The 70,884-nt window shown below is 41.6% G+C and overlaps 4 protein-coding genes and 1 non-coding gene across 9 annotated transcripts; 2 read left to right on the top strand and 3 right to left on the bottom strand.

Moving 5' to 3' along the window:
- Positions 1–30,674: 30,674 nt before the first annotated feature.
- Positions 30,675–46,975, bottom strand: brd1a (bromodomain containing 1a). Of its 3 annotated transcripts, none has more exons than XM_085375349.1 (13): positions 46,512–46,975; positions 44,246–45,647; positions 44,000–44,168; positions 43,542–43,673; positions 43,293–43,421; positions 41,610–41,922; positions 41,184–41,504; positions 35,964–36,545; positions 35,429–35,570; positions 35,102–35,235; positions 33,032–33,141; positions 32,467–32,621; positions 30,675–31,764 (listed from the first exon to the last, which is right to left on the bottom strand). In XM_085375349.1, exons 2-13 carry the CDS (start codon positions 45,628–45,630, stop codon positions 31,581–31,583), a joined length of 3,756 nt encoding a protein of 1,251 aa, XP_085231475.1. In that variant the 5' UTR covers positions 45,631–45,647; positions 46,512–46,975; the 3' UTR covers positions 30,675–31,580. The 3 variants fall into 3 exon arrangements, with proteins under 3 accessions (XP_085231475.1, XP_085231476.1, XP_085231479.1); XM_085375350.1 differs by having other exon boundaries at positions 44,012–44,168; XM_085375353.1 differs by lacking the exon at positions 33,032–33,141 and having other exon boundaries at positions 31,682–31,764; positions 44,012–44,168.
- trnak-cuu (transfer RNA lysine (anticodon CUU)) lies at positions 42,127–42,199 on the bottom strand. Its single transcript has one exon. It is a non-coding gene; the product is annotated as a tRNA-Lys (tRNA).
- On the top strand, positions 46,862–54,836 carry zbed4 (zinc finger, BED-type containing 4). 3 transcript variants are annotated; one of them, XM_085375348.1, is made up of 3 exons: positions 47,732–47,841; positions 50,412–50,646; positions 50,845–54,836. In XM_085375348.1, the coding sequence occupies exons 2-3, from the start codon at positions 50,605–50,607 to the stop codon at positions 54,385–54,387; spliced, it is 3,585 nt and encodes a 1,194-aa protein (XP_085231474.1). In that variant the 5' UTR covers positions 47,732–47,841; positions 50,412–50,604; the 3' UTR covers positions 54,388–54,836. The 3 variants fall into 3 exon arrangements, with proteins under 3 accessions (XP_085231473.1, XP_085231474.1, XP_085231472.1); XM_085375347.1 differs by lacking the exon at positions 47,732–47,841 and adding an exon at positions 46,862–46,890 and having other exon boundaries at positions 50,412–54,836; XM_085375346.1 differs by having other exon boundaries at positions 50,412–54,836.
- Positions 54,837–55,328: 492 nt separating this feature from the next.
- On the bottom strand, positions 55,329–60,795 carry alg12 (ALG12 alpha-1,6-mannosyltransferase). The gene is made up of 9 exons (XM_085376185.1): positions 60,637–60,795; positions 58,283–58,415; positions 58,004–58,177; positions 57,709–57,903; positions 57,508–57,613; positions 56,818–57,039; positions 56,486–56,655; positions 56,271–56,346; positions 55,329–55,838 (listed from the first exon to the last, which is right to left on the bottom strand). The coding sequence occupies exons 1-9, from the start codon at positions 60,793–60,795 to the stop codon at positions 55,601–55,603; spliced, it is 1,473 nt and encodes a 490-aa protein (XP_085232311.1). The 3' UTR covers positions 55,329–55,600.
- Positions 60,796–61,167: 372 nt separating this feature from the next.
- creld2 (CRELD disulfide isomerase 2) lies at positions 61,168–69,159 on the top strand. The gene is made up of 10 exons (XM_085376050.1): positions 61,168–61,488; positions 61,649–61,731; positions 61,954–62,064; positions 62,224–62,315; positions 63,208–63,384; positions 64,137–64,235; positions 67,715–67,798; positions 67,965–68,060; positions 68,563–68,703; positions 68,858–69,159. The coding sequence occupies exons 1-10, from the start codon at positions 61,345–61,347 to the stop codon at positions 68,914–68,916; spliced, it is 1,086 nt and encodes a 361-aa protein (XP_085232176.1). The 5' UTR covers positions 61,168–61,344; the 3' UTR covers positions 68,917–69,159.
- Positions 69,160–70,884: the final 1,725 nt, after the last annotated feature.

The raw sequence follows: 70,884 nt of genomic DNA, 5'->3' as shown, positions 1-70,884 counted from the left end.
CCTAATTCCTGTCATGCTAATTGGAGCTGACAGACACAGCTAATTATGCGCAGATAATCTGCTGCATCTGACTAATTATAATTCCCATTAGCTGCCGATAATGCTCATTAGATTAACTTTCTCCAGGAGAAATTGGAAATAATAGGCCTGGCTCTACGCTGCATCTTTCTGGTAATCAAGAGTAGGGGTGCATGTGGCAGGGAGGACCAGTGTTTGTCAAGGAGAAGAGCTGTTTGTTCTCAATGGCCATGGTAGAAATGGATGCACCGTCTGATCCAAATGATATCTGATACATCTTGACTGCTGCTGCTGAAGCTGAGAGTGTTACAGAATAACAACATGTGTGCCTGTGTAAGGTCAGAGAAGAACAAGTGCACAAGAACATATATTTCTTTTCAGATATATAATCTTTAAGACACTGAAAATGTTTATAGAACACATCTGCCTTACTTGCTAAAGCTTCTTACTGATGAATCAAGTGATGCAGAGTAAGAAGTCTGTGTAGCACTGCTGGTAATGTCACTGCCACTGGTAATCATAACATAGTTGTACACATCTGTGATGATCCGTGAAAGTTCAAGACGGAAACTAGCTGGCTGCAGTCCATTAGCCCCTCTGCATCATGACTACTATAAACCACCAATCACACGCACTTCCCCATGAACAGGGAAAACTGTTTATTTCTTGCCCACTCAGTTTACCGCTGGGTGAGCCACCCTCACATTTGCTGCATGATATGGCAATTATTCTTCTTTGGTTCACTCAACACCAGTTATCATCTGCTTACATGTGCTTTTATGTACTTCGAAGAGGGATATTATTTACCCCTTGGAAAGTCATGCACCAGCATCAGCATGCAAACTGTAAAAGCAGGTCTATTCACTGCTGCAGCTTTAGTGGTGCCATCAGTTACACACAACACGTTCTCACTCCCAAAGCGTAACATTTTACGCTAGGTGACAAATTGTCAACATATTACGTTTTCGGCTACCCACCACGTTCCTAAATGACGACCTCGGGAAAATGACGACATATGAGAACCGCCTGGACTCAATCTACACATGTTCGCTCTTTTTCTTCAAATCGTGGGCTGCATTGACCTGACGTGTAGTTACATTTCTCGTGAGATGCACGTCAGGTTACGTGAAAGGTTACGCGTAGTGTTAAAAGGAGTTAATTCTTACGTCGTAAGTTATGATGTCGGTTTACCACTGAAGCATAATTCAGGTATCACTGTATCACTCCCTGCATTTATGTAGTGAAAAGAAGACCTATACAGTTTTTTTAACCAGTTGCCCATAAAATCTAAAGTGTTAAAAATATAAGAATTTTTTTAAACTAATTTTATCTGCTTTTGGTTCATTTCAGTTCAATTTGAAAGTTTTTGCCTATTTGCCTCTGCTCCCTATTGCACCACACCTCTCTACTGCTCTGCAATGAATGTATCATGGAGATAAAAGATGCACACAGATGAAGTGGACAAAAGGTGAAAGCAACCCAGTAAGAGCACTAAAAGACCTGGTGCCAGGAGAATAACCTCCTCCTAAACATCAGCAAGACTGAGGAGCTAATCGTGGACTTCACTACAAAGCAGGCGAGGAATTACAAACCCCTCATCATCAGTGGCCCGCCAGTGGAGAGAGTGGACAGTTTCCGATACCTGGGTGTCCACATCACTCAGGACCTGTCATGGTCCTGCCACATCAACACCCTGGTTAAGAAAGCCCGTCAGCGTCTCTTCTTCCTCAGAAGACTTAGAGACTTCCATCTGCCACTGAAGGTGCTCAAGAACTTCTGCTCCTGCACCATCGAGAGCGTCCTGACGGCAAACATCTGCACCTGGTTTGGGAACAGCACCAAGCAGGACAGACGAGATTAGCAAAGAGTGGTGCGCTCAGCCGAACGCATCATTCAATCAGAGCTCCCTGACCTGCTGTCCATCTACACCAAGCGGTGCAAGTCCAAAGCTAGGAAGATTATGATGGACCTCTCCCATCCCAACAATGGACTCTTCTCACTGTTGAGGTCTGGGAAGCACTTCCGCTCCCTTAAGGCCAAAACAGAGAGAATGAGGAGGAGCTTCTTCCCCCAGGCTATTCGGGCCCTGAACCAGGTGTAGGACTGGACTCTCCCAAACACGTCACTATAAGACTGGACTCTCACACACGTCACCACACGCACCACCACACATTTCCTATAATCCTATAATTCCTATAATTTATAATCTTTATAATCTCTTCTGCTATTTGCACATTCTTTACTGTAAATTCCTAAGTTAATTTGTAAATTCTGTAGTAAACTGTAAATTGTAAATATTGTAAAACTTGTAAAGCTTTTTCTTCTGTCATTTAATGGTCGGGCATTGTACAGCTACAAGCATTTCACCCCCATGTCATACTGTGTATGGTTGTGTGTGTGTGACAAATAAAATTTGAATTTGAATTTGATTTGAAGGTTCCCAAGAACTGTTATACTGTGTATGTGGGGACACATACATGGTGTATCTGAAAATCACGCCAAAAGATCTGAATATGAGTTGGTTTGACTGGTATGCTAGCTTGTTTCTGGTCTGAAATGCTTCAGTTTTAGTAAAACATCCAGCTGCCCTGTCTGATAGCAAAGTGTACTAACAATGTTAAATTTTTTGTTGAATTATCAATCTGTCATAATTCTGGATTCATACATTGGTTTCTTTTGCCTTACAGTGGTTTCTGGTATACTGATGCATCACTATACATGGAGATATTTTCTTTACTTTTACAGCTGATGAAATAACGCGTTGTTTGAATTAAATCTCAACAAGAGGATGCTATTGAGTTGGCATCAATGCCTTTGGAGTACAAGAAATAGAGAAATCCTCTGTTATGGTTGCTAAAGCTATGAGAGCAATTGGACACAGAAACCAAATGTAATTTATTGATGCAGTGTGGGGCCGAGGAGCCCAAAGCCTGGGGAACACACAGGCCCTAAAACCCACAAATGGGATATTGATCGCTTTGAAAGGCGAGAAGAAAAAAAAAGTTGTATTTAACCATGAAGGGCTCACTTACTCTATCGAGTGGTTAACATTCTCTCTTTCTGCCTCTCTTTTTCTCCCATAGCAATTTACACACACATACATTCAACAGAGTATGTTCCTATGACAACCCATCAATCTGCCCATCGGGAGCTGACAGCACCTCGGGGTGTATAAGATTCTATAGTGAACCTTTGTCTACTGTACTCTTCACTGGTATGGGACAAAGGAAGAGCTCAGTATCCTTTGCTCCAGTTGTGTGTATTCATCTCCTTACTCAGCCCCTGGGGACAGCTATAATCCACTATGTGTGTCTGCTGCCCACATGCCCGCTCGCCTCTGGATGTGCACTCACATTTGCAGTGTCCTGATTTTGATTATTTTCCCCAAAACAAGTACACATAATAAGAAAATAAGCATCAAACAATGAGGAAAAAGAACATCCACTTTGTGCGAACTACTGCCAGCTACAAGCAAGATCTGTTGGCTAATCGCAAGCTTTGCTGCATTGCTCGCTGCCATATATTTTAAAACACAAGTCAGGGCTGAAACCATAGCAACAATGCTTAAGCAACAAGGGAAACAAAACCACACTTATTATCTGCATGAAAATGTTCAAACCTACCGAAACTCTGCTGTCTCCCTGTACATGTGCAGAGAAATGCCTCTAAGTGGTGTTTTCCGGAGGGGGGGGGTAAAAAACAAAACAAAAGAAACAGGGTAAACAATAAAAGTGTGATTACAGGACTGCTAAGTCAGAGCTTAAAAAAGGAAAGAAAGAAACAGCACACAAAAGGAGTTCAATTTCATTTTGTATTTCATGTTTGGGTAGCTTCAGGCTGTCCAGGTTTCTGTGGTGCAAAACAAAAACAGATCTTGAAAGCCATCCGGCACATAACTTCTACTTTGAAGTGAAGATAAAAAACAAACTACACTTATTCACCTTAACATGTCATGTGGTCACAAAAGTCATGTTTTTCTTACCTAAAACAGATGAAGCCATGCCATACGTGAAAAAGAAAGTTTCTACAGGAAGTTCACCCTTACTGTTGCCATAGGAATTAAGAGGTAGCAGAAATATATTGCTAATCAAATGCACTTGATTAACTGATCAACAGGAAGTGTGAGCACCTCTATAAAAGGAGAGGTATCTGCAGTTTGTAGGTCTTGCAGAAACCCTAGCATGTCCATTATTACAGCCAAGAAGTTCCTTGGAGCCGCAGCCCTAATCTACCACAGTACACACGGCTACACGTCCCTACAACCTGGTCTTGAATGCAGTAGCTAACGTCATCTGCACAGGGATCCAACAGGCCAAGCACCAGATGAGATCACAGCTGGGTGATGCCTTTATCGAGGCAGGGTCCAAACCTCCATATCAGCTCAAGTGCTGAACAGGCTTACTAGCCTTGGCTGGTGATTGGAAGCTACAAGTGGACCTGGGGAACCAACAAAAGTTTTTGGAGTATATCACCACAGCAACACTTAGATCAGTCTTGTTTTTATCATCTGTCTCTCCCAAGCAAGTGTTGCTCTTGGGACTCACAATGCTCTTGGAAGACTGGTTTCAGGAAGCCCATGAATGAGAAAGAAGGCAAAATACCAGGAGCTTGTTGAGATCTGCAGGGGGAATGAGTGGACGGCCCACTGTGAACCCACTGAGTTAGGCTGCAGGGTGTTCCCGGGCAGTTTCTACGCTGCACACTTGGTACCAGAGGGTTGCATGAAAGCCAAAAACATCAAAGCTGCAGAGAGAGCTTCCAGGTAGCTGTGGATCAAAAGAGAGGGGAACCATGGTGTAGAACGCTACTTGGACTCAAGCCGGGACCTGATCGACTCTGGTTGGGTCACCCAGGTGAGGGTGTCTGAAGATCAAAGACCTAAAACACCTGATAACCCTGGGATCTTCACTGATGATGTGTCCAAGCTGCCCATCTGCGCAGATGGTGTTTTTTTTAAACTTCTTTAAACTAGGAGTGTGTTAACACAATGCCAAACTCTCCCAGGAGTTGAAATCCCAGAAAATCCACTATACAGGGAGTGCAGAATTATTAGGCAAATGAGTATTTTGTCCACATCATCCTCTTCATGCATGTTGTCTTACTCCAAGCTGTATAGGCTCGAAAGCCTACTACCAATTAAGCATATTAGGTGATGTGAATCTCTGTAATGAGAAGGGGTGTGGTCTAATGACATCAACACCCTATATCAGGTGTGCATAATTATTAGGCAACTTCCTTTCCTTTGGCAAAATGGGTCAAAAGAAGGACTTGACGGGCTCAGAAAAGTCAAAAATAGTGAGATATCTTGCAGAGGGATGCAGCAGTCTCAAAATTGCAAAGCTTCTGAAGCGTGATCATCGAACAATCAAGCGTTTCATTCAAAATAGTCAACAGGGTCGCAAGAAGCGTGTGGAAAAACCAATGTGCAAAATAACTGCCCATGAACTGAGAAAAGTCAAGCATGCAGCTGCCAAGATGCCACTTGCCACCAGTTTGGCCATATTTCAGAGCTGCAACATCACTGGAGTGCCCAAAAGCACAAGGTGTGCAATACTCAGAGACATGGCCAAGGTAAGAAAGGCTGAAAGACGACCACCACTGAACAAGACACACAAGCTGAAACGTCAAGACTGGGCCAAGAAATATCTCAAGACTGATTTTTCTAAGGTTTTATGGACTGATGAAATGAGAGTGAGTCTTGATGGGCCAGATGGATGGGCCCGTGGCTGGATTGGTAAAGGGCAGAGAGCTCCAGTCCGACTCAGACGCCAGCAAGGTGGAGGTGGAGTACTGGTTTGGGCTGGTATCATCAAAGATGAGCTTGTGGGGCCTTTTCGGGTTGAGGATGGAGTCAAGCTCAACTCCCAGTCCTACTGCCAGTTTCTGGAAGACACCTTCTTCAAGCAGTGGTACAGGAAGAAGTCTGCATCCTTCAAGAAAAACATGATTTTCATGCAGGACAATGCTCCATCACACGCGTCCAAGTACTCCACAGCGTGGCTGGCAAGAAAGGGTATAAACGAAGAAAAACTAATGACATGGCCACCTTGTTCACCTGATCTTGAACCCCATTGAGAACCTGTGGTCCATCATCAAATGTGAGATTTACAAGGAGGGAAAACAGTACACCTCTCTGAACAGTGTCTGGGAGGCTGTGGTTGCTGCTGCACGCAATGTTGATGGTGAACAGATCAAAACACTGACAGAATCCATGGATGGCAGGCTTTTGAGTGTCCTTGCAAAGAAAGGTGGCTATATTGGTCGCTGATTTGTTTTTGTTTTGTTTTTGAATGTCAGAAATGTATATTTGTGAATGTGGAGATGTTATATTGGTTTCACTGGTAAAAATAAATAATTGAAATGGGTATATATTTGTTTTTTGTTAAGTTGCCTAATAATTATGCACAGTAATAGTCACCTGCACACACAGATATCCCCCTAAAATAGCTAAAACTAAAAACAAACTGAAAACTACTTCCAAGAACATTCAGCTTTGATATTAATGAGTTTTTTGGGTTCATTGAGAACATGGTTGTTGTTCAATAATAAAATTATTCCTCAAAAATACAACTTGCCTAATAATTCTGCACTCCCTGTAAGATAAATTTTCTGGGATGTCCAGAGAAACTGCAATGGATACTTTAATCCTTCTGTTGGGAAACTGTATTATTTCTCAGTTTCAGAATTTGAGGTTCTCTTTTTGTATCGTTTTCAAGTAGGTACACAGTTGAAATTTTTGTTGAACTCTTTTGAACTGGGTTATGAGACAAATATCTCCCGAGTCCTCACGACTAGACCTTTCCGTTCCACCTTTTTTGACTGACCGCCTTTGTGTCCAAGATGGGTTTTTTTAATCAGCAGTTTGAGGGCAAGCAGCTCATTCTCCAATATCATCCCAAAATTCAACGCACAATTACCAATGTTCAAATCTTCTATATTTTTCACCACAGAATTATGAAAAAAAAGCACATCAAGTTTGACACAGAAAATTTCTAATTTTCACAAATATGAAACACTAATTTAAGTCTTTTAGGTCTGACATAAGTATCTGGGCTTAATCAGCTCACTGAAAAAGGCAAGACTGTAAATTAACAGGGCAGATTTCCCTAATGGAGTACCGGATCACAACAGCTATTTCAGCATTGCTTAGTACAGAAACAGATGTGTCAACTTGCATTTGAAAGGCTATGATACTGTAGCACTCTCTAAAAATCAACTCTTTAGCATCTTGTTTTTCACCAACATTCCCATCCAGACTGATAAGAGTGCAGGAGGAAGTGAGATGTAAGCGTCTTAGTCAAGGGCAATTTCATGGAACATGTGATGGATTCTGTTGTTTCCTGTAAAAATGGCTAAACTCACGGTGTGTGTGTGTGTGTGTGTGTGTGTGTGTGTGTGTGTGTGTGTGTGTGTGTGTGTGTGTGTGTGTGAGTGAGAGAGAGAGAGAGAGAGAGAGAGAGAGAGAGAGAGAGAGAGAGAGAGATTTGGAGAAGGAGTGTGTATGAAAGGAAGAAAGGATTTTGCTTTGTTGATCATACAAAAACACTAATAAAGCAACTCGTTTTCAAATGAGTGGAGGTCTGGTGAGAAAGATAACCGCTGCACTGAATGTGTTTTGTTTACATCTTCATCAAACCAGCCAAAAGTGTCCTGTGGATGAGGAAGTCACATCCCCACAGACATGCAATATGTGCATGTGGATCATTTTTTAATGTTTGAACTGAGAAATTCCTTTTTTCTTTTAACAGATCGCTGTCATTTAGAAGCATCAAAGACTAAAGCGATGTCTTGAAATTTCTCAACTTAAAATAGTCCAAACCAAGAGGTAATCGGTTTAAGGCTTCTAATACACTTTTAACAATGTTGCAATGTTCCCTGGGAGCCCAGGATCGCATGAAATCATTGTCATGTCCCCAAAACAAGCAATTAACATATCGATGAGGTGAACAGAGAGAGAGAGCAGTTTTGAATCGACGCAACAATGGCGGAAAGTTTTGAAGAAAACATCTTATTACAGCTGTGTCATGTTGCCACTTTCATTTTCTTTGCTGCGTTCTCACAATGCACAATGTTCTAACTACACAAGTACAACCGTGACTTCCATTTACCTCGCGCTAAGCCAAACACGCATAAACAAAGTACTCTGTTTTCAGCAGGAATGATTGGGTCGGCTTCAGACCCCAAGTGGGAACAGAATGTGAAGCTTTGTAATAAGGTGTTAATACCCATCAATTCGTATTTATGAATAATAATAAATATTATTATTATCATATTTATTAATTTTGCCCATTCCAGCAAGAGAAGCAGGAGCCTATCACAGCTGTCATGAAGTGGGAGCTACGGCACACATAGAGACAAAGAACTTCCAATCAATTTATAATATAACATATACAGATGAAAGTAAAATTATTAGCCCCCCATGAACATTTCATTTAAGCATTTATTAAATCGCTGTTAAACAGAATGAGGAATTTGAAAAAAAAAAAAAAAAAAAAGGTTTTCTAAACATCCTAATTTTATTTTGGATGTTTGCGTTATTTACTTTGCACACGGAGACAAAATGACCACACAAAACTAGTATTTAGAAAAATTTTCTAAAGAAAGCTGCCATGTTTAGTGCTAATAATTTTATCATCTGTATGCAGCAAGCCAGAGTACCTGGAGAGAGCCCGCTCAGATAAGCCCCATCTTGGATTCAAACCCAGGTCTTTCTTGTTTTGAGGTGCTAACCACCGTATCACTCTGTGGGTTAATGTGGAAACAGAAAAATACTGGAACCACATGGAGCACAAAGCCCAGTCCTCAGCATGAAAATCACAGAACCAACAGCAGAACAAACGTATTCACATTTAATACTGCGACTGTAAAGAAAACACTGTTTACTGCATGTTTCAAATCTGGATAAAACATGCAAATGCACCAGTGTGGTCATTTAAGTTTAGAAGTATTCCAAAGATTACAAGCAGAAGGCCAATACAGTGACCAACAGAGAGGCCGCACTGCTAACAGACTGAAATACCAAACTATTGACAGGAAATGCAGAGAAGGTTTGCAGACAGAAAAATTGACATTTGGTCAGAGAATCAGCAGACACATTCACAATCCACTTATGTGGCATTCCTATTCTCATAACTGCCAGATTAGAAGTATTTAACTACTGTGTATCTCGTTGTGGCTGCAATTAAAAGCTACACAGCAACACTTTAAAACGCAGCAATCATTTTCACATCCCCTTAAAGAATAGAGCATGAATTCAGCTTTTATATGTGCTACACCATGAGTTCCAGTTGCTGGTCATCACAGGGGTGGTATCTGAGCCTGTCGTATAGGGGAAACTGTCAGTTTATCAGCAGGGAGGGTCCTCTGTGTTCACGCATGATTCACATCTAATGAGTATTCCCGTCTCTGCCTGGCTCTCGTCCACAGTCGCTGCGTAGTCGGCACACTGCGCTAATGAGAGGTACAATAACCACCTTGAGAGGTGCTTAGCGGCTCTAACGACGAGGCTGACAGAGTGCCGCAATAAGAGGACAGAGAGCAGGCCGTGGGAGTGAAGGACTCTAGCCATCAAATCTAAGTAGACCCCCAGCCCCTTGGTGTTGTGCAGCACGCTTTCAGTCAAACGTGCATACATGCATGGACGTGCAAGCACTCAATGTCAAACTTGCTCTTCATCAAGAAGGCCATTTAATTTTTCCTCAATCTGTCCTCTCAACACTCCATCTTCCTCTTCTCTTCATATTTCTTCTTTACTATCAACTTGAATGTAACAAGAACCGTTTCACACTGTCCAGTCAATCTGTCTCTTTTGATGTGTTCCTCTTCCATTTGCCTCATCTCCTGATCTGGATCCTGGCAGGGAATGCTGCAGGAGAGACATGGAAATTTTCAAAAGGAAGCTCAACTGTCTAAAATTAACTTCCAGCAAGAGAGAAAGGACCATAGCGTCCTATGTGCTTGAGCAGACAGAAGGTTAATAACACGAGCCCTGCTGTGGCAAAGGAGAAAAAGAACATAGAGCAGGTAGGAGGGATGGAAAGTGCTGATCCTCCACTTCCTCCATCTAAGACACAGGGGGAGGGGCATGGACGTAATTAGAGCCCTGGATATATGATGGGTTCTATGTACATCATCACCTCCCTTTTTTCTCTGTGGCACCTCATATCCCAGAATACACGCTGAGATGGGGCGGCAAATCACAAATTTGCAAATGCGTGCGATTTCAAACCAAAGCTACAATCGCAAACTGATGAATTTGTTTTACTTCATGTTTTTTTCAGTGCACTCTCTGATTAGGACATCAAATACTGGCATGTTGACAGAAGCTGCAGGCATCACACAAAAGGTGTTCTTTGGCATCAGTGTGATGACGCGCTCGCTGCGATGATCTGTTTTGAAGAAGCCTCATTAGGAAGCACAGGCGCAACAACTCTGTGATAGGCTCCGGGGCAGACAACTCTTTGGGCCGTTATTGCCACGGTGTACCAGCAGCATCTCTCTCTCTCACACACACACACACACACACACACACACACACACACACACACACACACACACTGTAAATGCAAAAATAGCACACAGCAGAAATCAGTAATATCAAAAGTATCCAGCTTTTGATCAGCACCATGGACAGCAACTGCAGTCTGAGACTGGGAGCATGGACACATTTGAATAAGCCTATGCTACAAATTCATGTTATCTTCTTAGTTAAGCTAGGCCCCACAAGCCCAGAACAGATTGAACCTTGCAAGAAAGAAGGAGCCAGGTCAGAAAGTATAAGTAATATATTTCCCAGCATGCCCCTACATCATCAAAACTTTTCAGAAAAGGTGCCTATTTTAATCAATGGAGTTGAAAATGACCAAGTAAAATATATATATACTGCATAAAAAACTAGGTTTTGGTTCAGAAAATAGAACCAAGACTTAAACATATAAATCAATTCAATTTTTCACAACAGCAGTCACCTGAAGGCACTTTACATTGGAAGCTAAAGACTCCACAGTAACACAGAGAACAAACTCACTTTTAACAGGAAGAAACCTCTGACAGAAGCAGGTATAGGGAGGGGCAGTCATCTGCTGATATAGTGGAGAAGTCCCTGTCAAAGTCATGTTGACTGATCCCCTCCTGGCTTCTGTGCCTTGATGTGCTGTCCTGGCTGCATGCTTTAAGTTTCATAAAGTTTCCATGCATTGCTTGCAACACCTGCGGTAGTTTAAGAAAATGTAAGTATCGGTTCTGGTGACATGCCTAATATGGAGTGTGTTCTAAAAGTTCTTGATAAAAGATTACAATTGTTTTAACATTTTTGAAAATTTATTTTTAACATACTTGAAGTGTGGTAGGTGATGGATGTGTGGGCACCCAAGTGCATCTGATACCGCTATAGGGATATGTTAAATACAAAAAATAGGAACCACTGTTTTACATGATACAGGGGAAACTGATGAAAGTTGTTCTTGGTGGCAGGGAAAAAAGCGAGTGTGACAGGGATGCGGTAATGTGGGAAGTGGTATCAAATCAAATGTCTTTTTTGGCTGTTTGTTTTAGGGTGGATACGGAATTACTCCTCGACAAGAAAAGGCTCTTCTAGTCGAGGCCGTCAAGTACAGTTAAAGGAGAAGAAGGGAGGCAACGAAAAACAACCAAACTAAAAATCTGACATCTGTTTATGCAAAGCGAGCTGTGACTGCAGCTCACTCCGGAAAGTTGGAGGATGTTCTTTTATCCTCTGTTTTCCTGCATCGTGGCTTTAGACTGCAGTTCAGAAGTCACCAGAGGGAATTGATTATCAACAGGCAGGGGCTGGATCTTTCTCTGCTCCGGCATAATGAAGCGCTCTATTTCAGGAATATCAGGTGTTTTTCTTTTTTTTTCTTTTTTAGGCTTCTTGTCGCTACATCTAGGCTCACTTTCCTCTTCTCTGTATCCTCAGATAACACCAGCCCAGATATGACTGCACTGGGAATACAGCATGAATACTCTTTTTTTTTTTAAACTCTAATTCAAAGTTAGAGAGATTTTTTTTTCCTGTCTGGCGACAATGCATTGTGACTGAATCCGCACTGCAATAGTTTGGCTTTGACAGTATTTCGACTGCGCGACGGAAACAAACAAGAGAGGGGGGAACAAAAAAAAGGCGTGTATGCAAACACGTACACAACTTCCAACAATTAAACACACGCACACACGCTTACAAGAAACAAACCCACACAAAGACACGCAAACAACCTATAAATAGCAGAGATCCATGGCAACCTGAGATTTGTTGTTTGCCGTCACATGCTGCTGAGAGCGAGAGAAGAGCTGGGACTTAAATAACACTGGGAGATTGGTTTGTGTGAGAGGCAAAGTCAAAACAAATTACGCCTTTTCTATCACCGCAGGCCCGCCGGTAAAGCATCTGAAATAGCTTTGTGCCTGGGGACGTTTTACCACTGAAAGAATATGGCGGCAATATCCTCTGAGGACCTTTAAAAAAAAACAGAAAAAACAAAGGGATGAGGCGAAGGAGGAGAGGATGGGGAATGAGAGGGTTTAGTTTTACTGCGGATCACAGGTGGCGACTTGACCACCTAACTCTTTTCGCTTTATTCTTGGCCGTCCCTCCTCCGCTCGCCTGTCCCTTCCCATCTCAACACATACGCACTGCTGTCACACTGAAGGTGTCCTCTGCTGAAAAATGAGAAACAGCACCACTCTAACTTCTCTCCTTTTTTTTCTGTTTTTAAAGGTGGTAAGGGCTTGAAATTACAACATTCAAGCATAATGAATATGGAATTCATACTCTTGAGGGGCAGCCCTGAAGGTTTTATCCAATTTCTATCCACTCCAGCTTGTTGATTTAAGTTGTTTTCTAGGCAAACACAAAGTTTTTTCCCCCCATCCTTTTCTCCATTTACGCTGACCTTCAGCAGACCCTCCCCTTCTTCTAATGCAAATAAACAAAAAATACATGCTTTGCTCAGTTCTCCTTAGCAACACGAGCACTGTAGCAGCATGAGGTGTATATCGGTGCTTTAATTGATTTTTTTCATTTTCCTTGGTTGGAGGTGGGGGTTATTCCATAGATAAAGCAATCTGGTGCGACTGTTTCGTTTTGGCGGTGTATTTGCACTCGCTCTCATATGCTGTTCATTAATTTGCAGCTAGTGGGTGATTTATCAACCCATTACACTTGGGCCTGCGCCCTCGCCACACACAGACATGCAACGGCATCTCGACAAGGCATATATGCGGCATCGTGTTGGTGGTTGGTGCTAAAAGGGTTGGGAGTGAGCCAGTGCGTGACAAATAGCAGCTGGATGGATTCACCAGCTGCACCTGCACACACACAGGGTTCCTGCCCTGGTCTAGACTGGACTGGCCTATTTGGGAGCAGCAGCGAGGCTAAGTGGGGCAAACAGGCCCATGAGTAAAGTGAGATGCTAATATCATAAGATTAAAATCACTCCAAGGGAAAAATGTGCCCCTCTGCTGTGGTGGGGAATACTTAGTGCCCTATATCAATTAATAAGCCATGAATAGGTGTTAATGAATTGAAAAAGAAGTAATTTCAGGCTGCAATCTTGAGATGCTCATGAGCATTCATATTGTTGCTTTCATGATTGCAAAACAATAATCAATGTGGAAAAAAGAGAGTAGAAACTGTTGGAGCCTCCTGGTGTTTCCACTAAATACACACACTAACATGAAGTATGAAGCAGGAGGGAGAAGGAACAAAGGTTTCAGGCTCCGAGACAACCGAGACATAATTTGTCGAAATTGGGTGACGCGGCTCAATAACAGGACTGTGGTCTTAATATCACACGGCTCTAATTATATTTCCAAATATATTTCATCACCGGTGACGTGTATGGCATTATGTAGTGCTAACCACTGTGCTAAATCCCATGCTGTTGTTTGTGAGAAGCGCTGATAAGGGAAGGAAAACAATTCTGTAATTGTGATTGCTTTGGAGAGCCCGCTAAATGAATTGTTGGTGTTTTTCCTCATTTTTTTTGTAAGTGGCATTTATAGAATTGCACACTGAACAATAAAACTGTCCCTGGCTGTGATGAGTTTCATGGGTTTGCAGAGTTTCAAAACATGGCGAGCGGTGGCTTTTCAAAAGTGTGTGTGACACGGCAGACGTGTTTGTTGGACTGGATATCAAAGCCGACTGCCAACAGTTTGCAACAGGTTTTGAATCTTGAAACTAAAAAAAACAAGCATCATATGATGGAAGTAAAAGTTTAATTGTGTTATTTTACTGTAAAGGCCTCAATCTTACCTTTTGAGCCGGATGATGTTTCCATATCTGCTCTGCTCCTGAACTCCTGAACTCTGTCTTGAGCCACTTTCTGTTAATTTCACTGCAAAGACAAGGTTTAATGGAAATATACTGTAGGCAGGTGTAGGTTTGTCAGGTTTATTTACATATTTCTTCATCGCATTGTCATAGTGGTATTTCCAACTGAATCATCCAAATTAATAAAGCAGGAAAATGTATCCATACATGGACTTGGATATCACATCGACTTCGGGATTAACCAAAGCTAAAACAAACAAACAAAAACAAAAAAAAACTGCTGAAAAACAGTTCTAAATCCATGCATTTTTATTAGGGATGTGTGCGACTAGCCCACTAGCCAACAATTCGTCGCTGTTGTCACTGTTAAAATTTTAAATTAAGCCCAATGTTAGCAAATTATTGTGTCCTACATGTTATGCCACCAGGTGGTGGGTGGTGCATCATTGTTGAGAAACGCCTTTAATGTAGGCCCCATCTTTTTGTTAACATTATTAGATGAGATCACAGACACTGCAGGCTCAAATGAACTTTCTCCAAAAAGCGGATGGGTTCTCTCTTAGCGACAGGGTGAGGAGTTCAGTCCTTCGGGAGGGGCTCAGACTAGAGCCGCCACTCCTCCGAAAGGAGATGGTTCAGGCTTTCATCTCCTGGGCAAGGTTTTCCGGCCATGTATGTCTTATCGGGAGCAGGCCCCGGTGTAGACTGGGACAGATTACATCTGTCGGGTGGACAGGAAAAGGCTCGATGATTCCCCAGATAAGCTGAAGCTGTGACGAGCGGCAGGTCTAGGTTTCCCTGCTGCTGCTGCCCAACTTCAGTTAAGCGGAAGAAAATGGATGGATAATTTATTGTTTTGTTATTTTAGGTTTTAACTTCTACTGAAGTGGTTGTTGTGAAATTGCGAACAGCACCACACTTTTCAGTCGCAAGTTTTTCTGATGGTAATTTGTGAAGTAATACCTGAACATCTTTGTAGTAGCGGGTTTTCCTATCATACGTAACATCATATATTTTTTGAAGTGTTTTTCGTCTTTGTCTGTCTAGAGCATAACGAGGAATTTTAATACACAAGATGTGAGGTGCCACAGAGTGAAGTGCCACGGTTTACTATGATTTACTGAAGAATGTGATAAATGGTTTAAAAAGCCTTTGTTATTAGTTTTTGACATTTTCCACTAAACGGTTCTCAAATGTAACTTAATATCTGAGTCTTTCTTACTTTTAGACTAGCCAGGAACAGAAACATCGCTACTTTTTATAGTATATATTTTGCCTGTTTCCTCTTTTTATGGCTTTAAACCAATTTTCAATAATTTACGACAAATTTATTTGTTTGACAAATTCTTCATTAAGCAGTTCGTTGTCCTTTATAGTGGATGTCTGTATAATGGGAGGAGAAAAAAATAAATTGTATACTCTTCTTGTTTAGGTGCCTAACTTACTTAGGGTTACCACTAGACACTCCCTAGTAGGCCTTGTATCAGATGACGACATGCCCAGCCAATCCATGCTGGTGTTACACTGGTCCATTGGTAAATTTACTGGATGTAGACAACTGTGGAATTAGACTGGGTGCTAATGCATTATATAGAGTAGGATTAAGCCTCCACCACAGATGTATAGACACAGCGGCCCAGTATGCAGATGGAATCATAACTGACATTAATATGTAAACACAACAAAGTAAATAAACTCCATTAAAAACCTGGCATGTTTCATTTAACCCAGCCCCCCCGCATCATCTGTTTGGCTTGTGGAGAGAGGGCTGGTGAAAGGATGTGAGTAAAGAGTGAGGACAAAGCACTGCAGGTAATTATACTCTGCACACTTGTAATGTGGGGGTCAGCCCAAGTCCCTCCCCTTTGTTCTACAATCAATAGCCACGAAGGAGGGTGGCAAGCAAGGAACGTGGACAGGGAGGAAGAGGTGGGGAACGTGTTGAGTGAGAAAGTTGGTAGGTCCTTATATTAAGTATTAATCATTTAACAGTATGAGTGTGGGCTGCTGGGAGTGTTAAAACACAGTAGTACACAAACACTTAGGGAGTCAGGTGCAACGGGGAAATATCTAGTGGCGTTAACAGGTCCCTACAGGAAAAACAGGTAGTACACTCTGCAAAAGGATTGGCTGGAGGAGGGGTACAATAAAAGAGCTGAAGAGGGCTACAAAAAGAGAATGAATCACTTTGACTTAATCCAGCAATCTGTGGGAAAAGAAACCGCAGTGGCTTTATTGTTACCATCTAGCAAGATAACTTAGTGCGCTTATTTGACAGGAGAACGGTGCCAGATCCAGTGATAAAAAAACAACAAGCAGAGCATGAAAGAAAGCACATCGCTGGTCCTTCTCTAACGTGTCCGACAGACCATCCTTTATTTTTTAACAATCTCTGACCTGAGCACTGCATTCCCCTGAAGCGGCACCCTGAGGATTGAAAACCAGTGGACATTCAACTTATAGCCTATCCAAAGTATAAAACCTCACAGCGTAGCCCTCTCTAAATGCCTTCCATGTAGAATGCAGAGTTGTTTTCTGATTTTCATGGCCCAAGTCCTGCAGTAGCTTTTATTAAAAAAGAAAACCAATTTTTTTTTGTCTACTGTTAGATTGTCTCAATAATACTTTTGGGTCAAAGTTCTTAGTAGCCATTAACTAGGCCCGTTGCATTACAAATCATAATACGAAAAGTGATAATATTGTTCAAAAATTTTATATCATTGCGTTTCCTCAATTGTACAAACAAGTCTCTGATGATGATTCAGTAAAAAGTGCAAAAAAACTGTTCCAGCTAAAGGAAGAAACACAACTTACTATTAGCATGTTCCAACAGGTGTATTTGCATCACACAAACCTAGAGAACACTCAGCAACCGCTAACAACCGTTGGTTTCTAGGGAAAGGTTTGTATTCTCAAACTAGTTGGTAAGTGGTTGCTGGAGGTTGTTTGGTGAAATCAGTCACAAGGGGGATGCTGCACCAAGAACCTCCTTTTGATTGCTTTGGTTGTTAGCAAATTGCTGTTTGCATGTAGCAAATGCCAGTAAGACTCACCAATCAGACATTTTTTCTCTCACAGCTAGTTGCTAGATAGTTGTTGACCAGGCTCTAGGCCTGCGTGGCTGTGGTCTAAGTCAACCTTGGTCCTTAGACCACACTGTGTAGTGTTATGAACAATCCAATTATTTTCTTAGTTAAATAATTCAAAATAATAATATCTTAAAAGCTAATATACACAGTAGCAGCAGATTTAATGTAATAACATAGAAAAAAGAAAACAAGATCTTGGTGAGTAATAAAAAACAAAGTCCAACCAAATTCTTCAAAGAATGCCAGGTTCAGTTTTAATATGAGCTTTAGGCTTCTTCTTCATCCTGCCGTTGTTCTCGCTGATACAGGGTCCGCTCTTCCGCAAAGGTTTCTCCATTTGGTTCTGTCCAAGGCGTCCTCAGGTGATGCGTTGACAGTCTTAATGTCTTCCTTAATTTTGTCCATCCACCGTTTCTGTGGTCTGCCTCGAGGCTGGCATCCTTCTGGGTCGATCACCATAGCCGTTTTTGCTACAGAGTTCTCATAGCTTCGAATTACGTGTCCATACCACCTCAGACGGGACTCGAGTATATTTTCCTTAATTGGAGCTACACCTAGTCGCTTCTGTATGTCTTTGATTGTAACACGGTCCCGTCTTGTAATTCCCAGGCTCCATCTGAGCATGTGCATCTCCATGGTGTTTAGGGCCTGTTCATGTGTGGTCAATGCGGGAAAACATGCGGAGCCATATAGGGCTACTGGGTAGACCACCGTTTTGTAGATTTTCAATAATCAATCTGTGTGAACCGTCCTCCACTGGCGTAAGTTATCAGGTGAGATAGCCGCTTTTTGAAGTAGGTGTTCGCTACGATGAGGTTGTGGGCTTTGGCAAAATCCAGGATTCTGCAGCCTTCTTCGTTTCGCATACCGTGTCCTTGTCCACCATGGTGTTGTTCATAACCATCTCTTCTGGTCCCACATGACCATTCAGGTCACCGCCTATGACCAAGCATTCTTCTGGCCGGACTGAGCAAAGATGATCTTTAAGTTGTACCCAAAATTCATCTTTGGACTCATCTGAGCACCGCACTTGTGGGGCGCAGCAGCAGACCACTCGCAGAGTTGTCTTTCCAGAGTCTATTTCAATGAGACATGAGACGATCACACAATCGGTTGACGGTCACGACGCTGCCTTTGAGTTTTGCAGCAATCGCGATACCCACACCATTTTGGATTTTTGTTTCTCCATTGTAATAAAGCTTGTACCCTTCACCAGTTTCCTTGGCTTTTGCTCTGCTCCATTTTGTCTCTTGGACACAGGCAATGTCGATGCAGCGGGTCTTCAGGGCAGCAGTCAATTCACGACTTCTTCCAGTCATGGTTCCGATATTGATTGTTCCAAAACGAAGATGGACTCGTCTCTTTAGCCCACTCCGTCAATGAGTGGGTAGCCCTCGCTGATTTCCCATGTCGTTTGGGCGACGCCTGTGGGGGACGCCCTAGCATTTCCCGAATTTTGACATTCCATTGCCATTTGATGCGACAATTTGAAGCTTTGATCAACTTGTCACACCGCCTGACATCGAAGACCATCACCATTGGTTGGTTATCCAGGAGGCACCGCGAGGAGGTGGTGATTGGATTTTGCCTCCCTTAATATGAGCTTTAGGCTAATGCAGAGAAATGTGGGGCTATACCTAGTTTGACCTTTTTTTGTGCCAAATTGCAGGTATTTAAAAAACATCCAGGCTCCTAGAACTTTCTAGTTACATTGTTTACATGGAAATTCCAAAAGACCAATCAATGTATGTATGTATGTATGTATGTGTGTGTGTTTGCTATGCTAGGACGCAAACACAGATTAAAAACAGCTCATCACACTGTGCCTTCATACATGAGAATGGATAAAAGATGGCGCTTCAGCAGTGCCTACACATGAAACCATTGTTTCTTTTCTTTTTTTCCCCCAGATGAAATAGTAGTCTGTCTTGTTCTGCATTTTCTTCCTCAGCCTCAGAAACAGATAAGAAGGGACACTATTGCAGTAATGTCAGTCTTCAGCCAAATGGATAAACCTGGATGGCAGGCTTTTTGCTGCAGATAAGGATGTTACCACCACAGATCTGCGGGAGACAAGAGTCAGCTATCTAAAAGCCGGGGAGAATGGGGCCCCGCTGGTTTGCTCACAGCTTCACAACATGGAGACTCATGAACTGATGCTACTATTGTGTATCTAAGCGGTATCACAGTGACAACAAGCCCGAGGTATCTTTATTCTCGCCGTCTTCTGGATTAATGATAGCTTGGTATAAAATGTAGATTATTTACACATATGCTGACAGCTAATGTGAATGTGGAGACAGTTCAGATGCCTCAGACTCAAGCATGGCTTTATTTCACATACGTGCTGCCTTTTATGGATATGATTAGGCCTTTAGGTATAAAGAGTAGGGAAAAGTTTTTGGCTGGTTATGCAACCAGTTGCCATGCCAACTCACCCTAGACAGAGTGGGAAGGTGTGGCGTTTCCGACAATCACGCCCCAAATCGACGCTTTTTTCCATTTCATCGGTGCTTTGAAGCACGATGCGCCAGCAGGGAAAGCACGATTATTCGGCTAAATTCTGCGAGGGAAATTACAGCTTTGTGGCAGCAGGTGCATCTACGATTCCCCCCACTCTTGTCCCCAAGTGTAAACAGGCATGCAAACGAGTACAGGGAGGCACATATTCTACAACACACACCTGTACATAAAATATATACGCAGGCGTCAAAACAAGCTCACAGAGTCACACCTGCTCTTTGTTTTCTTGCTTGCCTGTTTCCACACACAAATCCTCCCCTTCTCCTCCATTGTTGGGAAAAACATACAAAGCACTCGGCGACACAGATCCGTACATGATCTTGTCACAATGCAGCAATCGAACAGGCGGGAGCTCCAGAAGAGGCAATTCTGCTTCTGTTTGTTTGACACGGAAAAAGAGAGGGGGGAGATAGAAGTGTGTTGGGGGTGAGAGTGGGGAGTAAATCTAACATAGGGGGGCCTCGTGGCAGAGTCCCCAGGATCAAATCCAATTCTGGCAAGATACACATTAAGCCCTGTCTATCACAACAGTGTCCTTGGAATGTGGCAGGATGGTGATCCCAGCAGTGGGGGGCTCTGTTTTCCATAAGAGCCAGGATGAACCTGCTTAAATGTGTGCAGGCACATCCAAGATCCTGCATCACCTTGTAAGGGTTCTTGTTTCTAAAGGGTTTGTAACACTCTGTGAAACAAAGTTTGTGACCTTAACATTTCTTCTGATGGATAAAGAAAACCAAATGCTCTATTTAGACTCTTAATACAGTGGCGACAATAGTCAACTGGCTCCTTTAAAAGCATCAATAGAGCTGAGTAGGTAGCAGCCTAATTTTAGCAGAAAGTAATGTTTTGACAGCAGGAAAGTATAACAGGCTTTACCTCATCCACAGCACGAGCAGTGACACTAACACTGTAATCCTGCCTGCTGGTAATTTACAAATGGCTACAGCACGTAGCTCGTCCAGCAGCGGGCTTCGACTCTGAATTTTACAATACCTTCAGCACGTACTGCTTCATATGCAGCAGGCACAAAATCGCAGCCGAGAAGGTCGTGTGAATATTGGCCCATAAATCAATACCGCTTTTGTTTTACTCCCTAAAAATGGATGAAAATTTCACAGACAAAAACTCAGCGTTGCTGTCCATACTTTGCATAGGATGGAAAGCTAAGGAACAACACCCAAAAAGAGCAGAGCCTGTGATGCAGCTCGTGTATTGATACCAGTGAGATTATCGAGTCGACTTAAAGGTCAGATTCATAGTCGATTCCTTTGTTGATTCCCAATCAATTTTTCTGTTTGGGAGCAGAGGAGAAAAAAAGGCAACTTTTTTTTTAATCATCTCAAAGTTCGCACACAGGGTAGGAATACGGTTGAAAAAACATATGCACATAAATCCTGGGTGCAAAGGCTCCACTGATAGATTAGGGAAAAGCTGCTTTGCGATGAGCAAGTGTCATAAAGGAGTAACAGCATTGATAAAGTAGCTCAGGAGCCTGGAGGGCATAGAATTTCAATGGATTGGATGATCTGAAAACTGTTCTCGATCCTAATCCTGACATGGCGTCTTCTTTTTTTGTTGTTTATCCCTCAAATGTTAAAACACGGATAATGCATGACCCACCCTGCAACCCTATTCCCCATATAACCATCAGATGTGCCAATAATGGCCAACAATCAATTTGTTGAATTTACAGATTCTGCCCCAGCTGAGGTGACTCTAAATAACATCACCTTCTACAACTTTTATGCAGTTTCAAAGCACGCATCCAAAATGCAAATGCACACAATACACACCGCACAAAGTCCGAGTGCTCGTTCCGAATCTTATTTCACTTTCAGCTGTGAGGAAAATCACACGCTGTTTGCCTCGCAGCTTGAGTTCATTCAGGCTAGAGTGGAAGCGACAGTTAGCCTATTTACTTTTATTCTGGACTTGTGCTAATTATCTTAACTACACAAGTAATTATCTTTCACATCAAAGGGCTGTGCTCCGAGGCCTGCTGATCCCCCACCTCCCACCTTCCCTCCCCCGCAACTCACCAACCAGCCAGCCCGCCCCAGACGCGCGCCATCATCGGCACGTTTCCGGAGCCAGCTGAATCATGACATTAGCAGATAATTAGACGATCGCCTGAATGCGTTTGATGGGGGCACATGTGACGAGCAGCCGTCTGCGAGCTGAATTATTGAACGGGATTCCAGAGAGATATTATCCCCCAGATTTAACCGTAGCTATTAGATCTCAGGTGTTAAGCTGCAGCCTCAGTGAAAAGCCTGCATAGCATTTTACAGATTAGCAGTAAATAAATGACATCCCAGAGGATCGTTGATTTTTTTCTTCTTTTCTTTTTTTTTTACTCTCTTTGGTTTATTCCGTGCTGAGCATCTCTTTCATCTCATCCATTAGCACTGCTGTTTCTGATCACAGTCCACTCTGATCAATGAATAATGCAGCTGCTGGTTTGACTGCTGCCCAGAAGCCATGACTTAATGACATAACCTTATGGCTAGGAATGTACGGCGCATGTTTGTGTGTGCATGCTTTCATTAGCTTCATCTTCGCCAGTGCCTCTGGGCTCCAGCTCCAGCAAACAGACAATAATCAGGTCATCTGGCATCAGGCGCAAAATCCTTCATTAACAATATAACGATAATCTTTGCAGAAACATGTGACTGTGGGAGAAAATTTACATGAACTGCATTTAAATTCCTTTGAAGTTGTTTGTTTTGCTCACCTTGGAAATACTATTTCTACTTCTCCTCTGTGGTAAGAAGTAAACGCACCCCATAAATATTTATCTACCTAGGGTCCGTGCTATTCTGGCCCAGTGTTTTGAACATAGCCACTGGAGACTGGGCCTATCAGGGGCCTGCTGAGAGAGACCGAGAGAGAGAGAAGGAAAGAAGCAGGGAGGGAGCGGTGGAGGATAATATTTGTGTGTGTTCCAAAATGGAAAGTGGATAGTTTGCGCAATGTTTAATGCAGGAGGATCGGGGCACAGTTCATAGTGTTTCCTTTACGAGTCACCTCACACACCTCTGAACTTTCAGTCACAAACAAGATGATTCTCATCTGCATTTTTGAGGCTTTTGTGCTGGTTGGAGAAATATTTTTGCCACAAATTCACAGTAAAACCCAAGATTTTTAACCTCTCCGGCATGTCTGGCAATGTGATTCAAAAGAACTTTAAAGCGTGACTTTTGAATCGAATGTCATTTTGAGCCAACACTGAAGCATGCCCGTGCTGACATATCCATTTTGCCAGGTATTTAAGAGCAGACCAGAGCACTTATTAAACATCTTCTGTTTAAAGAACAATCACAAAGCGCCGTTTAAGAAAAGGAATATTATCAAAGATTCCTTTAAAGGGTAAATACGCATGGAATGAAGATTTGGAAACTAAAATCCCAGCAGAGGATTGGAAATCAGCTTGTGATGGGAGCACTATGTTGGGCAGTGCATAAACGCTATAACATTTTAGGAAGCGGTCAGAGTGACATGAAAACATCTCAAAAGAAAGTCACTCCTGCTTAGTTTCTGTCACGGTCTGCAGAGACAGGCCGTGCGGTGGTGTGTGTGATGGACCCAGGTGCATACACAAGTGAGTAGACGGGAGTGGACTTAACAGAAAGCGAGCCTTTATTATGGCTGAAGACAAAGTGCACAAACAAAGCAGGGATGGCGTGACTAGACTATAACTAAACTGGGAAAACTAATACTGCGACAAACTAAGAAAACTCAGACTATGATGATCACTGCAAGGACTGACCGTGAAAACATGGAGGTGAGAACACAGACGACGCGACACAGACTGTACGAAACACAGAGACTAAATACACATGAGGGATGATCAGGGGAAGTGGATGCACACGGGGAACACAGGTGACACTGATAATCATAACAAGACACGGCAGGAGTGAACGTAACACTGATGGGAGATGGGCCAAGTAAAGCAGGAAGTACACAGAGGTTCAAACAGGAGGAGAGAGAGCACGGGGAGAACGCAGACATAACGGGCTGGGGAAAACATAGAATAAAGCACAAAGAGAGACGAGGGCTCATAAATACACAGAGGGGCACACAGGGGGTAAGAGTCACGAAGGGGAAACACATAAGGAACAACGTAACAGATCAACCCAGGAAGCATGGCCTAAATAAAGAACAAAATACAAAAATACACGAAAACTAAGAATACTGGGCCCACATGGCCCAGGACCATGACAGTTTCACAGCTACACAAATGTGATGAAAATGAACAAAAGCTATTAAACTCGAAATTAAAATTTCATGCAAAAATACAATTATTACTACTTTTGCTGAAAATTAATCAGCTACTCTTCAAAAACTGCACTCAAAGAACTGTGTGACATGTGGCATGCTGGCTGGAACCTAACCAATTTCTTGGCAGACTGATGGTATTGCCTGATATTAGCCATTTTTATCAGCATTCATAACTGCTGTTAAATGAAAACCTGAAAAGCAAATAAGAAATGGGCAAAACACCCTACACAATGTTAAGAGTGTTGACATTGCACTTTATTCACTAGGGGGAACATCTGCGACTGCAACACGTTTGAAACGTCCCAAACAACAACCAGCTGACTGTACATACACATAACAAATGTTAGCTACACATAACAAATATTAGAGGTTTTTTGTTTCATTTGTATGAAAGGAAAAAGGATTTTTAAGTCACCAAATATCAATTTCAAAAAAGCTTAACTAGTAGAATTTACACTGGACTTCATCTTTGCTTAGTTTTTAGAGGAGTCACAGTAGTCATGGCTGTGCTTCTCCTTTTACTAAGTAGCATCTAACCTCATCACACATGCTTTAACACGCCACATCTGGTAGTTAGCAGTGAGTAATGCAGCACTGTCCCCGTGGTTCAAATTCCCCACAGAGCTCATGATAATGCAGGATTGTTTTTGTTTTCATTATAGTGAACTTTCTTTGGAGAAGAATTAATGATAAAGTACAGACTCAATCTCCATAGACTCCCATGTTATGTACCCCCATGTCTTGAATTCACAGAACTGAAAAGTATGTTTGCATCCTGGGGCAAAAACAGTATGGGCATCTATAGATAGTTTACGTTTTCATAACAACTCTGAGTAAGTTGAATTCTTTTTTAATACCTCAACACCTGGATTCTGGCATGGAAGGCATGGCTGCACTGATTGACCGGTGTCCTAACATTAGCAGCTGTAGCTTCTATGTGTCTGCCGTGCCTCACCTTTGCTAAACTAGATCATTCCATTGTGCTTGTGCCAGTGGTGCCAAATGAACTATGTTGGTTTCAGCAGCTTTTACTTTATAGGCAAACATTCACCATTTCTCCCATCGTTTAGAATATAAAATATAAACAACAAACAAACAACAACTCCTCACAGATCAAGTTGATCAGGGGCCTCTGTGTTATGTTCTTTACTGTTATAAAAATACTCATGGCTGCCAGTGATACCCCTCAGCATTCTAGCAGATGCAGCTAATTTGTAAGTCCTCGTTGACTTCCTTCTTGAGGTCACAATCAAGGTCACAGGTCAAGTTTTCTGAAAATCACCTAGGACTTTGAGGTCAAGGTCACTGAGGTTTGAACTTGTCAGAGGTTTTTAGTAGAGGTGGGAATCACCATACATCCCACGATACGATATTATTGCAATACTTAACGCACGATACGATATTATTGCAATTTTTTAAAATATTTTGCAATATTCAGATTCTGTACATAAAGGTAAACTTTATCAGTATTCATTTTATCTAATATCAAAGTCTCACACTCAGTCTTTCTCTCATTTCAGTCAGTTTTATTGTTGACAAACTGAACGGTTTGTATTACAGTCTAGTCCAACTTAACTGAATGCAACCATCTGGTACAATTATAGCTATTCTGAACTATGAAATTTATGAAAACTATGTAGCCCATTCAGCAACTGAAGAATTTGAAAGTAAATTAAAACAAAATATAATTTTACATTAAATAAAAAAGTTTTAAAGTTAATTAAAATAAAACATGTCTTAAATTAAAATAAGTAAACTGTCATGTTTATTGCTGCCAAAAAAAAGTTAAACACATTTGGACAGTGAAGGAATGTCAGGATTCTTGCTCAGAAAAAGGATCAACATCCTCTGAAGTCAGAGCATGTTCCAGTCCACAAAAACTTTTTTTGTAACAAAATATCAATTTCTGCTGTCCCTGTATCGATACATTATTAGCAAAGAAAATATCACGATACTACGCAGTATCGATTTTTTCCCCCACCCCTAGTTTTTAGTAGATGCCAATCTGAAAATCCCAGGTAACATCTTTCCCAAGTTATCATGTTCACAAGATTTTCAGAAAGCTTGACCTTTGACCTTAACCTTGAGATCATGGTCACCGGGATTTTAAGTCATCCAAAAATTTTTGCAGATGGGCCTACGGTATGAATTTGAAAATCCTACGTTGCCTCTTTCTCCAGTTACCGTGTTCACTGCTCTTTGTATCCGCGCCGCACACCTGGGTGATCACAATGCCTCATCGGCTTTTTTTAAAACAATTAAAGTGTGAGTGAAGTGCAGACTTAAAGCTTTACAGCCAAGGGGTAAAATCTGATATGATTAGCCAATTATCAATTAGCCGTTGTTTTTTTCTTTTTCCTCTGCTTGCTTCATGAACAAAAAACAATAAAAATATCTTCAAAGCCATAAAAAGGCAAATGCCAAATAACAACATCTCTGCTGTGGGTTTGCTGACAGAGAACGTGCGACACCAGCTCAGATACAAGATGCATCTGCTTGACATTCTTCCTTCTTGATCTGGTGAAAGAAGTCAAAAATGCCAGGCGCCATATTCTACCCCCCCTCCCCAAGAAAATCTTGGCGGCAGGGTGGGAAAAGTTAGTTGCCAGGTCTGACACCTGTGTGCAACGCAGGCAATTCTTGCTGTCACTTGCTGACATGGAGCCAGGAAAAAAGGGCAAAAGAAAAAAATAAATAAAGCTGGTGGCACAAGCTCATAACAATCGGCTGCATGACTACGGGATGCACATTTACACCTACGAACTTGTGCTGTTCCTCACGCCTTCATGCAGAGGAGCACGCCTATGTGGGGAATGTGACATTTCCTCCCTGAACCCTGTTGACACTTCTGTGAGGGCTGGGTTTGGGGAGTGGAGCTTGGATTATACATCCGCAGGCCTGTTACCTGGTGAGCTCTGCAGACTTCCAGAACATCAGAGCCCTACGCCTGGATGTTATTGCCACCCGCAGCACCCCTGCCTGAACCACATCTCTAATGAGGCCTGCCTTCAACTCAGTCAAAGTCATCTGATGACACTGATGTGGGGAGATTGATATTCACGCTTGACTCGCCGTCCTCTCCACTTGACTGCCGTGTTTACCTCCCCGCGCAATTAGTATCTGGTGAAGACAGACAGACAAAAGAGAGGAGCGAGGGATGGAGTCAGACTCTGCTGTGCGACTGCATTAGCTCCAATTGTTTATGAAGATGGGAGATGTCTTTCAACAGCGGCTTGAAGGTGGCCTTCTATATCACAGGGCCATTACTAGCTCATTTAATCCCCATAAAACTGCTTTACCTCTCTGAATGTCAGGAGCCTGAAATATCAGAAACTGTATTGGCTTAAGTAAAATGCATATTTCAACAGTTTTTCTGCTAAATTTGCATCGAAGACGTGCCTCGCTTTGGCCTTTTAAGATGCACTTAGGAAAAAAGAACCCACAGAGCAAAACTCCACAAGCGTGAAGGTGCAGGTTCAACTCCAGCCCACACAAAGCAGTTTACATGCCCCCCTCTCTGTGAGCTAACTTCATCGCACTATTAGCATATGAACAAATAAAACACTTAAGATAGAAATTGTCTGCCCACTCGCTGTGGAAAAAAAAGGAGAATGGAGTTAATGGTAGAGATGGACAAGGATTGGCATTAGCAGACTTTTTATCTGAGCTGTTGGAGAGAAGCGCCAAACCCATGTCTTCGAAGTGATTTAGCGTTAATTGACAGTCTTCTAATCGGCCGCATTCACCATTTGAACACAGTAATAAAAAACTGTTTGTATGCTGAATACAGATGCCTACCCGAGAGGAGAAACGACCGGAGCTGAGCAAAGCAGGTGGACACTCGGCTACGCCGGGTGTTGTCACGGCGGAGGGTGTTCGGATGTGTGTGTGTGTGTGTGGAGCAACAGCGCCTCCCTGTGGAAAGTGGCTGCCTTAATCAGAACAGATGCAAAACTTGTATCCACTAGTTAGCTTAACTGCTAGGGACTCCGACTGTAATTTAACTTTTTGTAAATAGTACTTTAGTACGTTTCATAGGTAATTATATAACTTTTATTACATTTATTTATCTTGAGCGTTACTTTTATGTTATTTTTAAGTCCCATGTTTAACTCCACCAAGGAGAGGAGATACAGTGTGGGACTTTAAAAGAGACAGAAGCTAAAACAGGTAGCTTAGGATAGAGAATTGTGACACATTAAGGACGAGTACATAAGTGCGCTTGATTTTTAACTGTTGGGGCCATAATTTGTTAGAAGGCGAAGCAGTTTTTGTCGTTTTTTCCTTTGTATATCACCACAATGTATTTTAAATCAGTTAAGGCGTGAGTGAAGTGCAGACTTTAAGCTTTAATTTGTATATTTAAATTAACTGCTTAGGACAGGTATATCAAACATAAGGCCCAATTGGCCCCTGGCCCCCGAATCGATTCCAAGCTGGCCTACTGGACAGGTTTGCCAAATCTGACGGCATGTGGAAAATGGATTTTGAAATTTCATCTGTATTTTTGTAGGTTTCATTTGTGGCCGTTTGTAGTACACCAAAGTAAACAATTAAATGACAGAAAGCTTCCAAAAAAGGACCTTTGTTGTGGATTAATGAAAATCTTTTGCTTTATAAATACAGGACAGTCTGCACAATCTTCTGTTTCTTATATTAAGACATCTCAGGGATAATACATTAGTTAAAATTCTTTGCACTGGCAGAAGAGGCAGCTTCCAGTCCACCCCACTTACACACGGCAATTATTGATGTGGAAATTATTTCTATGGTTAAGAAAAACACAACAGCTAACATTGTGCGGGGCATTATTATGCCATGGGCATGTATGTCTGCCAGTGAAATCGGGTCACTAGTGTTTATTAATGATTTGACTGCTGGTGGAAGCAGAAGTAGTCCCAGTTTCTCATGGCAAAGAAATGGGATATTTTTCAATGCCCAAGTTAAGCCACAATTTCAATCCACCTGACGCAGTAAAGGCCTTAAAGAATTCAAAGGAAGAAACGCAACATTTGGTGAGGTTCAAGATCAGAAAATGCAAAAGGATTTCATTCAACAATTGAAAACAGCCATTATGAAATTATGCTAGTCTAAGCCTCTGATGTATTAAAAGGTTGTAATTAGTTGACAGTCAATACAAATTATTCTTAATCCCTTGAATTCAAGTCTTTAAAGTCTGCACATCAATCTTTGATTTAAAATCTACTACGGTGATTCACAGAGGCAAAACTACAAAGATTGTGTCTTTATTCAGCAAATTATGGATCTAACAGTATAAATGCACTCCAAGAGAGCTGAGAGCTTCATGTGGACCAGCAGTAAAACACCACTTACACACTGATGTATTAGCAACAATCTAATAACCATATCCACGATGGGCAACATTTTTCACAAGCACTTTAAGTGTAACAAATAATTAATTTTACTAGAGAGAGCATAATAAAAGGCTTGTTCAAGTAGCTTTAGATTATTAAACAGGTTTATTACCTATATGACTGTACAGTATGTACTAATATACATCCAGAAGCTGCATAAAAATTAAATTGATAAAACTTCTTGAATGCAATTTTGTACAGCAACGGATTTTTTTTCAGTTGCAGATCAATTAGAAAAAACTGAATGAGGCTTTAAAAAAATAAAATAAATGTGCACTAGCTTGACAGTATACCTAAAAAAAGAAAAAAAAAGGCTAAATGAGTTCTTATTTGTATGTTTTATTTTTTGCTTTACTACAAAAAACAAAAACAAAAAACAGTCCCAGCAATATTTTTTGCATCATCTGATTAAAAAAAACAAAACAAACAAAAAACTACTACAGTTAAATACAAAATGAAATATACCAAAACTACCCAATGCTACCCAGAAAGAAAGAAAGAAAAACAGGCAAGAGTATAAAATAAAATATCTGGAAGTCTACAACTACAAAGTTAGAAAAACATTACTTAAAAAGAAGGCAAGTATCCACCACAAAATGTGCCACTTTACCACAATCAGCTTGCACATCTTTCCTCGAATATAAAGTAATGCAAATACTTTACAATAAGTTAACGCAGGCGCATCTCCCTATGACTACAGCAAAACAGTCTAATGTATCACATGGAAATACACTTTTTTTTCTCCTTTTTTGTTTTGTTTTTGGCAACAGTTTCAACACATCACACAGAGAAATCAATCTAAGACTTCTGGGTAGCAATGTTTTTGTTTTATGTTATTTTCTTGTTTTTCTTTTCTTCTTTTGGTTTCTTGAGAACATATGTTGTGTCGAGAACATATGTTGTGTCCACAACATCACACACTGCCTGTATGAGTTTCAGAGGCTTACAAACTGTATACTATGTATTCAAATCATATAAATATATAATATAATATATATATATATAGATATATATATATATGTGTGTGTATATATATATATATATGAACAAAAATATACTAAAACTATTTGTAATACAAAATGATTTAATGCCAAATGGAAGCTTACGATAGAAACTTCAATAACTTAAAAAAAATGAATAGGTTGATACTTTTCAGAAACATGACAATTTAGCCCTAATCTCCTTATTACAAAGGCTTTTGCGTTTGTTTTACTTTTTAAATTCTTGTTCACACAGCACTGGCAAAACAGCACTCCCCCTAGTGCCAAGAATGCGTCAAGTATAAATACTAAGAAAACACCTGTACAGTACTGATTCCTGTCAAACCTACAAAATAAGTTAATGTCAGCCAACTGTACACAGTATTTACATTTACAATACAAATGGAGCTGACTTGAGAATGTAAAGATAAGCATAACATCAACACAGGCTTTGGCCACAAATTTGATGCTAGTAAAAAGCCTCTGTGAAAGCATGAAATGTACGATCTCGACCGCTTGAGAAGTTTTGCGGCCCACTTTTAGCATGAGGACGACTGTGGCTGGATGCCAAATTAACGGTTTAAAGTTTAAGTCAGTGTGACAGTTTTCGTTTTACTCCGAGTCTTGACACCACAGACTGATTTGGTAAAAGGCTACCAAAAACGTATGAAATTAATCACTGACACTTTTTTTTTTTGCCTTGAAATGATAAAACGACAGTCATGGGTGACTAGAGTGAGGGTGGCAAGGTGGGATGACAAAAATAGCAGTCTCTAAGCATGGAGGTGGTGAGGAGAGATCGACACATTCATTTCAGCAGCAGCCGTATCCCGTCGGGACGTGGTAGGAGCGTGTACAGACAGGAATGGATAAGGAAGAGACACCACCTGTTACAGCAGGTGCCCAGTAAACATTTCAGTCTCCTGCAGAGACAGAGGGGGTCCGGGATGGGTGTGAGGGTAGTCACAAGCTATTTGGTACAGGAGAGGTACAAATCTGTGTGTGTGGCAGAGAGTCAGAGTCAGTCTACGTCGCTGAGGTCGCTGACTGGCTCGTCCTGCACTATGCTCAGGTGGTTCATGGCACGGCTGAAGGCGATCTGGACAGCCTTACGGATGCTGGATGTGCGTCCTTCCATCATTTTAATCTTGTCTATGGTCTTGTCTATCCCCAGAGGAACCATCTTGGATCTAGGAAGCCATTGCCTGAAGGGGAAAGCAACACTAGTGTCACATCATTGGAAAAGCAGCTAGAGGTCAATATTTCCTATGATTCTTGACAGGAAAATAGCACCCTGCTCACAGGAAAAAGCAGAAGAAAAGCTAAAAACACAACCTTAACATGACAACAACCATATATATTCTGGGTTTTGTTTATTTATTTTAAAGTAACTGACCACAAAAAACTCTTTAAAAAAAAAAGTTTAATATTTATGGAATACAATAAGCATCTATAATTATTTTTCCCTTCACAAACAGCTTTAATTATGACCGTTTTATCATTATTAGAAATGTTAATGTCTACACTGGCCCTGCGACGTATCAGCAAATATCTTGGTATTTACCAGCATCAGTGGAGACTAAGCTGTTGTGTCATATCAACTTTGTGCTTGGTTTAAAAAAAAAGAAAAAAGAAAAAGAAAGAAAAAGATGTGATGAACAGCTGAAAGACTAACACAGGTCAGTTCTGTCTAATATAGAAAATGTTCTTGTAAGAAAGCACAAAAAAAATACATTTTGCAATCAGTGCATCCCAAGTGTACATACAGGAAAGCTAAAAGGTTTTCTGCACGGTGACGGGAGTCATGCCAAAATAAATGTGTGAGGTTTTGGAGGGTTTTTTGTACACTATTTAAATGATCCAACTACCCACTTTACTGACTGATAAATACAGACACTGGCACTCACCAACTGCGCTTGTTGTCGAAGAAGAGGACGAGGTAGAGTTTCTCTTCTGCTTTGTACTGCATCTGTTCTCCAATGCGCAGCACGTCCAGGGGAGGCATGGGGATGGAGACCCCATTGTGCTGGCAGCCCACACGTGGCATGTGGGGGTCGATGATCTATTTGCAGTAGGGGAGGTAAAAAGGGACGTTACAAACACACACACTTATAAAACATGCAAAGATATAGCAGAGAGACGTTTGCAATTTACACACACATGCACCTCCACTACCAGCTTGTGCCACTAAAATTTTGCTTCCTCATTTGTCTCTTCATGCAAAGCTCAAATTGCTGGTTTACAGAGAAATGCTGCCACCTAGAGCAAAAACTGAATATTTTTACAAGCAGCAATCTAGCCACGTTGCTGCTGAAAACAACAGCTGTAGTGAAAGGATTGCTTCGTCCTGTGGATAAAAGTGTCATAAATTTGCTATCAGTGTGTCCTCAGACTGGGAAGGAGGCAAGAAAACGTCAGAATAAAAAGATTACAGTCAGCGACTGTCATGCTTTCTCTCCCACAAGCACTCACCAAGGCAGGGTAGGAAGGGTATCCACTACATTTGGCCCAAACTAGCTTTAGGGGTTCCAATGCAACAGTTGCAGCACTAGCAGGCATCCAAATATTGCTGTTGCCAACCTCTATGGAAGTGGGAACAACACCAGACAAGTTATGTGTGAGAGTTTAAATGCACACAGAAACACATTTCAAAAAAATAAAGCCATGCTGCAAGTGCAGGGGCACCAAATCAGGGTGGGAAATTAACTTTGGGAGCCACGGTGAGAGAAAGATATTAAAATTTACCAGCCACCCTCAGCTGTTAATTAACCAAAAGGGAATTTCAGATGAGGGCCGAGTCTCCAGATGCTGACTGGTTAGATGCCACGGTGGCAGCAGCGTATAAAGACTAGCCAGTCAGTGCCAAAATTCACAAGAACTTGGCTGGTAGCTGCAGTTAATTTCCAACCCTGATTTTATATGTATGTATGTATGAATACCAGGTGTCTGCTGGTTAAATCAAGTTAAACCTCTGAGAGTGCTTTGACACACAGTAGCACAAAAACACAGTTCAGCCACATTATTTAATTTCAGAGACGTTTTGAAACGTACGGGACCAGCAGACAACTGGGAGTATACATAACGATGTTACTTATTAGTCGTACCAATTCAAACAGACTACAATACATATTTTGTTAATGTTGTTAATATAATCCCATTTTCACATATTTACACTGGATTGTCACGATACACACTGTATATTTTGGTCAAGAAGAAATTGGAGCCTTTTAACCCTTTAATACTAAGTTAATCATATTTTATGCAGTTTTTTTGTGAAACTTTGGGACATCTATATCATCAGGGTAATTATTTTTCCTGAGAAGGCTGCAAATTCACACGTTCACATATAATCAACCATGTCAACGACTCATTTTGAATGCCTTTTGAAAAAGAAAAAAAATCCATTGTTATTCAGTATTTTTTTTTGCACCTGCCTTATTAAGAAACGGTTAATAGCCAGGAGGCATGGCCGACAAGAGCAAATATAAGAAATTCCCTAAATGTAGGCTGTCAAAATAACGTGGACAGTTAACCTGCCATTGTCTGTCATATGTTTATTATAATAATAATAATAATAATAATGGATTGGATTTATATAGCGCTTTTCAAGGCACCCAAAGCGCTTTACAATTCCACTATTCATTCACACACTGGTGGAGGCAGCTACGGTTGTAGCCACAGCTGCCCTGGGGCAGACTGACAGAAGCGAGGCTGCCATATCGTGCCATCGGCCCCTCTGGCCAACACCAGTAGGCGGTAGGGTAAAGTGTCTTGCCCAAGGACACAACGACCAGGACAGCTCTATTCTACAGTGCGTCTTTTTCCCCGTCTCCCTCCCCTCACCACCAACCGTTCACAGCAGCCTGGACCTGCCAGAGGCTTCTTCCTGTTAAAGTTTTTTTTCTTCCCACTGTCACCAAGTGCTTTGCTCACAGGGGGCAGTCTGATTCTTGGAGTTTTCTTTGTATAACTTAGAGCAGAGGTTGGGGAAATCCAGGCTTCAAGGACCGGTGTCCTGCAGGTTTAAGATGTGTCCTTGATCCAACACAGCCGATTTAAATGCCTACATTACCTCCTCAACATGTCTTGAAGTTCTCCAGAGGCCTGGTAATGACCTAATCATTTGATTCAGGTGTGTTGACCCAGGGTGCTATCTACACTGGCCCCTGATGACCCCTGACTTAGAGGATATTTATCTTACAATAAATCACCTTGAGGTGACTATTGCTGTGATTTTGGATATATAAATAAAAGTGAACAGAACTGAAAAGACTGATAATAACCAAGTTTAAAGACTACTCGTAAAATCTGTTTACACCCTAAAGTTGTTTAAAAAAAAAAAAGTTTCCTCTCTGTTGTTAACCTTGCATTTACCTCAAAAACCCAGTTTCACTATGGTTTTAATAGATTTTGTTTGCAGGACTGAGTAAGTTAATAAAGTATATTACAATTTAAAATAGTTAATATTTGTATTTCTGTGAAAGATGTCTACCCACTCCCCACACATGCATAAAAATTATTTTGACAATCTGGTCACGTTACCAGCAGCGATTCGTGCAGCTTTTGCAAAATTCCCAGTTTCGATGCAGGCGATTAATTCGCTCTTGTCATCCACAGTGTTTCTCCGGACTAAGGCGGGTTTTCCCTTCCCACATTTTGGAAGACTGAGAATGGTGCTAAAGGAAAAACACAACACAAAGTCAACTTTCAAAAATATCTGGTGGCACGCATGCTTTGATAATATAGATCAGATACACAGCTGCCTAAACAGGCAAACTGCCTGCAGCAGGCCTGTGTTACATTATCTGCTCCTTCTTCATTTGTATTCAGCTGCAGATTATCAATGGGGAGGGGAACAAAAATTTTTACCTGGTGTTTCCTTGCAGACTGCTACATGAGGATATGGATGACTCAGAGGCGCAGCGTCTTCGAGGCTCCGCAGGTCTACTAGTTCTGCTGGTTTCTTCTACTTTTTTCTGCTCCTCAACCTGAAGAGCACCACTTGGCAGGCCTAAAAGAAGCAGAGCAGCGAATTCCAAAAATATTAGACTGAGATCTAAAGGCCACAATCAAATGACGATGATCAAGCTACAGATTGTTAAGCCATTCTCTGATTAAAGCCAACAGATAAAAAGGAGTAAACAAGGGAAGTTAATTAGGACTGACTGAAATGACTTTTATGACAACTCTCTGCATTGTTTGTGATGATAGATTAAGAGGTTGGAGGTATAGCTCAATATTAATGTAGTAATTTAATCAGAACCTTTCTATTTGTTAAATACCAGAACACAAAAGCAGAATTTACCCCATGTAAGAACGTTAAAACAAGAGACCATATGCAGAATCAATCAATGTTTATTTAAAATCTTGTGTTTTCAGAGGACTTCCTCAGTAAACTTCTCACCAGTGTCGAGTCGTTTAACTGGAGACTCGCCTGACTCTTCACGCTCTTCCTCTCCACCCTCCTCCTCTGCATCCCTGCTGCCGCTGTGCTTCCTCTTCTTGCCATGAAGCAGAGTCTCCAGCCTGGGTATGACCACTGACAGGAAGGACTTGGAACCTAGCTGTGCGTCATCTTCATCTTGCTCCTCCTCGCCCTCTTTTCCGTCAGTCCTGTCGGACTCTTCGTCTCCGCTCCTGGGTAGCTTCTGCGGGCTGGCTGCCTTCGACTTGCGGAAGAGAACGGCGGTTCTGCGGTTAACTGCGCCTGTGGGCTCTGCGAGGGTCGACGTTGCCACCACGCTCACATCACCTTCTAACAAAGGGTCCTGGAGGCTGTTGTGTGCGTGGCCATTGAGACATGCGGGAGAGGAGAGCAGGTCTGGTATTTCCCCATCCAGCTTGGCTTGCTTGCCATGAACCTTGTCTTCACAGTCAGGGGCGGCATCTATTGGTTTTAGGGTTGGGGGTTCGGGATCTGTGTCTGAGTGGATGAGGGGAGGAATGGTATCCGATGGCTCCAGTTTTGGAGGAAGAGACTTATCTCCTGTGGGGCAGAGAACAATGAAACAATAAACAGTGGTGAGCTTTATCATCACACAGGGTTCTAACAGTGTAGTGGTAGCTCAGTCGCCTGCCAGGCTTAAGTGAACCACTAAGCACAGTGGATATTTTTTAAAGACCAAAGCAACTACTATTTAGTTAGCTATTGTATAGGTCTCTCTGTGTCTCTCCTCCTGGGTGCAGGACTGTTCTGGTTGAGGCACTGCACAATTACCAATTAGCATTACAGTGATGGAGGGCTGCACATGAGTCAAATACAAAATTAAACTATATATGAACCACTAGCGCTTCCCAGTGCTGCAGCAGCAGACGGGTCTAACAGTATTCCTTGTGGAAAAATGATTTTAAACATCTAAGTTTTATACATTGTATTTAATGTAAAGGAATGTTAAATTACTAACCACTGACACAATGAGTTCAACTTACATCCTAAAGTGTCCATGACGGAGACCTTTCACTAACAATAATTTGCTGCAGTGCCCACACTTTCTCCTTGTGTTTGCACAAATGCTGATGTTGCACATTATTATATGACCTTTTGTTTATCATACAAGTAAAACAAGCAGTGTTTAGCATAAACAGGGTGATCTTTATAAAAAAAATGAACAATGAATTTTTCCTTTGCACTAGCAAAGGATGTAATGCCATCTTTGAATTGCAAACTCTTAATTTCAATAAGTGGCTTTAAGCTTGAGAAAGCCACTGCAGTCACACTCTGTGTGTGTGTGTGTGTGTGTGTGTGTGTGTGTGTGTGTGTGTGAGAGAGAGAGTGATCATGTCAAAATGCTGGAAGGTTATTTTTCCATAGATGTGGACAATGCCACTTCCTCAGACCCATTAGGGGTTTGAGTTCCAAGAGGGAACACGCTTGTTTTCGGGATTTAGCAATAACACCATTTATCTGATGCTAAGCACAACCACCACTGACAAGTAAACCTCGAGTTGTTCCGATTTGGTTCAGCGAGTCGGAATAAAGACTTCGCAAATCGCTTTGTGTATCAGAAAGCACTTTGAACAATTCTAGTTTTAAAGTTTAGCCATCCTTTACAGAGTATAGATCAAAGCTAGTGAGTTTTGTTTTTCACACATCTACAGTTTTTTTTAACCACCTGTGAAACTCTTCCTGAATAAAAATGAAACAATACTGTATTTTTATACATTTTGTTTCTACAGTCAGACTCGTGGGAGTCTGCAGTAACTATTTAGTGTTTTATTTCATATTATTTATTTATCAAAATATACACTCATGGTGTCCTTAAAGCAAGGAACATTTCTGTGACTGAAATTAGAGGGGAGAGGGTGCAAAGGTCTGAGCATCTTTTTTCTCCCCTTACATTCAGGTCAATTTTTATGCACCAATTTGTGGCTTTTCTGCTGCAGTCTTTTTGGTCACATGTTCCAAAACCCTGGACTTTAATAGCTTGTATTGGTTTCTTCGAGATTGCTGCTCATGTTCAAAGACGTTTAGCATAGTAACAAAATCCTAATCACATGTTTCAGATATGTTAGTCAAACTATTATTTTACAATTAATGAGCAAATAAGGAAGGAACCAATCCAAGTTTGAAAAATATCACCTAATAGATAGCTTTGTTGTATTTGAATTAGAGCTGGGCGATAGAACGATAACGATATGTATCGCGATATAACTTTTACTCGATAGAGAAATTAAGCTATCGCGATAGACCTCGCCGCTCTTGTCCTCTTATAAAAAAAAAAAAAAAAAGGGTCAGCCGATCCAAATTCAGTAGCGCAGAGCCGAACCAATCGCTGCCGCAGCGTCACGTCGCGTGACTTGTTACGTACAGCGCAAGTGCCAAGCCGCACGTGTTTGTTTGGGAAGCAGCCAGCGGGTAATGGAGCCAGCGCATAATGGAGGAAATGAGCGTGACCGAAGAGAAAACAGATGATGGTTCCAACGCCGGAGAGATTGTCGAACGGAAGAGCCATAGAAGTTCCGTAGTGTGAAGGTATTTTGGCTATTTCAAGTCTGACAAAAAACAGAGTAGCGTGCACTGTAAATTGTGCCGAAAGCAAGTCTGGAAATACAGTAAACTGGTGCATGCGTCACACTGTGCGCCACGTTATTGTTTCGGTGAAATGAATTTCTACAAGACTGTTACTGTTACTTCTACTCTCTGCAGTGTTTAAATGCTTACATATACACACAGTTACTGTCCGTCCACACATACGACTCAGTTCTGCTTCTATGCCCCAGCTTTGTTTACTTTTTCCCACCGAGGCTTCTAGACTTCTGATTGGCCAACATTTCTGCACGGTTAGGAATCTAGCGCCACCTGCTGCTTTGGCATGTTCATAGCAGTGTTTTCCTTCATTTCTGCCTTTATGTGTGGACGGGATTATTTTTTAAAACGAAAACGGAAAATCTCAGTTTTCAAAAATACCCGTGTACGTGTGGACGTAGCCTCAGTCTCTGACTGGAAGCGCTAATTCGTCATTCGGCTTTTGTCAGACTAAAGTAACTGTTTGAAAAGCTAAGCTATACAATAAGGAGAGATTGAGAATTTCCTTTTAGTTCTCAGTTTATTTGATACTGACAAAAGTTAGTCAGTTTTGTCTGTTCTTCTGTAAAACAAACTAAGATTTATTTTTAGAATTAATATTTTGTTTCTAAGTGGAATTGACAATTTAGTCTGTTTTGTTTGTTCTATTTTGAAACTTAAACGCTTTAGCGGCTGCCTTTTGTGTAGTTTGCAATATTTGCCTTTATTTATCTGAAAAAGTCTCATGTTCCTTAAGTACATCTACCCTGTTGAACTTATTATGGGAAATAAATATTTAAATAAAAACAAGCTGCTGATTATTTCACATTTTACTTGTGAGCAACGGCACATTTAAATCTTACAAATATAGTTATTTGGCTTATATCGTGATAGATATCGTTATCGCCTGAAATGAAAAAAACATATCGTGATATGAAAAAATCTCATATCGCCCAGCTCTAATTTGAATGTTTTATTATGGATACCTATGATTATACAAAGCACATACAAATGTTATTATTAAATGAGTAGGGAATATTGGTCTCCTGTGGCTGTAAACATACATAGTTAGCCATCATCTTGCTGGATGACAGACTGTTTTTGGGATCAAAATTCAGATAAATGCAACAACACATGTGTTTTAGTATTATAGGTAGCAGCGTATGTATTGAGCCTGCAGTTCTCCTAGGAAATGACAGGGGCCACCTACACCTTTAAGGAGTCTAATCTAGCCTCACAAAATTAAGAGGGAGGGGGACACCACAAATAGTGTAGATACCACAATAGCTCCACTCCAATTTGCTGATAACAAAGACAGTATGAAAATATTTTTCTTGTTGTCCATTTTGTTTGTTATTGTGAAATCTGCTTTGTTCCATAGGCTAGAATGTTTGCAATGCCTAACAATAGTTTTTGTTGGGTTCTTTGCAGCCAAGTGACCGTGAGCCATGTGATGTTCAATTGTCTGCCATTTCGATGAGTGTGACAGTGTAGTGACAGAGAATAAAGTGTCTGTTACACAGAGTAGTCTGGTGCATGACCATCTGGCAGCTACTGGTCGCTAGGAAAAACATGTACTCTCTGACCAAATGGGAGAAAGCCTCCCTGGGATTGTTTTGCTCACTTACAGATATCTGCATTTACCTGCCACTAGCAGGAAATATGCAGACTTGTCTGAGAACGCTTGTCACACACTCTGAGTGATAGTGAAGCTGTAAAAAAAAAAAAAAAGAAAAGAAAGAAGTTTGACTTCAAAGTAAAAGCTGTGTCTCGGGGCTGCAGCCAACACGTGCAACTTTTACTTTGTAACTGAGTTTTCTTCCTTTCTGGTTTGTGTGACATTTTTTAGTATCTCTCAGCTAGTAGTTAGAGAATGTTTGCAGACAAAGGCTCATCTTCCTACAGGTGACTGGAACAAAGCAACCACATGGAGGATGATTGTATGTTTGGGGATGTGTAAACATTCTCCAATTCTACCCAGCAGCAGACAGCATCCTCCAGGAACCCACCAACCAGTCAGGGAATGCACGTTTTACCTTTGTGGTTGCATCACATCCAATATTAATTAAATAGTCTGTCACCAACATGTCAGTGATTTAACACGAGTAATTACTACTTATTTTGATACTGATTACTACACCTGTATTGTAACCTCTCTACTAGAAGTATATCTATTTATCTGTCCATTTATGAATTTGAAAAAGCTTCCTGGGTGGAAAAATTACCAAATTTTACTCTAAACTTGTGTTAAACATTAATATAAAGTAGCTACTTGTTAGAAAATAATATAATAATCAAAATGCTCTAAGAGTTTTCACCTCATCAACATAGTATACAATTTACAAACATCACCATATCTGAAAGTAATGCTCACTTCCGTATAAACAGAGCAGGTTTCATAATCATTCTTAAAACTAAACTGTGATATTGTGATTTTCCCGTCCTCCCGACATGCTTTATAGAGAGAACATCATGGGACTTTCTGGTTGTGGTTAGGCTAGGTTAAGACTTAGGTCTGACCTTTGACCTATACTCGTGATTCTCTTTACAATCGCAGAGACTGTGACGACCAGTGGGTCAAGCAGAAAACCAACTTCAAAATAAAGCATTCACACATACCGTCATCCTCGGAGAAATGCCCATTGGGCTTCAGTCTTTCTTCCTTAGCTGTAACCAGCTCTGGGAGGGAGAGAGCTGTTGAAGACGATGCTGAAGTTGTTGGAGATGACGAGGAAGAACAGTGGTGGTGAGAGGGTAGAACTCTCTTCAGGCTCATTTCGTTGCGCACATCATTGATGGTCTTTTTCAGCAACTTGAGCCGCTTGCTGCGGGAGGGGCTGGACTTCATGGCACAGGTGAGATCAAACTTCTCAAGTAGCTGCTGCAGCTGCTTGTCCAGAGGCAGCTGCTCCCGATTAGCTGGTACTAGTAAACGGTCCACTAAGAAGATAATTAAAACAAAAAACAAACAAGGAATCCTTAGAAGATAGATTGACCATAACTACTTTATAACTAGTTATTCAGAGAGGCGTGCTCTTCCCTTACCATCCTCCCAAGAAAACGATGGTGGTGCTTTGACTTCCGGAGCATCTGCAAAATGCATGCCGCTCTCCGTGTCAAAGCCAATTTTCTCTGCATCTCGACGGGCCTTTCTGAGCAAGGCCCCACCCTGGTCTCGGAGTCGCACAGCAGCCCGATAGAAGTAGGTGTCCTTTGAGTTATATTTCATACAATTTTCAATAATGAGGTTAAAGTCATCCTCAAATTGATCAAAGTTGTTGTAGCCTTGGGCATCGATGCGTTTCCGCATGGTGGAAAAGTCCATCGGGTGTTTGATGTGGTCGAGATAATCAGGCACCTACGAGAAAGCATCAGAAATATGAATATTTTGTAAATTACTTTTAATAATGTTTAAAAAAAAAAGTAAGCAATGTTTGAACTTGGCTTTTTAAATTAAAGATTCTTGACAGCAATTCAACCATATAGAAATTCCACCCACCCAATAACAGAGTCTATTCCAAGAATCAGGAACCTACTCAAACAGATTCAAGATCAAAAGCTGCGCCCAACGTGGGGCTCGAACCCACGACCCTGAGATTAAGAGTCTCATGCTCTACCGACTGAGCTAGCCGGGCTTATGAGGAAGAGCACCCTTCACCTCTAAGGCCTCCCGACCATGCAGCAGACCATGAGCTCTTGTTACACATTCACCCTAACAGGAAGTCACATTGCTTAACACTTTTGCAGAATGGGGGGTGGGGTGGAGTAATGTCTAACATGAGTCACAGAGATCAGAACATGTGACTGGAGCAAGCAGTTGAGCGCTGGTTGCTTGCGTGAAGCTTCTAACAAATGTTTGAGAAAATGCAGAATAGAAAATTCTTTAGTAATTTTAAAAAGTCTTATTTTGTGTGCCGACGATTTATAGTCAAGATGTTCACAGACATAAAATGTACTTTCCCAGAGTACAAAAGTGATCAAATTGACTTCCACAAATAATTTATGTCAATGTACCATTTCTGGTACACTCATCTGACAGTCAGGAAAAAGAACTAAAGGCAAAACACAAGGGAAAGTGTAGAAATCTGAACCAATAAGCCCTCTTTATAGCCAAATTTTACAGTTCTTTTGACCAATAGTCTTCTGGCATCTTAACTCCCTCTGTTCTCTTTTTTTCCCCTTCAGCTTCAACAAGTTGCAGCAGATGGCTGCCCCTCCCTGAGCCTGGTTCTGTCAGAGGTTTCTTCCTTTTAAAAAGGAGTTTTTCCTTCCCACTGTCACCAAGTGCTTGCTCATAAGGAGTTGTCAGATTGTTGTGGTTTCCCTCTGACATTGTAGGATCTTCATCCTACAATACAAAATGCCTTGAGGCAGCAGTTTTTGTGATTTCGTGCTATATAAATCCCAACCAGCACACACCTTAACTATCTATCTGTTGCCAGATATTACAGTTGTTCCTACAAGCATGTCAGCACTTTTTCTTATCCACTATTCTTCTTCGAGGAGCTGGCATAATGATACATGGCACATCCCATGTGTTAATCAGTGTTTGAATTGTATGTGTCATTAGTGAAAACACAGCAAGGGACTTGGCAGAAACAAGGCAGAGCCAGAAAGAAGCTTACAGTTTTAAACTTCTGCACAGAATAATTGACAGTACTACAGAGTGAATCAAAGTACAATCATGGATAGAATAGATGGAAAGTGTTTGAATATTTGCTGCATCACCTCAGTGACATCGACAGGCTGGGTGAAGATCCTGGCCTGATCTTTTGCCTGGAGCTGGTCCAAGAGGGCTCTGAGCAAAATGCTAAAGGGTGTTAACTGCATCTCTAGAAGAGTCTCCTGCAGTTTAATCTACAAGAAAACAAAAGATAACAGTGAGCATCATCACATTTTTGTTTTGTTTGAACTTTTTTTTAAGATATTAAGACAAGCACAACTCTGTCCAACCATGCATCACTCCCCTGTCCTTACCTCTTCCCGCTTGAGCTTCTCCCTCTTGCGAATTAGTTCCAGCAGCAGTCTGGCTCTCTCTAGGTCATGTCGGAGGCGGTGCCATTCCTTCAGCTGTTCCTTAAGTGCCCTGCTTTCCTCTTCACTCTGCCTCTGGGGAACGCATGGAAATAAAAAAAATATAAAGGCACATAAAAGAACTGAACACCAGAAAATTATCAACTTGCACAAATTCTCAACAAACAAATGCAACAGCAACTTCTTTCATTTGGCACATAAGATGCCCATTTCACAGCAAACTGCTATTGATTCACACAGCATGGTCAAAAATCTCATTAACACAAGCAATAAAGTGTTGAACGAAAACATTAAATTGTAACAAAAGCATAATTTATGACTGTGCAAATAATGAGACAACATATTTGAAAACCTTGGGAAAAAGATAAATGAAGGCTACAAGTCTTGTGCGCTTAACTGACAGAGGAACAAACCGGTTGCACATTCTTCTGTGACTGCAGTCTTGTCTGAAGGCGTCTGATGAGGGGCAACCCATTCCTGGACTGCCGTTTCAGTCTCCAGTAACTGAGGACCAGCTCTACAAAGACTTTCTTCTTCTGTATTGATACTTGATTCAGAATGGTTTGTAACCTAGAGGGATGAAAATGAGGGATTTTAGAAAACCAAAGCCATTTCCCACTTAAGTAGAAGGTTGTAGAAAAATATACCTGTGAGCAGGAAAAGTAGGCACAGTAGCAGGCGGTACAGCTTCACTTTCCACATCAGGCTCGGGCTTCTTGCTCTTACTCTTCCGTTTCTGTTTTCCTTTGGACTGTCCTTTGCCCTTGTCCCCTTTCTTACAAAGTCCATTTCTGAGTTTGGCTTCATCATACATGGCAAGAGGTCTCCTCACACACCCGTTAGGTGTGTGGGCGCCACAATAGGCCGTCTTTTTCACAGAGAAGGTGGGCTCTCCTGTTTCTGTCACCTCTTTGATTGGCTCCATCCTCATGAATAGACCAGCCTTTTGGGCACAGCTGACATGGAAGGCAGTGTAACAGTTGGCTTTGTGGCACTGGATGCAAGCGCCGACCCCTTTCTCCTTGCAGAGGTAGCACGTGAGCTTCCAGCGTGCTGGAGGAATGTGGCTGATGCCGTCGATGGGCTCAATGAAGGTGGTATTGGAGAAGCCCACCTCTGGGACCCAGAGGGCACAGACTACATGGCCCCAGCGGTCATCATCAGTCTTTTTTACTGCTCCGCCCTTATTAGGGCAAAGGATGCACTCTGCTGGCTGAGTCGGCAACTGAAGGCAGTGTCTGCAGTGCCACTGACCCTCGGGAATGTAGGGCACTCCGTAACACTCTTGGTGTACGGCCACGTTGCACATGTCACAAAACAGGATCGCGTTGCTGTTGTGACACTCTCCGTCCATGCAGATGCAGCAGACAGCATCATCATCGATAGGAGCTTGCCTTTCGCTCCCTTTGTCCAGACTCTCCAGGTACAATTCTTTCTCAAAGCGATCAATAAGGAACTCAAAAACATTGTGAGACACCTGACTAACCCCTTCGCTTCGTCGTTTTTCATTGACCAAATCCAGCCAGGCGTAATCTTCTTCATCCATGTCATACTCTGTTTCCTCATCTAGTTCTTCCTCCGTCTTATCTATATATTTATAAAAGGCAGATGGGCGTTTAGGAACAGCTGGAAGATTATATTCTACAGTTCGGAATTTAGGCTCTGGAAGTTTTGGGCTAGCGTGGCTACCAGCGTGGTGTCCTCCTCCCTCTACATGGCCTGCGATGGCAAGTGCGGCATTCTTCTTCTCCTTGTTTTTCAGTCTCACTGACCTCAGGAGGACCTGCTGTTTCGATTTTTCCGCATTCTCCTTATTGCTGGTGCATTCCATTATCTCTTGCACCATGGGGTCATCATCCGAGATCACGTCCAGCTTGTCATATATGCTGAGCCGGTGGATGCGGCCATCGAGTTCGAACTCTACCATGCGCTGCGCCTGGGCATAGGTCAAGATCTGCTTGTTGGGCGAGGGCTTGATAGGAGATGGCGGCCTCTGCACCGCAACCCGGTGCTGCCGAGCCTTCTTCTTCATCTTGACGCTCCGTGTTGCTGTGGAGATACACGACAGGGATAGCGGTTAGACATGTGTATGGGATGCCTGGAAGCATCCCAGTTGAATTTTCAAATAAAGGTAATAACAGTTACATTAGAAAATTAGGTTATTTACCTAATCACAGTAAAATACAATAATTTCACTGCAAACTTAAAGACAGACTTAATTCTCTGATACAGCTTCTTTTATGCTCAACATTGCGACGAAAATAAAGTGTTAATACGCAAATAAGACGTCTGGTAAAAATCAGTGTACCTGTTTAACTGACAAGCAACATCTTCTTATTCCAACTGATGTCTTTTAAATGAGAACGGGAGGGGGGAGTTAAACACTCTGCGGGTTAAATGTATTAGAAAGTAACAGAGTTTTGGTGACTAAGAGGGCAAAAGAAACTTACAGTTTTCACCGATGCCCCCTGCCCCCCCCCCAAAAAAAAACACAGATTAGCTGTTGTAAATTAGAACATAGCAGCCAGTTTTTACGTTACAATTTTGTCAATGAGCCCATGCATTTAAATGGGGGAGGGAGGCGGTTACACGGGGCAATATGGGAGCGCAGGAGTTAGCACTTGCCCATTTGCTGCAGAGGTATAACGCCTTTTCAGCAAGGACTCGCAGCCAAAGTGACCAAGGTGCTAACAATAACATTAGCTAGCCAGCTAACTAGCAGACGGAGCTAACCGTCTGCTAAAACGGAGCGAATCGCGTAAAAAACAAAAACAATAAAAAACAGTAGCCCTTAAAAGGCCGCACTATAGCTAGTTAAGCCTATACATATTTTTTTCTTTTTGCATTTGCACAGCATGTCCCCTTTTCGCCAACGCACCGACCACAGCATAGCAAATAAAACCCAGCACATACCTCAAATTCACGAGCAGTTTTGCTAGCCAGCAGTCCTACAAAGCAATGGCAATACGGCCTACTAAGTGGCGCTAATTCCGGGCACAATGTTCTCATCCAACGGGCGATACGGGGCTCTTTTCAGTTGCTAATAAAAGAGGAAGAGGCCGCTTTGTACCTTGAAGTTTCGATATTAAACTCTACACAAAGCACACAAGTATTTGCTGTGTGGGCCATTTACTGGCTAGAGTCACTCGTTAGCCACAGTCGAGCAGAGGCAAATAGCAGTAAGAGCAGCAGCCGCACGAACGGATCATCCCCCAACACAACAATGCGTTTCAGCAGACAACTCCCACCCGTACGCACCGGTCTACGTGTGACGCTGGAGGTCATGTCTGTGGTGAGTCGTAGATTTCACACAAAAGCCCATCTGTCACACAATCAGTGCGTTGCCTTTTGTAATAACCATACTAGCATTGCAAAGACAAAGCTGCAAACCTAACAAAGCGCGAATACGGACAGTAGCGCTATGTAAGGAACGCTGAGACATGTCTGTTTTGACTCTGGGGGCCGTGGCTATCAAGTCATAAGAGCAGCGGATAAGACGACTTTCAGAGTGTCATGCTCTGGCGTTATTATTTGCTCTTGTAGTAATAGAGGACAGGTTGGAGGACACAAGCAGAACATGCCACACCCCAGTGACCGGTCCGCTGGGCCCAGACGTCTTTTTTAAGGGCAAGAACCCCCCTCGGTTTAGCGCAGTTATAATTTGCATTGATTAAAATATTTTGCATTTACTTTTTTTGGACCCCAACGTGGCACTCCAGACCGTGAACGCAACACACGCGAAAAGTTATTTATTAACTGATGTATTATTTCGCAATAACAAATGGATGTGTTAGTTTTTGGTCCTGTTACACCGGCAGCATGCGTAAATTTCTAAAAAAAATCTAATTATTTTAATTTCTGTGAAAATAGGTTATTAGGTCGTGTAAACGGGTCGACAAGTTAACTGAATATGCAAATGAAGTAATTGAATCTATCATTAGAACGGACTAGTTAAACATTTCTGTTTATAATTAGTGAAACGTCAAAGTAAAACACCGTTTTATGCAACTTAATACTAAAATTTATTACCCCCTTCGCCATACTGGAGACCCAGTGCCCGGTGACATCATTAAAACCTGTTCCTTCCGTCCGTCGCTGTGTGGAGCTGCTTCGGCCGAACGCGAACTGCCAGCAAACCAGGAGACAAAAGCAACAAAAGTGAACCCCCCTCCGGATCAATTAAATGTGTCATATTTAACCGTTTAGGAACCGAAACCCAGTGAACAAGTCGTCGTACTCAACAGTAAGTATACTGAACTCGTATGTGTGTGTGAAAGGGGCTGAATGTGGTGAGGACGTCGCGGTGAGTCTAGGTCTGATTCGGATCCCGTGTGGTTCGTGTGTCGCCACGGCTGGGTTCTGCCTCGCCAGGTTAGCTAGTGTGTCCTGTGTGTGGCCTAGCTGGCAGCTAACCAGCTAGCAGTCATGGTGTGGTCCGAAATGTGCTGAACGTGTTCCTCGGGGTAATGCAAGGCTAATAAGGTAGTTGTAAATGCTGTTATTTTTTGTGATACAAATCCACGCCACACAAGTGTTGTGTCTGCGTGGTTTTTTGTCTGTTATTAGCCTTGCGGCTAAGACAGTTAGCACCAGGATAGCCACCGTGGTGTTTGCTGATGATGTAGCGTAACTGCCAGTAATGTTTATTATAGAACGTATTGGCATATATTGGTGGTGCAAGTTTAATGGTAAGTGTGACTTTTTGTTCGTTAGGGGTCGAGTCGAACGCCGGTGTGTAAATACCTATTCACAAGTTCTCTGCTAAGAGAAGATGCAGGCTAGTTAGCGTTGGCTATTTCTGCTGTCCGCTCGCATCTTCCTGACTAGCGCTTTAGCCAAACCCGGAAAACTGGTTTGCCACTGCTCACGTAGAAAATTACTTGGTTACATTTAAAAGCCCCATCTCGTACTAGTATTTCGTTTTAAAGTTGGTTGTTTTTGGACACATTTTAATGTGTGATTTATGTCTAATCTAAATTTGAATTTTAGATATATTTTTCTCTTTTTTTTTGTTTGTTTTACTTTGTATTAGAAAGCTCATATTTAAAATAACCAGATTTACATTTGAGCGAGTACTTAAGCTAATGTTCTCAGAGCTGATGTATTTTTTTTAGTTGCACACATTTGGGTGTTAACACTGAGTGAGTTTTGTAGTTAAGGAAAAATTGCTTCAACACTGACCCTAGTTTCTTTTATTTGGTTTACACAGCATTCTCTCAGTTAGCTGGCACATAGAGGCACTATGTTATTATATGTTATTGTAAATTTGGCAGTAAATATTACTGCCAAATTATGGAACAGAGGCATAACATTAATTTGTCATTCTTAATGGACCACATTAGACCTGACCCCATGGCCTATTATGTGTCTGCAGTTAGGTTGAATTATATTTTTTTAACACCTTTCAGAATGAAAATGCCTCCACCAATAAGGCTCAAGAGGCTCACAGGAATGATTTGAATATTGAAAGTATGAATGAATCCTATGCTATGGCTTTCCTAGTAACAGAATATAACACTCGAGGGAGATTTTGTGCTGATGTGATAGAAAGCTACTGTTATGAAAACACCAAATGGCAGCACATATTGGACAAGACAATAATAAGAATTTTTCTGTGTTTTTCCTTTAATTTTTCACTTGCTTGTTGCACCTGGGTATATAAAATTGTATTATATCAGATTATCATACTTTTATACCAAAAAAGGTTATTACATTGTAGGTTAGTACTCTCAAAAGTGTTTTGCTTGCAGTTGTACAGGTTTGTTTTTGCTCATAAACTGCTCAAGGATTTCAATACAATTCAATCTACATACTCAAGAATGTACTTGAGTAAAGTTTTAAACAGCTTGGCTGTTGTGCAGCATATTTTTAGTGGTACATAAATGTGATGTGTTACTTAATACAATCAGACAAATGGTAAATGGCCTATATTTGTATAGCGCTTTACTTAGTCCCTAAGGACCCCAAAGCGCTTTACACTACATTCATTCACCCATTCACACACACATTTACACACTGGTGATGGCAAGCTACATTGTAGCCACTGACAGAGGTGAGGCTGCCAGACACTGGCGCCACCGGGCCCTCTGACCACCACCAGTAGGCAACGGGTGAAGTGTCTTGTTCAAGGACACATCGACTGAGACCGTCCGAGCTGGGGCTCAAACCGGCAACCTTCCGATTACAAGACGAACTGCCAACTCTTGAGCCACGACCGCCCCGTATAAGCCAGATACGGGGCGACGATGAGGAAACTGTTCAAATCATTACATGTGTCAAAAGATTTTTTTATCAAGTCTTGCGCTGTGGAAGTACGGGATTTTGCAACTTGGAACAATGATCGTGTGAAGCAGCAATTCAACGGAATACACTTTGAGCAGTGCTCTGCTCATGAATTTCCTAGGTAGCCAAGTGCATTTAAAAGCTATGACGCAATACTTGAGCATCACAATGATCCTTAAAAGTGCAAGCTGCACCTGAATACTGCAAGACTAAGCCTCAACCCGTCTGTCTATTCCGACAGAATGGTTTACCCCTTACAAAATCAAAATTTCTATGTTTACTAAAACTGTGCTTGCAGAGTCAAATCAATTAGCAGTCCTTCTTGTAAATTGTACGTTTAATGAAACCTGATTTTACTTAAGTGCTTTTGTTTTTCAATCTCTGTACTTTCTTGTGGCTGTGTGTGGCTAAATGAAAGTACAATCTGCTGTTTATGGCACAACATGTTGTGTTACTGGTTTTTGGAGTCGTGTTTATTTTTAGAATACCCTTATCTGATCTATTTTTCTCTCGCTTCCTATCTTTCTCTAGGTCTTGTAGGGAGGAGTGGAGCTACTCCAGTCATAAATGGAGAGGGACGAGCACACGCTCTGTGTCCTGGACGGCAACACCCACATCCCAACACCTGCTTGAGAGCTGCTGTATCGATGACCACAGTTGAAAAAAGCGATTGCATTTGACACCGCAGACCTGACTATTCTACAGAAACACTTGGGCTGCTGCCATGGATGGGGAGGAAGAGGTCTCACATATGGGCGAGGAAATGGTCAGTGAACCTAATGGCTCCATAGAACGCAGAAAAAGAGAGGCAAAGGGGACCTGCCTGAAAATTGAAGGGCAGGATGGCTATGTGTTCAAATCCTACAGCATTAGCCCCCGTGAAACTGCTGATGCAAAGTCACCTGCTTGCTCCTCAATAACACTGGATAAAGACTCTCTTCCTTGTTTCAACTTTTCTTCTCAGGGTGACGGACTGTTTGAGACAGACATGGCAAATAAGAGTGCTGCAGCTTCTCCCACTCTTTCAGACAAATGCCTAAACATTGACACCGAGGGAAATGGAGAGAGTGAAAAGTATGAAAATGGCAGCGAATTGAGTGAACATGGCAAAGGGGAGATCCAGGATGCTAATGGAATGGAGGAAGAAACCCAGGATGATGACAGACTACCCTTTGGCAGCTCAGTTGGCCCTTTTGTAACTAAAGATGGCGATGACTATAGCAATTTACTAAGTGGATACACAAGCACCCTTTATGATGTCGCCATGGACGCTGTCACTCAGAGTCTTTTGTCATCTATGAGGAGTCAGACCAACCCACGGAAAAAATCTCCAGCATGGAATCATTTCTGCATATCACCACGAGACAGTACCAAAGCAATCTGTTTATACTGCATGAAAGAGTTCAGTCGGGGTAAGAACGAAAAAGACCTCAGCACGAGTTGTTTAATGAGGCACGTACGAAGGGCTCACCCCACTGTGCTTTTGCAAGACGGAGCCGACGCATCCTCAAATAATCTGACTAGCCCTCTTGCCTCATCTTTGATACCTCCCTCCCCAAACTCACCAAAAAACGGAGACTTGACAAATAGCATTGTTAGCTCTGCCTCAAAAAACACTTCACCGTCCACCTCCTCAGCTGAAAATTCAGACCTGTCATCCAAAGAAGTGTTACCCAAAGTCGAACCAAAACTAGAACCGTATGCCAATGCCGACGCTGTTTGCAGCACCCTCCCATCCTCACATTCCAATGAAAACAATGCAGAAGACATGTCAGACGGAGGGCCTGAGCGCCTTCCAGGGACCCCAAAAAGCTCTAGCTCCCGTCGCAGGTCAGCTGTATGGAAACATTTCTACCTGTCGCCTGCTGATAATTCCAAAGCAGTATGCATTCATTGCATGAATGAATTCAGTAGGGGTAAAAATGGAAAGGATCTGGGGACAAGCTGTCTTATCCGGCATATGTGGAGAGCCCACAAAGAGGTTGTAATTGAGGAGAATGGACAGGGAAATCACATTCCGCCACCCTATACTAACCCGCCCTCGCTGCTGTCCCGCACTCAACTACAGGATCCACTGGAACTCAAAAAAGAATCACCCCTTCTTCCATCATCACCAGAAACCATATCAGATGAACTACCCCAAAGCATGGAGGAAAGCATGGATATAAAGGAAGAATCTGATGAGGTGATGCATCTCTCAGGGCAGGAGACCACACTCAACCTCTCCTTCAAAACTCATGGGGAGGACACACCCCTGACTTCATCACCATGTGACCTCTCTGAAGGCCCCAGCCTCAATCAGGATCATTCAGTTTTTCAGCAAAACAAAAAGATCATGAAACGGGTTAAATCAGAAGTGTGGCACCATTTCATAGTGTCACCTGTTGACCAGTTAAAAGCACTGTGCCGTTACTGTCCGTGTGTCATCAGTCGGGGGAAACGGGGCGATTTTGGTACAAGCTGCTTAATGAGACATCTAATGAGACGTCACCCAGATGTCCTCAAAAACCAAAAAAGCACAGATGATAAGGAATCTTCCCCTCATCCCTACACCAATCTCACTGCAACAGATCCAGTTTCAGCCAAAGAAACTGAGAATCCCCTTAGTGAGAAAAAAACACAAACCATGCCTGTTTTCAGTAAAAAGACGTCAAAACTGTGGAATCATTTTTCCATTTCGCCTGCTGACCCTACAAAGGTGGTTTGTTTGCACTGTAGCCGCACAATTAGCAGAGGCAAAAAGACTACAAACCTCGGCACAAGCTGCCTTTTCAGGCACATGCAGAGGTTTCACGGACATGTTCTTGAAAGTAACAATACTATCTCAGGTGATGTGCCGTCTGCTGAAATTCATGTTAAACAAGAGCTCATGGACACTTCTGTTTATGAAACGGAACAGAATCGTGAGAGATTTGATGAACACCACCCGGTTGCCAAAAAAATCACCAAACTTATTGCAGAAATGCTCGCACTGGATCTTCAGCCATCAGCTATGGTGGAGAATGCTGGACTGAATCGACTGCTAGAGTACCTCCAGCCTCAGTATTCTCTACCACCCTCTTCTTACTTTACCAGCACTGCCATACCAGATATGTATGAAAGGGTGAAGGAGGTTGTGTTGACCCACCTGAAAGAAGCTGAAGGTGGTGTTGTCCACTTCACAACTAGTATTTGGGTCAGTAGCCAGACAAGGGAATACCTAACCCTTACCGCCCACTGGGCGACGTACGAGTCAAGTGTCAGACCCCAAGGTCAAGACTTTCACTGTTCTGCTCTCCTAAGTGTCTCACAAATAGACTCTGATCACGATATGCATGACATCCCAAAGCAGCTCGAGTATCTGTGGGATTCTTGGATCAACTCATCAGGGCTGAAAAAGGGGTTCACTGTAACAGACAACACCACCATCAAAAACACTTTGGAGGACCACGGTCACTTCACCATGCAGTGTTTTGGACACACCATCGACCTCATTGTTAGTGAAGCCATAAAGAGCCAGCGAATGGTTCAGAACCTTCTGAGTATTGCACGAAAGATCTGTGAGCGTGTGCACCGCTCAGCAAAGGCCAAGGAGAAGCTGGCTGAGCTCCAGAGGGTCCATCAGCTGCCAGAGAACCAGCTCATTCAGGACGTCCCTTCCAAATGGATGACCTCCTTTTTCATGCTGGAGCGACTGGTTGAGCAAAAGAAAGCCATCGACGAGATGTCGATCGAGTGCAATTTCAGGGAAATGATCAGCTGCGATCAGTGGGAAGTAATGTTGTCAGTCTGCAATGCACTGAAACCTTTTGAAGTTGCCTGCAGGGAGATGAGCAACCGCACTGCCACTCTGGGACAAGTGATACCACTCATTCATATTCTCAACAGAAAAATAGACTTGCTGTTTGACGAGACCGTGGGAATAGACAACATGCTCAAGTCTCTAAAGGAAGCGATGGTGAGCAGGATGTCTGCAACTCTTCACGACCCTCAGTACATATGGGCAACCATGCTGGACCCACGATACAAAACGTCATTGTTCACAGAGGAAGAAGCTGAAAGATGTAAACAAGACCTGATCCGGGAGCTGGACATGTCCTGTTCTACCTCAGTTGCAGTCAAGCCTCTGCTGCACAACGGCTGCAATGAGGCCAACGTTTCATCCAGCACCGCAAATTCAAACAAGGACAACCTCTGGTCCTTGATGGCTGACATCAGGCAAAAGATAAAAAACGAGGAGAAGCCAAAGTCCTCAGAGCTGGCAGTGCTGGAGTATCTTGAGGAAGACATACTTGATCAAAGCTGTGACCCCCTTGACTACTGGAACCTGAAAAAGTTCCTATGGCCTGATCTTGCCAAAGTAGCCGCCCGCTACGTGGGTTGCCCTCCGAGCATTGTCCCAGCAGAGACACTGTTCAGCACAGCTAGTGTCAACTGTGCCCTGAATCAGCCCAGGCCTTTGCTAGAAAACATGGAGGGTCTGCTGTTCCTCAAGGTCAACCTCCCCTTGATTTATTTTCAGTACTGATCATAATTATTTTGTTGAGCATTAACTTGAAAACCCTTTATTTAAGGACCAAGTTGCATAGCTGTGAAATGGGGGGTGGGGTTCTGTCGGGCAAAATGTAAAATATCATTGAATACACTGATTTTCAATGCAAAGGCCAGATCGAGGCTTTATTGTATTCTCTGTACTACTGTTAAAACACTTTGGAGCTGTTGTGATGAAAAGTCTCAGAAGTGTATCAGGGAGGGAGGGTTTTTCTAGCTGTAGGGGTTGGTGATAATGTGTTTGCTTCTAAATCAATGTTTTTCCTTTGTCTACTCTCTCCTTGTGCCTTATCCAAAACTACTTCAGGTCAAAAACGCTGTAAATATTGTTGAAATTGCGCAGATCACGTCAGGATGCTTTTTTTTAATATTATGATTAAAGATAAGAGTTGTTTTCTGAATGAAAACATGGCCCCCAAAAAATAAATAAATGCTGTGACTGAAAGATATTTTAAGTTTATATTATTTAATTTCCATTGTGAATTTGTGGCTCACGGTACTGTCATTTAGAATTAGTTTTTTTTTTTTTTTTTTAAACTTGCTGATATGTTTTTGAGATCATGTATAATATTGCTGTATTTTCTGAATAATGGGGTTTGTTTGGAATATACAATTTGTCTCTCAAGCACAATTTAAGTTTATGTCCAGGGGTTTAAATTATGGGTTTATTATTGAGTAAAACAATGTACTGTACATTTTTATATTAAATGACTTCTGAACCTAATTTCATAAATGTTTTAGCATTGAGACTGGAAACATGCAAATTTTAGTCATTTGTAAATAAAGGTTTTCCTTACACAATATCGTAGTCTTGTTCTTATCAATGAGACCGAAAAGCTGGTGTTTAGTGTGGAGCCTTAAGGCACACGAGTACAAGAATTCAATGTTTTCACTTCATTTTAAGCATCTCCAGTGTTCAGTGAACTTTATTTTTTTTGTTATCCTCTGAGCTAAAAAATAATAATACAAAGATTTATTCAGAAGACAAAATAATTTCACGGAGAACGTGTGGTAGCTCGTTTCCTTGCATGAGAGCAGATAAGATTTAGATTCATGACTATGTTAATGCAACACTGATAATCTTTTGTAGTGGAAATGTGATACCTGGAGAGATACTTTTTATTATTCTGTAAAAGCACTGGTTTCACAGTAGTGGTCAGCAAATTTAAAGAAAAAAATCCAACACTTGTTTAAGTCACTGTTTTGATGGCCTTTCTCTCCATCAGCACAGTTTTTCTCTCCAAGTGCACTCTGACAGGAGGGAAGTGAAACACACTGAAGGCAATGTTGCGGTAACCTTCTATGAAGGTCAGAGGCTGATGGGTGTCCTGGAGTAATTCTATCTTGGTCGCATTAGCCTCCATCAATAGGTGCGAGTACATCTGCATAGCTGGGCTCGTGGGGCTCAAGTCCTCACGTTTGTCATATCTGTTGAAAACGGGAAGTAAAGTGTTAAAAATGTTTAAAATAATATTTTAAGTTTACTTAAAAAGCTAAGATAAAAAATAAAGCTGTATTTATTTTTGTCACTTTGATGATGTAACCTGCTTCATAAGGCTTTCACAGACATGTTTATTGAGGTCCAGCATGTCTGACCTGCCTTTCCAAAGTATTTGTACTGCAGTACCTATTCTGAGATTGTAACAATTTCCCCATTTCCAAATGTTACCCATGTTATAATATTTGAAAAAAGCTAAAACTGACAATACAGATACTGAAAACTGAAGTGAGGCCAAATTTTTTTCTGAATTCTAAGCTTAACTCAAAACACACACAAAAAAATAGAAAATTTAAAACTGTATATATAAAAAAAAAAAAGAAGATTGGTGGACAGATTTCAGATCAAAATAAAACACCAACCTCCAGTTTTTGTTTAGTTGTAGGAAGCGTGAAACTCCAGTCTCAGCAGTGTAGGTGTCAATGTGAACAAATACATCTGAGGAAAGACAGCAACAATGAGAGTTCACTAGAAAACCACGATTCTTTATCTCCTGCATTTCTGACAGACTTTTAAATATGTAACTGTGTGAGCGCTCCCTTCAGAAAGAAAAAAAAAAGCTTGATGTGATTCCAACCTGCTGAGGCTGGCAACAGCCGGTGTAGTTCCTGCATTCCTCTGCCTCCAGGGTAGTTGTGGTGAGAAACATAGAGGCAAATACCAGAGTATGCCGTGTTTGCCAACAGCTGGCCAACCACAAATGCAGAACCCAGTTTGTATATCCAGGATTTCTGGTAGTTGCACAAACTAAATCACATAGAAGGAGGAAAAAACAAACAAAACAGTAAAAAGCATGACAAACAGCTTCAGCTCTCCAAATTTCAATGTCAATTTTAAGAGAAAGGAAACTTTTTAGGATCATTCACTCTTCTTTCAATATAAGGACAGGTGCCGTACGTTTCAGCTTACATGAAAGAGCAACCACGCGCAGCCACCAAACTGAGCACGGGAAAAGTGTATATGATGAAACGCAGCTCTTTGTGGGGCAACAGTGAGTAGAGCAGAATGAAGCCCACTGTGGGCAGCAGCAGTGCTCTCATTCGCCTGTCAAGGAGGCCAAGGGGGACAAAGAACAGCGTGCAGCCCAGGGCGCGAGGTACAGCAGAGTAGAAGTACCAGAGAAATGGAGAGGTTTACTGGGGAGAATAGTCAAGGACTGCTATAACCAACCAACAATAAACCAACAACAATGTCATAAAATTACCTGAGTTTTAACTGAGCTAGAATGCTAAAGGAGACTGGACTCATACAGGAATATTTTAACAAAGGGCATCAACATGCTGTTCATCAACACGCTTTTAAGATACCATGAAACTAAAACATTTATTAAATTAACAGTTATAAACTAAGAAATCTGTTGCTGTGAAATTGTGCAATACAAATAAAATGACTGAAATATTCAGTCCAACAAGGAAAGTAATTTTTCCACAGTCAACAAAGTCCTAACTCTAACAGTTATCCTCTCCTACTATTTCCATAAAGTGAAATGTCACATTTTCTAATACATTGTGTTTTTCTTGTGGTTGTCATTTCCCCCCCATAGTTTCCCAACTATCAAACAGCTAAGCAAACAGGATGTGCTGGAATAAATCAAAGGATATTCCCCAGTTGGAACTTTTGTTGAGAATGGTGTTGTACCACAAAACCTGGCCTTCAGGCCACAGGAGCTTCCTCCAGAAGAAGGTATCAACAGCCACTGTCAGAGCTGCAGGAGACAAAGGAAAGCAAACACAAACAGTGATCAGCACGTTTTTAATATTGTTAGACATACACTGTATTTATTATAGATGAACCACTAACCTAATGACAATATCCCAGCAGGAACAGTATATTTCAGCAGCTGCAGCAGCCCCAGCTTCCTGCTCAGGAGCGACATCAGTAACATGAGGCCCATAAAGATGCACAACTCTGACCGGAACACAATGATGACCAAAGCAGACAGGGAGATGAACCGGCCATATCTCTGAGCCATCCATGATGTGAATGCTATAAGAACTGGGCCGAGAATTTTACTCATCATTATAATGCTCGATTATTTAAGTTCCAAAAATAACAAAGAAAGAAACTAGAACTCAAATGAGAGCTGATGGGTTACCTAATGGCAGGGCGAATACATTGGGCAGTGTCCTTGTGCTGTAGAACATTAAATGAAACTGAGATGCACATATAAGGCAGAAAAGGTCTGCAACTGTGGAGCCAAACTGCCTCCTTGCTTCTCTCTGCATGTGCCACAGTGCACCGATGACGCACACTCCCAGGGAAGCTCGGACTGTGCAGAAAGAACAGCACATTAAACATCTCTTTAGAGCTTTTAATTACCTTTACATCTCAGTGGTTTGGATACTAAACAACAAAAAGTGAGATGGTACGCTACCTATAAGCTGTGTGTAGAATTTTGGTGCATCCAGCAGGGAAGAAAGAAAAACAACAGGGGAGGAGAGCGTGGAGAGGAAGAGGGGGCCAAGGAAAGTCCGCGGCACCACACCGGGGAACTCATGATGGTCATACTGAAAAGAAAAAAAAAAAAAGGTACTTTCTAAGACTTATACAGCCACAAATCACTGTGATTTAAAGTGATTTAAAATTTATAAATGTGATTTATAAGTGATTTAAAATCCTTTAAATCACCGTATAAGTGATTTAAAGGAGCTCAAAAACAAGAGTAGATAAAACAATCTAATCTCTCGCTTTCAATCAAATCACATGACCCTAAGCAAGACCTGGAATTTACCCAGATGTCATGGATTTTTTTCTCCCTTTTTATCAGAACAAACAAGTAAACTGTCTAAAGCATCTCTGTTATGTTAAAGTCAGGACTCTCTTGGCTGTTCTAAAACATGGATTTCTTCTTTCTAATCATCCTATAGTTGGTTTTTCATTGTCTTGACTCTTCTAAGCTTCAAATCATGGAGTGATGCCCCAGTATTTTACTGTATGTATGTTTTTGACTGAATTTTGAATTTATTACTCTCTGCATGTCCAGATATCCAGACCATAAAAAAACAAAAATAAAAAGCCAAACCATGATCCTCCCTCCACCGTGCTTTACAATGTCTTCACAGCATTGTTTCACCCCCTACACTGTACAGTGCATGCTTCTTATAAAGGTAAACCTTTGTCTAATCTTCCCAGAGAAGATTTATCTAGTAAAATTGAGCAACATTCAGGCATTCTCATGCAAATTTGAGATGTGTTGCAATGTATTTTTAAGTCATTCTCACAGTTACTCTGTCATCTGTGGAAGGATACTACTGACAGCTCTGTACCATGTAGTGTAGTTCATCTTGTAGTGAACACCTAATTAAAAATATCACAAGCTGTAAAGACTGCTGCAAATATTTTTGCTGTCTATTGGGTTCGTTTTTGTTTTTCCTTTTTGGGGGGTCCAAGTTTCCTAAGCCCTAGTCCAGTCCTAAGTTTCAGGACTGCTTACTGTGCTCTTGACTTATTATTTTTCAGGACACCCTCATCACAGGGAACACAACAGTCCTGCATGTTATCAAGTTGTAATATATTGTGATAAGCAACATTGTAATAAACAATAAAATAGAACAAAAGCATTGATGCCACAACAGAACAGAATAAAGCCCAATAGATACTGATATTGAGTAATTTAAAAATTCCGATATATCAACTTATTGTTTTTCTTTCAGGCACACAAAACATAATAAATGTCAGGGAAATCTGTTTATGTGTAGTTGTTTATGAGTCTTTACGAAGGTTATAAGACATTTCTGTTTAAAAATGTTTTATTGTCATAACAAGATCAGCTGGTTGTTGAGTTTGTGGCATTTCAAACAGGTTTTGCCAGGCTAGCTTCAGAGTGCCCTCTGGTGTACATGCAATGCAACATCAATACTCCGAAAGGTGATTCTCCAGTCTCTTCTTTGGATTTTTTAAATTTTAAATTTCTTATAAATCTTGATAGTGATATATCAGAGCACTACAATGAAGGCAGAAAAGAACTGCAAAGCAATGTTAATGCTGAAAGCCAACACTGTAGGTCAAGTCTAGTCAGTTACAAAATTTAGTGACCCTAATATTAGTCCTCATTAGGACCACAGTTATTGGTGGCCTCCATGGCATAAATCCAATAGGTCTCTCTTTGTTTGAGGCTTTGATTTTATCCCCAACCCTGGCATCAAAGCTCGTAGTTCCCAGTAGGGTCGAGTTACTCCCATGATGTGCTTATGTGTAGTGCGTTTTGCCTTACAATAAATCAGGTTAAATAGGAACAGTATACCTATGTTCAGCCACCCTGTCCCTCAGTTTTGGTCATATTTTTCCCCATGTTTCAACAGAGCTCCTGTTATGTTCTCTTGTTTTATTGTGAATGAATGTATTTTTCTAATATTGTGACGTGAATGGGTGAGGATAAGACCACATTTATTTTTTTCTTGTAGCTATAGGTTTACGATGGAACAGTCCACACCGCAGTATAGCTGTCAAACTACTGGTGTGTATGATTTTTATAGCAAGCATCAATAGCAAGCAGAATGTTTGGGACGTAGCATTACATCAAAAGTAGGATTTAAACTGTACCCGCAGCTGTCACATTTTTTTTTCATAATGTACCTTATATTTAACATCTTTAGGGCCGTAAGAATGGTATTCTATTTTTTAAAATGACAAAAAGGGAAATTGAATATTACGAATGTTTTATTTACATCCACGGGTGCTTTCTGTGTCCACTTAGCTTATTAACACATCAAATGGCTGCATGCTTACCTTGTCAAAGTCAAGTCTGTGATACAGAAGGTCGTGTGCCGCCTGTAAGTTGAAGCTCTCCTCAACCTTAGTGAACGGGCAAATAAATAAATGCAAGAGAGCCACGGAAGCTAATAAAAACAACAGTGGTAGCCCCAAAACAGTCCTCTTTTCAGCCATGACAGCTGAAAAAAAAGAGAAAAGGCTAGTTTTCACTTCCGGCAGTCACAGGAAGTGAACGATGCAACTTTTACTTTGGCTAAGACGTTGAGGGGTTTTTATTAGTAGGGCTTTTGAGAAATATTATTGAAACCTAATTTTAAAAAAATGAAAAAAAATTATTTTGAATTTACCTGCGAGCTTCCTGAATTTTCCACGTGGGGATGGGTTTTTTTTTTTCTATTGTCCCGCGCGTGGCGACTCACGATTGGTTTTCCATTTTATTGACAGGCGGTTACAGCCAATCACCACAAGCCACAATTCGATTAAGACGCTGACGCGGAAAACTAGAACCGCTTCAGGGTTGTTGTTTTTTTTCCCATGTAACCGACATGTAAATACCATTTTGTCACGCTTTGCATAGATAACGCTATTTTTCATCTAATGTTAGGAACACCTCGCATAGATGTGTCCGACCGCTGCAGCACTTTAACATCAGTGAAAAGCTTGCGTGCTAGTGGCTGGAGCGCTCGTCTCCTGATATGAAATTGTGTGAATTGATCTGCTGAGATGCTGTCCACCGGTCCAGAGCTGCGGCTGCTGCGCCTTTTGTCTTGCTTAACTCTTGTCTTACTTTGTCAAGTTACTGACGCCAAGAAGGATTTAAAAAGCGCCTGCAACACCTGCCGGCAAATCACCGAGAACTTCAACAAGGTCAGTGAGCGTTTGCAGACCTTCTTCCTTTGTGTTGTTTTTCATTGTGTTGACATGAACATACGTCAGTCTAATGTAAGATGCCTGGGTGTCCTTTACTCAGTGCAGGGTCCTTCTTATTTCTGGGCTCAAAAATTAAAATGTCTGCGTTGTATGTCAGGGCTTCGAGAGAACAGCAAACCAGAACTTTGGAGGAGGAAACACAGCCTGGGAGGAGAGGAAATTGTCTAAATATGAGACGAGGTGAGACAGCCAAGAGCCCAGCCTACAGGTCACCCTGCCACAGGTCCTGTGATCTGAGCTGTTTACTTGTTTACTTTTCACCAGACCTGCTTTCCATCAAATGAAGTTGTTTTCTTTTCTTTTCATGCAAATATAAATCTTCTTGTACATTTTGAGATGTATGTTTACAATCTCAAACTAACTTGTGCACTTGTCTCGTCTGCTGCTTTCCTTCCACCCCAGCGAGATTCGGCTGATGGAGATCGTGGAGGGGCTGTGCGACAGCAGCAGCTTTGAGTGCAACCACATGGTTGAGGAGCACGAGGAGCATTTCGAGACTTGGTGGTTCAAGAGGTGGGTTGATGCAAATGACGTGGTTGGATTTTAAAGGGGACCTAATGAGTGATGGACACATGGTCAGGCAGGCTGGCAGATGCTGATCAGGGTTGTTTGCGTTGTTAACCTGCTGTTAAACCTCGTCTCTTCCTGCCTTGTTTTCCTGTTGCAACACAGGAAAACGAAACATCCCGATCTGCACAAGTGGTTCTGCATAGAGACCATCAAAGTGTGCTGTCCAAAGGGAACATTTGGACCCGACTGCAATGGTGAGAATTTACAGATACACCCCCCAGTGCTCCAGTTATTCCCCCCCCCCCCCCCCCCCCCCCCCCCCCCCCCCCGTGTTTCATCTTAATTTTAGGGCTTCCAATGTTATTATGAAAACAGGTTGCTTGTGTCATACAACTTTTGCATTTTTCCAATGCTGTCCCAAGTCGTCAGATCTGTAAAACATCTACTTGCAAACAGTCCATTTCTAATTTGCGCCTCCTGTCTTCACCCAACTGTCACTCAGGAATAAATGTCGGTGTGTGTGCAAGTGGCCCTAAACATGAGCTATGTCATGAGCAATGTTACACCTGACATCTTAAAGGCAGTTTAACAAAACAGTTTACGATGCATCTGTGGCACACATCTTATTATACTGACATCACTTTAAAATGAGGCTCACTAAGATGTGAGATGAGGAGTCAGGGACAGTATAGAGTGGGGGGCCATATTTGCAACTTATCAGCCGTATTTGAGCCTCCTTTCAAACCAAATTAACATGGACAACGACTACTTGGCAACCACCTACAGAAGTGCAACACATGAGGAAAAAGGATGTAATACAAATTTATGATTTCACACATTACCGATCTTCTATTTGTTGTGCCACAGGACCTTTAAAGAAAGATGCTTTTATATTTAGTGAGAGTTTTTGACATAAACATTACCATTACTGAACTATAGTGTTCAAACATCAGTGGTCTCTGTATTACTATGTATAGAAAAACAGTGGCATTGAGTGTTTTTGTTTTTTTTTGTTTTTTTAAAAAGAAAAAAATCTACCAAAAAAGCTGCAGAAGCTACCGTGCACAGAAAAAGAGAGATCCCAAGAGCGAGTTGTAAAATTTGGTTTAAAAGCACAAAAATAATTTGTCTGTCTTCATTTTTAAGCCTGTGTGGGGGGTTCTGAGCGACCCTGTCACGGGAATGGTGCGTGCGATGGAGACGGGACCCGTGGGGGAAACGGGAAGTGCAGCTGCCACCACGGTTATACGGGCGAGTTCTGCCTAGACTGCATCGACGGCTACTTCAACGAAGTGAGGAACGACAGCTTTTCTCTGTGCACAGGTAAAAAAAATAAATAATAAAAAACTCAGTTTACCTAAATAATAGAGGTGGGGATCACCATACATCCCACGATACGATATTATCACAATACTTAACGCACGATACGATATAAAAATTTTTTTTTTTTAAATATTTTGTGATATTCAGATTCTGTACATAAAGGTAAACTTTATCAATATTCATTTTATCTAATATCAAAGTCTCACTCTCAGTCTTTCTCTCATTTCAGTCAGTTTTATTGTTGACAAACTGAACGGTTTGTATTACAGTCTAGTCCAACTTAACTGAATGCAACCATCTGGTACAATTATAGCTATTCTGAACTATGCAATTTATGAAAACTATGTAGCCCATTCAGCAACTGAAGAATTTGAAAGTAAATTAAAACAAAATATAATTTTACGTTAAATAAAAAAGTTTTAAACTTAATTAAAATAAAACATGTCTTAAATTAAAATAAGTAAACTGTCATGTTGGTGCCAAAAAAAAGTTAAACACATTTGGACAGTGAAGGAATGTCAGGATTCTTGCTCAGAAAAAGGAGCTGATCAGTCCACAAAAACTTTTTTTGTAACAAAATATCGATTTCTGCTGTCCCTGTAACGATACATTATTAGCAAACAAAATATCACGATACTACACAGTATCGATTTTTTTTCCCCCACCCCTACTAAATAAGTTACCTGCTGTTGCACCAGAAACTCATCACCAACATGAACGTACTGATGGAAATTTGGTCTTCACTTCTGCAGAATGTCACTTCTCTTGCAAGACCTGCACTGGAGCAAACAATCAGGACTGTGATGAGTGCAAGGAAGGCTGGGAGGAAGACGACCAGGAAACTTGTGTAGGTAAGACAACGTGTACTGGCTCTCCATGCTACATGACATTCTCTTAACAAAAGTACTCAGATAAAGAGGTCATCTGAGCTATTGTTCTTGCTGTTTGGGTTCCATCATTGTTCCAACTTTGATTATTATACCACTGGTTGGATAAACCTGCAAATCTCCGATCTTTTTGCTGTTTCATAACAATTTATTGACTACACAAATTGTTGCGAAATCAACCAATAATGGACGGGTTAGTTATATTTTAAACTCAGAACAGTACCAGACCTCGTAAATTCTTGAAAATGTTATTTTTAAGTACATTTATGTTCATTTTAAAACTTGATGCTAGTAGCACAAGTCAGAATGCTAGCACAGGTTCGTCCAATTTAGCCTCAGTTTTCTGTTCTTGGCTAATACCCGGTGTGGTCTTCTGCTTCTCCGAGGTTTGATCTGCTGTTTTAGAGATGCTCTTCTGCATACCTTGGTTGTTTGTTTGAGTTAATCTTGCCTTCTTGAAGGCTTGAAGCAGTCTGAGGGGTATATTATGAAGTGAGATTAATGGCCATGTCAAGCTAAAAGTGGACTAAAAGGCTACATGTATAAAGGCCAATTTATACACCATGGAGTCCTACTTTAAAGAACTGTCATAGGTTTAACATTGTCTATTAGCCTGGATTTAAGAATTAAGAGTTTAAAATCATAACTCAGTGGAAAAATGAGACTAAAACTAAAACGTGGTGTTTCATGTCTACTTTAAAGCAGGGTGACGCGCCTTCACCCGTACCTCTGCCAACCCCTGCTTGATTCGTTCCTTTATGTACATTTTCCAGTGTCTCACACACACTCTTTTGGCTGTGTACACAAATTATGGGGGCGTACGCCATAATAAGTAGGTTTGGTTGAGCACAAGAATGACAACATTACAGGGCGCAAGTTTGATAACATCATGGAGAAGCTAACGGCTCTCCAACGGGAGATTTAGAGACCAGTGTTGGACTGTTAGAATTGCTTTGAAATTCATATGAGCTGTTCGCACTAAAGTAAAAAGCACCATCACTTCATGTGGATACCCTTTCAGCGCCAGCTGCGGTCGCAAGGCTGGAGCCGAACAAAAACACCCTGATAACGACTGTGTTTAGACTGTTCCTTCCCATTCCATGCAAGGCCACCTGGGTTGGCTGGAAGACTGTTTACTTCAATACTTCGTTAAAATGCTACACTAGTGTAATTACAATCAAATGAGGTGTGTGTTAAGTTGCCTTAACCAGATCCTATACGTCAGCGGTCCCCAACCCACCTGTTGGGGACCTGTAGTGGGTTGCAAGAGGTCAGGGTGTGAAATTTACCGCTGCTATGTGTGGTGTGAAAATGAATGTTGACCTTTTGGCTGGGGTCAAAGAAGGCATGCCCAAGAACATCCAAGGGTTCGATCCGCCGGTTAGCATCCAAGTCCAGCATTAGTTTAATCAGGCTTACCAACAAATGCTGATCACTGTGGCATCCTGTTCTCATTTTCAATCAGGTCAACAAGACACTTAAGCTTTAAGTGTCGGGTTTCTTGTGGGTGAGTCCTGTCTGATATTCAAATTATTCTTTTGTTTTAAATATATTCAGCAGTGAACACTGCAGCTTTCTTCTTTTTCTCAAGGACAGTCTCAAGGATAGCCTGGTGGCTGGCCCTGAGTGTGTATGATGAACCGGATTACCCGGGTAAAGCAGCAGCCTCGTAGCACGCTCCAAAGCTATTTAGCCCAGAGACCACGTTTCAATAATTAAATGGAATCTGAAGCATATCCTCTGGTGGCCTGTACCAAAGAGCCTGTGCACAGACACGAGGAACTACTGCGGACACATGACATGATAGGCCAAAGTCCATAACTTTGACTTTGATGGGACACTGATAGTGGTCCACAACCATTATGTTATCAGGTTTGCAGGCAGCACGTATGATTCTCATAGAACTCAAGTGGGATAGGTCAAACGGGTTTTATTCCCGGAGTTCATAATTTAAGAATATACATTGCTCAATGTCAAAGGAAAAAGCCGTCTCACTTTACAACATTGGAAGTGTCTGGATCCAAGCGTTTCAACTTCTCCAGGATGGAAATGTCACATTTTACCTGTTTACAAAAGTTTCATGGTGATTCTTGCTGTATTTGATAGTCACACATTGTGTTGTGGCATTTGGTTACAAAACAAAGTTGCCTTCTGTAAGCAAAGCCTCCACCAAAACGGGACCTTGACACTGTCAGGAGAGTGACTGATGTCCATTTGATCAGGTTCCCCTGGAGACGGGCACCAACTGCTCTTTGAATGGTCACAGGTGAATCTTGAGGCAGTGTAATAGTCAAACATTTTTGCTTTCACCCTCATTCTGCACCCACAATAGATAAAGCCAGAAGAAAAATGTTTTTGAACACAATTAAAATATAATGATCTATATCATATATATGATGCATATAAGAACTCTTTGAGGTTTACAGAGAACGGTCTGAAACATAGAAAATGTCCAGTGAGCTGCAGTTCTCTTGATGAAAATGCCAAAGTTCAGAAGAGAATGGCCAGACTGCTTTGAGCGAGTGGAAAGGCAACAGTAACTCAAATACCCGCTTGTTATAACCAAGATATGCATAAGAGCATTTCTGAACGCACAACACATTGAAATTTGAAGCAGGTGGGCTACAGCAGCAGAAAACCACACCGTGTGCTACCCCTGTGACCTAAGAACAGGAATCTGAGTTCTCACCGGCTCACCAGAAGTTGGAAACTAGGAGTTTGGAAAGATGTTTCCTGGTCTGACGAGTCTCAATTTCTGCGGCAACATTCAGATGTTGGGGTCATAACTTGGTGTCGTAAAATGATAAGTCCTCAGTATCCACAATGTTCAGAAAACCTTGGAAAATACTGATACTGAATATGATCGCAATTTCATATTGGCACTGATGGGCTGCCCCAAACACACCCATGTGAAGACTTAGCATTACCTATTGACTGTGATGATCATCAGTTCATCATTATTAATAGGTGGATTTAATGCTAGTTCAGTCCCTCTAAGTGTTATATAGGAAGCATTTCCTATAAACAAAACTCAGGTCGGTCAAAATGAAAACCTACGTGACAGTTTTATAAACTGCCATTTTTAAATAGTTATATAGTATGATTCATTTTGCATTCACTCAATCAAAATTAATTTCCTATCTTTTTGGGAATACAGTATAGCATATGTACACACAGAGCCTGAATCAAAACGCCTGGCTTAACAGGGAAAGTTGATAACCACAGAGGTAATACTTTTTATGTCCAGCCAAGGTTTTAATTTTGTCAAACCATTCCCCTCTGACCTCCACCATTAACATCCAGTTTTGCCCCTGAGATCTAATCTGCAGACACTCACATTTTTTTGTGTTTTCACTCTGTGGTAAAGCACACAAAGAATGATCAGCAGATGGCGCTGTGTGGTTGCCAGCCTGTTTGATGGCTCTCTGTCTGATGTGTTGCAGATGTAAATGAGTGTTCCAAAGACCCTGTTCCATGCAAAGAAGATCAGTACTGCCTCAACACAGAAGGTTCCTACTCTTGCAAGGGTAAGAGGTCATATGCCAAACAGTAGCTTTTGGAGCAGTGTGGAAATTTGCTTCCAGTGAACTTATCGCTGTTAGGTGTTTCATATTACAATGTCTGATTGTTATCCATTTACTGACAGTTTTGTGAGACCTATCTAACTTTATTCGGTATGTTTGTTCCTCAAAGCCTGTGATAAAGTTTGCTCCGGCTGCACTGGAGCCGGTCCCGATAACTGCCAGGCTTGTGCCAGCGGGTACCAAGACACAGAGGGAACCTGCACAGGTATTATTCACTATTTGAAAGATTTCTGACACTACGTTAAAGTATCAGTCTCCACTTTGAGTTTAATACAAATGAAGCCAAAAGAAGCAGTCCTTGGAAGTAAATTCTTAGTGCTTCCATGCTGGCGATCTGTCCAGGGTGGACCCTGCCTCTCGCCCTATGACATGTCATTGATGTGCATACTGTAAGCATGAGTCTCTCATCACAGTAGGATGCAGGCTTAACTTTAGATCACTTTATATTTGCATATTTACATCTTCCCTTTATGTGTCTTTAATTGTTGTAATAAAAAAAGATATTGTGAGCTCCAGACTGCTGTGGATGGACAGAACCTCTTAATTCTACCCTTGGAAAGTCTGTTTTAGTTCCCCTTAACTGATGTCACATTTGTAAGGATAATGCATTTTTGGGTTGCACCCATGAAAAACTTCTCTATACATTTTATCTATATATTTGATTTTTATTTATTTTTTTTTAATGTATTTATTTAAATCTTTGCCAGATGTGGATGAGTGTTCGCAGTCAGAGCCAGTGTGCACAAAAGAGCACCAGGAGTGTGTCAACAATCAAGGCAGCTACACGTGCATCTGCTTTGAAGGCTACGAGGAGCAAGATGGGGAGTGTGTGCAAACACAACAGCCAGGTGAGGATGAGTGTTGGCATGAGGTAGCACAATACCCATTCTAACAAGTTTTCAGTAGTAATGTAGGATGTGAGGATGTTATTTAAGCAACATGTTTACTTTGTGTGCTTCACTGACTGCAGTGTGATTAATTCTATAAGTTTTCCTATGTTAGATACAGCCGAGGAGTCGGAAGCATCTGAGGCAACCGCGAGTCCACACGGAGAGCTTTGATGTCACAAACGGGGACCAGGAAGAACAAACTGTTGACATTGCTGCACATTCGAAGCCCCTCCTTCATAAAACTGTCAACCACATGCACTTAACGAAACAACGAGAGCCGAGAGGACGTCGATTTCCAGCAGAGGATGATTAACAGAGAAAAAAAAACACACACCTTTTACGCTCTCACCATGCTGGGTGTTGCTTTTCTCCAGTGTGCTCAGACTCGTTGTCTTTGTCTTATATGGTTTTAAAAAGCAACGATGTTTCAATAAAGATTCATTATGTGAAGTTTATCAAAAACTGACCGACGTCATCGGAATGTGGACGCTTTCAGCTTTGGGAGTTTTTGTGTATGTTGCAGCAATCATGCATTACCACAGGATGGCAGTATAGTCTTATGAAATAAAGACGCTCCAGCTTTAAACCATCTGGACAGGACTAGACGGTGCTTCTCTTGCCCTGATATCGCATAAATATTTTGAAGCTAGGCCAGATCACAGCTGTGTATTGTCCATTATATTCAATATCAACATCATTCTTATTTCCACCAACATTAACCCTCACTTATACCACACGGCCCGGTTCTACATGACGTCTGCTTGGTCTTGCAAACCCGAACCATCACCTACCCTTGATTGGCATGCTTTTTGGAAAGGCCCTTCCTCTGGCCCTGTGGGGATCAAAACACATTTTTCTAACCTAAGTCTCACCTTGCGGTAAATCTTCCCAGCTTCCTCTGTGATGATGTCAGCTGTTTTGACTGCAAGGCCCTCTAAGACATAAGAAAGGGCAAGTAAAGGCCTGTCTAATCTAGCAGTGAGGCAGCAGAGAGCCCACCTCTCTGCCTACTGTTAACTCCACCATATGGAAAGGGGTTTTCTGGAGGCATAGGAATATGGGGTTCACCAAACATATAGATATATATATATATAGATAGATAATTGCCAAAGCAGAAAATTAGTAGAAGGAAAAAAATGAGCAAACTTGTCCTTCTTTAAAATTCATGACTTATAGCTCTAGCAAGACTGTTTTTTCTTTAGGAGAGCACCAGTATGAGTCAGCGTACTGACTAATACATGAGTCAGTGTACCTATTATTGATGCTACAACACCCATCTAGGTGAGTTTAGCTGTTATGAGATGTACACTGTATTTGTTATGATGCTTCCACCGCCGCCTCAGCCGCAGACCAGCTCAAGCGGGGATCATCATGTCGCGGCGAGCTGATGCAGAGTGACCAGGCACCATGAGTAATCACTGTAAATTCACCTGTTTTTTTTTTTTTCTCTGACGCACAGGGCTTTTCTTATTTATTGCACTCCGAGGCAGTGGCGCAGCAGAGATTTTGTGATTCACTCACAGCGCCCGTCTTATCAGGCTGTGGCACAAAGTGGGATTCATTTCACTTATCTAAGATGCACAGTCACTCTGTTTGGACTGCTGACTTTCTGGAGTCGGGGGTATTTCTTGAAGCTGAATGCCAAAATGTGAGATAATTTTCTGCGATTATCAATGTGGTTCTTGTTGTCACAGTTTGTGAATGTTCTGTGGTTCATGCTCACTTTACTTCCCCTGGAAGTTAATCATCAGTGTCTCAACAAAGTCAGAGAAGCAAGTTTCACAGGTCTGAGGCTATCTTGTATTACATCTGTAGACTCATTTCAGATTCTTAGTACCCTTTCCTGTAGTAGGTTTTACACGTCATGTTAAATACTGTGCAAAAGTCTCAACCCGCCTATCATTTCTTAAAATATTTTGTTTCCAAAGAGCCAGACCTTCTTCTCACTTTAAAAGTGGCTTTGAGCAATAGCTCTCCAAAGGTGTCTGAAGGTCTTTCAAAGTTTTCTTTGTCCATTGGTTAGTTTTTCACTTATGGTCAGGAACTTTGCGTTTTTAGGGCTTTGGAAATCGAAGTGAGTGACGTTAGGTTGAGGGTCTGAGGACACCTGAGGAATGGAGAAGAAGTGTACTGGTGTGT

This window comes from Diplotaxodon limnothrissa, linkage group LG17, assembly GCF_057381915.1.
Source record: "Diplotaxodon limnothrissa isolate DT_005_m linkage group LG17, D_limnothrissa_male_GT1.1, whole genome shotgun sequence".
NCBI lineage: Eukaryota > Metazoa > Chordata > Actinopteri > Cichliformes > Cichlidae > Diplotaxodon > Diplotaxodon limnothrissa.
The sequence above is the reverse complement of the archived record's forward strand: the minus strand, read 5'-3'. Positions and strand labels throughout refer to the sequence as shown.

Excerpts from the sequence above, each read along its gene's own strand:
- creld2 (XM_085376050.1), top strand. The coding sequence starts at position 61,345 with ATGCTGTCCACCGGTCCAGAGCTGCGGCTGCTGCGCCTTTTGTCTTGC. Across the intron at positions 64,236-67,714 it reads CGACCAGGAAACTTGTGTAG|ATGTAAATGAGTGTTCCAAA; the intron begins GTAAGACAACGT and ends GATGTGTTGCAG. Across the intron at positions 67,799-67,964 it reads AGGTTCCTACTCTTGCAAGG|CCTGTGATAAAGTTTGCTCC; the intron begins GTAAGAGGTCAT and ends TGTTCCTCAAAG.
- alg12 (XM_085376185.1), bottom strand. The coding sequence starts at position 60,795 with ATGGCTGAAAAGAGGACTGTTTTGGGGCTACCACTGTTGTTTTTATTA. Across the intron at positions 58,178-58,282 it reads ATTCTACACACAGCTTATAG|TCCGAGCTTCCCTGGGAGTG; the intron begins GTAGCGTACCAT and ends CTTTCTGCACAG. Across the intron at positions 55,839-56,270 it reads CAACTAAACAAAAACTGGAG|ATATGACAAACGTGAGGACT; the intron begins GTTGGTGTTTTA and ends CGTTTTCAACAG.
- zbed4 (XM_085375347.1), top strand. The coding sequence starts at position 50,605 with ATGGATGGGGAGGAAGAGGTCTCACATATGGGCGAGGAAATGGTCAGT.
- brd1a (XM_085375349.1), bottom strand. The coding sequence starts at position 45,630 with ATGAAGAAGAAGGCTCGGCAGCACCGGGTTGCGGTGCAGAGGCCGCCA. Across the intron at positions 35,571-35,963 it reads AGTTAAACGACTCGACACTG|GCCTGCCAAGTGGTGCTCTT; the intron begins GTGAGAAGTTTA and ends TGCTTCTTTTAG. Across the intron at positions 35,236-35,428 it reads AGTCTGCAAGGAAACACCAG|CACCATTCTCAGTCTTCCAA; the intron begins GTAAAAATTTTT and ends TTTTTCCTTTAG.